This window comes from Mya arenaria, chromosome 13, assembly GCF_026914265.1.
Source record: "Mya arenaria isolate MELC-2E11 chromosome 13, ASM2691426v1".
NCBI classification, from domain to species: domain Eukaryota; kingdom Metazoa; phylum Mollusca; class Bivalvia; order Myida; family Myidae; genus Mya; species Mya arenaria.
In genome coordinates, this window is record NC_069134.1 from 28052125 (window position 1) to 28124213 (window position 72089).

The following is a 72089-nucleotide window of genomic DNA, read 5'->3' on the forward strand; positions in this document are numbered from 1 at the left end:
TATTCGGGCTTTTGTTGGTCATTGGGAGAACTATCTGCAAATTCGTTATTTTCAAATGTATTTACAGGAGTGCAATCTAAGTCTGCTTTTGTTGTTGGTGTTGGTGGTGTTTCTGCTTTTGGAGGTGGCGGTGGTTTCCTCTGAGTTTTGGTCCGCCTTGGTCTAGGAGAAGGTTGACGCGGCCTAATTTTAGGAGTGTTTTCAGTCGGTAATTCCGGAATCTCATAATCCCCTGGACTATCCGAGTCGTCTGAATGATCACCATTTGTTTTATCAGAAGGCAACTGTTGTCTCGGCCGAGGTTTTGGCTTTGGTATCTCAGCCATTACGCAATCCATGTCCGGATAATCATACTCATCCCCTGAGTCGCTGTCCCGCTCTGTGGGTAGAGCTGGTGGCAAGCGATGTTTGAAAACAGTCGGGTGTTTTTCTGCTGGATGTTTAGCATGTGCACCATTATTTAAATGTATTTTGTCTTTAATGCCTTGTTTTTTAAAGAAGAACTTTCTTATATCTTCGTGAATACTATGAAACATCGTTTTCTTTCTTTTAATCCGTTTCTTCTGGTCCTGCATCTGAAAACAAGATATTAAACAAAAATAAAATTCTGGTAAAATTCAGCAATTTTAGGATAGGTTTTGATACACCATGGTTGTATTCAAATACGTACAAGTTTAGTCTTTACTTTCAATATAATATACAGCTGAACCCCGTTGGCTCGAACTCGCTTGGCTCGAATTCCAGGAGGATGTATAGATATTTGAATGACATTTTATATGTGATGTGAATGACCAATTCATTTATATTGAAGGTAAACATCCCCGTTTGGCTCAAATTTTCCGAGGCTCGAGGTATTTTTACCGGTCCCTGGAAGTTCGGGCCAACGGGGTTCGACTGTATGTAACGTCAAGTTAAACGCTTAGAAAACATTATAAATTCATTACCTGGTTTTCGGGAATACCGTGGATTGGGACTCTTTCTGTAAAGATATGAATTCATACTGTCATACCTTGCAAAATGCTGAAACTATACAGATGAATAAATCCTGAATTGAAGCTGTTTTAAAAGTAGGGGTAAATTACTTTATTATTTGACCTATAAATAGACAGTCTCTTATTGGTCTGGACAGCCATCGACGAAGCAAAAATATACATCATATTCACTGTTTTTTTCTCATAATCTTAATCTTAATATAACAGGTCATTCTAATATTTATACATTTTAATTTGTTTTTGCGGGTTTTTTTTCTTAGTTTTCTTTCCATATTCTAATTGGTTTGCGGTAAAAAAAAAAACGGTAACCAATCAATTAAAAGATTTTCCGGTTTGGTTTCTTATTTTTGCATCACCACATTGCTTGTTCACGAATTTAAAAAGGAACCTATATATTGACCTTTCCGGAATCAAAATAAATGTTCAGGTAATAAAACACTTGTTGACTAGTGAGCCATTGAATATAATCTGATATTAACTGTCAGAAAGCCTAATTGATTGATGATGCGCACACAAATAAGTACCTGGTATTGGCGGACAGATATCCATGTAATTATCGTCTCCATCATCCTCGCTGCCTTCATCCGAAGAAACTGAAAATACAATCAAGAGTGTATATCTATATATGATACCTTTAAGAATATTTTTTGTTTTACATGTATTTCAATTCTTTATTCATTTTAAACATATTTTATTCACCATAATTATTACACTCTCTAATGAAGAAGAACAATCACATGTGCTCATTATCAATATATACATTACATATCGTTATCATGTTCGAGTCGACATAAAAACAGTTATCGCTTTAGATACAAATTCTATAATTTATAAAAAAAAAAAAAACAAAAAAAAAAAAAAAAACACTAAAAAACAACGTCATCAAGTCTAAACGTTTCCCGGATAAGAGAATTGTTTGATGTTTGATTTATGATCCCTTAAAGCACAGCATTTAGCGTAATATATCACGTCATGTAAATGATAATTTTGAATGTCTCACCGTTGTATCTAATCCCCTTTTTAGGAGTACGAATCTGTTGCCATCCACCAACATAGACATAGAATTTCGGACTTTTCAAGTATGCCACACCCATCTGATTTGGATCAATCAGATAAATTCCAGTCTCGATGAAGTCCGAGCCCGAGCAATCACAGAAACGTTTGTCAATGTAGCCTACTTTGAAATTGGCATCATCAAACTTTCTTTGTTGGACTGCTATGGTATTCCCAAGTGAAACGGGAATAATCACCGTGCTGTAGGATTTGACCTTCTGTTCTCGCTTCCAGCAGACTAGAACATTGGCTTGGATGATGGCTATAAGCTCCAGTGGTCCTTCTACAGTGGTCAATGTGGAACTAGCGATATCGTTTTCAAAGTGAACAACATCGCTTTGCTTGGGACATATAAACTCAAACACTGAAGGAAGGATGTTCGATTTCTGAATGTACGCAAGAGTGTATTCCGAGTCGTCGTCAACTGCGGTAAAGTTAACTCGCATGGACTCTTTGAAAGAAACATTTTGAGTTCCGAACGTGCATTGGAGATTCTGCTGGCCTTCGCATGTGAACACTCGTTTGAGGTTAAGCAAAGTGCCCCGAGGAACAAGGGTGTTGTGACCAGCACCTCCGGGCGGAACTGACATCACATCCTCGTTTACTCGTAGGCGTCGTGGCATGTCCTCTATTAACTGTGAAAAGAAATACGGTTAAAGGTACATTGGACCTATTTCATCTTTGCAAATACCATGAAATAAAAAATAGCTTTCGATTGTTCAGAACTCTGTTAAAGTGACACTCTTATTCAAAATCGATACATACACATGTATAACAAACATGAATTTTGAGTGATAAACCTTCAACTTCTTACTAAATAATGCATTTATGGAAACTATTAATTACTGATAACAAGTTTATAGGAGTGATAGTGCATCCTTAAAGTTAACTACGAGATTGACGACAGCGTTGTTAACTTTTAAGGGTGAATAACTTTATAATTTTCTCATACATTTAAATAACACAAGTACAGTCTCAACTCTTGTTCTTAATACTACAGACCGTAAGTGTATCTGTGATACTTACAGAGGCATATTGATTTGAAAGTTAACAACGATGACGTTAACAACGTTGTTAACTTAAATAAAGTTGTGAATAATCGGCCCCGCATCAATTAAGTCCATTGGGCTCAAAAAAAAATAATTACGACTGACATATCAGTAGTTTCTTTGGTCTTATCCTATTTGAAAACCCATACAAAGTTCATTCATTTGTGAGTTTAAAGCTGCACTCTCACAGATAAACCGATTTTACCCCTTTTTTTTTTTGTCTTGGAACGAGCAATTTTTTGCTTACGTACCTGCAAACCAATGATATAAGATTGCTGACAAAAAATCAGATCGTAGATTTTCATATTTCCGTTCGAAAATTAATGTTATATGGTTACTAACGGTTTAAGAAAAATGCATAAAACATCAATTTTTGAACTTAAATATAAAAATCTGCGATCTAATTTTTTGTCAACAGTCTTATATAACTGGTGTCCATGGATTTTTACCAAAAATGGCTCGTTCCAAGACAAAATATAAAAAAATTGTCAAAACGTTCAATCTGTGAGTGTGCAGCTTTAATGTTAAATATAAATGTATGACTTCCTTTATAAACAAACTCTATGTGATTTAATTTCCTTACTAGTTTAAGTGACTACGGAACAATGTTCTGCAGCATTATATCAGATAACCCAAACACAGCATATTACTAATTGCAAAGTCATTTGCAAAGTGTTTGAAACAAGAAAAACATTTCTTAACTTAACAATCACCGGTGATAGGACCATATTTGTTAAATGTGTTTTATTTACAACAGCCTGTTTCTATGTTAATATAGCCACCTTATTTCTATATCGGATGCTTTTGTATGCAATATCGATGTTCAAGCTAGAATAAAGATAGCATTTGATCATTACAAAAAATGTCTTGTTCATCATTGAATTAATTATTATGTTGTTAAGTTTAACATGTATGCATAACTGTTTTATGGGCCAGATGCCTTATGCTACAATAAACTCTATGTTATGTTATGTTATTTTATTTCATGTAATTTCTTAAAAACAGTCAATGGAATAAAATAGCATTACCCATACGTCGAGGCTTTAAATGACTTACACGTTACATTTGAACTTTTTCGACAGACGTTGCTGTTGCAAACGTTCATTCTTAGTTAATAACTTTTATTACGCTAACGACGTGATGCTAAAACTTTTGAAAAAAGGGAATTAAAGAGCCATTGAACTTTACGATAAACCTATTCAACTCATACTTAACGAATGAATCCCGTACTTCTGCAGTGAAGTGTGGGGTTTTCGACAGCCGAGAAAGTTGAAACGGGGCACTTGAAGTTCTTCTCGGCGGTAAGATGTGTATAGAGGTCTATAGAGGGTACAGTCGCTACCATTTCTTGACAATGCAGAACAACGAAGTGCTTATTAAGAGTCTTATACATTTCCAACGTCGTTTGAAGGACCATAACTCAAAAATAATAACGATTTAATATTTTTTTTAGCTGTAGGTTCAATATTTAGAAAGCATTATTCATTTATCCGTTGCAACATGTAAAGCTGTAATAAGAGTTGAGCACTTTTTACGAAAGAAAATTTCATCAAATTTCCAATCAAAAAGCATTAACGTTTTCCCGGAAATGTCTTAATGCAAAATTAATATGTTTTTGTGTCAAAATTGTCAGAACTACACAATCTACAGTGTCTTGAGGTTTTGTGGCGATTGCAGCTATTTAAAAAAAGATATTTGCATTCTTGTAAGCTGGAAATGAATTTCATCTTCTATTTTACATTATTTTATTGAATAACTTTCTTTTTGAAATTATATCATCAATAACTTTCAAGACATTGTTAATTTGGTAGTCTGGGGCTTTTTCACACAAACACAAAGTTTCAATGTCGACAGACTTTTGCGAAAGAAATGTGAATGCTTTTTTATACAAAATCTGATATTTTTTTATTTTTTTTTTAACATATCACTATAAATGTATGTTTTACTCCCCAAAAAAGATCGCTCATCAAAACTTAATAAAACATTAATATTTGAAACGTTTATTTTATAACCTTCCCCACCCACTTTTGCAATGCGGGCGGCCCTTAAAGCTCGTGACTAACTATAACTTCAAGCTTATCCTAAGCTCGTCAACCAATGAAGCACAAGGCAAGGTGAAATCGGTATTGAAAATCGGGTCTTCAAACCAAAGCACTTAGTGTTTTAACGGGTTTAATGATTGGATACCCTTCACAACCAGTCAATGTAAACGTATTCATGTAATAGTTAAATATTGTTAGTTTGCAGTCACATAACCATTTATTTTGTGTAGGTAAATACTAACAATATTCAAGTGTTTAACATTATATTGTATAACCAAACAATAACTGACCCAGCCACTGTTTAATACCTACCGCTTCATCTAATTAAATTCAAGAACGGACTGCTGATAACTGAAATGAATGTATTGGACAACTTGAGAAATACTGCCTTCTCATTGGACAAAAACATTGTTAACCACTAGGGGTTTGTAAAGGCAACGACTGTTAGATAATTATATTACTTGATGAATTCTATCTGTCAGTTATTGAGAACAAAAACCCAATAAAAATGCATGTACGAAGTGTAAACTGCATGGCAATGTCTGTAAATAAAACATGGCTGATACAGAGAAATGGACGGGAAAAATTGACTCTGTACTTTGTTTGACGAACGGGTGATCGAGGATGACGATCACTTTGTTATCGAGTGTGATGCTTACAATGATCTTGAAGCGTATTTTTAATCGTAGTGTTTCAACGTGTTATTTGTATTTCTTAGTAAAGATTAATTGCCAGTGAAATGTATTATTGCATATATAATTAAGAGTTTAGTCATTAAGTTTAATTGCTAAATTGAATATACTACGCGATCTACTTGCAGCGTAGCTAAATGGAAAGATTTCTGACATTGTAAACCGTGCTTATATATTCGAGGTTGTTTTCGATGGAACATGGCCGAGGCGTTCCGAATGCGCCATACAATGGTCGTTCACTGGGACGAGAGTCTACTGGGGTCTTCAATTAGTTTGTATGGTCATAACATCACACATGCCCTAATATTTATCAATAACTAGTCTACAAAATAAAAATGACATAAGCTTCATCAATTTAAAAAAAGAAACAATATATTCTCAGTAAATATTTATAATATTTATTTCCAAACAATAAATATCTATAAAACAAGAGGGCCCTAATGTCCCTATATCGCTCACCTGATCCAATTCAAGTGTGAAATAAGTGTTTTAAGGGCGAGGGCAATTGTGACAGGGGGGGGAATAAGTGGTTTTCAGGGCAATGGAAAGTGCAACGAAAGGGGACTTAATTAAAACAAATTTAGGACTAGTTTTCAATGCTACATGTTAAATAATAAAGTTGAGGGTATTACAGTTTTTGAGAATTTGAAATGTCAGTATCGCAGGTCTTTTTCTACAGTACCCACGGGTCCGACTATCGGACCCATTCCCAAAGCAAAATATAAGATATTTTTCCCAATCTTCAAAAAAAATCCCAATCAAATTTTTTTTTATATATATATATATATTTTATAATGTCTTTTTATCTGTACTGGTTCATTTTCAACATCCTAATACATTATGTGATGTAAAGTTTTTTTGATAATTGAACTCGGAGATCATTGATTTTCATCATAATCAGGGATCAGTATGAAATATTATCTGTCATGATTTATTGAAATATATATTTACACACAATGCCTGATATTTCAGCCATTTTGGGTCTTTTAAAGGGAAATAAACTAATATTAAATAATTTCTTAATTCACAGGAGACTAGGCAGCTTTTTTCTTTTAACTGTAAAATTTCCGAATTTAGGCATTTTCACGACGCAAAATTTTCCTAATTGACTAGGGTCTTTTTCCCCAGAAAAAGCCCTGGTCTGGTGGTCTGCTACCTTAGAAAGGATGCGTACTTATCTTTGTTTGTACATTTTTATTTTCTATTCTTGTTATGGTTGGAGTATAAACATGAAAATTGTCAAGTTCCATGAACAAATGGTCATAAATGTGGCCTGTGGAGTGTTAACATGCTTTTCCTGGTGACCTAGTTTTTGACCACACATGACCAAGATTCGAACTTGGCCTAGAGCTAATCAATATATATATACATTCTGACTTAGTTTCATGAACATACAGTCATAAATGTGACCTTTAGAGTGCTAACAAGCTTTTCCTATGATTTGACCTGGTGACCTAGTTTTTGACCGCACATGGCCCAGATTAATACTTTACTTAGAGATTATTAATATAAAACATTCAGACCAACTTTCATGAATATACAGTCATAAATGTGACTTTTAGAGTGTTAACAAGCTTTTCCTTCAATTTGACCTGGTGACCTAGTTTTTGATCACACATGACACGGATTCAAACTTGGCCTAGAGCTAATCAATATATGCATTCTGACTTAGTTTCATGAACATACAGTCATAAATGTGACCTCTAAAGTGCTAACAAGCTTTTTCTATGATTTGATCTAATGACCTAGTTTTTGACCACACATGACCCGGATTCAAAGTTGACTTAAAGATTAGTTATACAAACATTCTGACCAACTTTCATGAAGATACAGTTATAAATGTGACCTCTTGAGTGTTAACAAGGTTTTCCTTAAACTTGACTTTATGACCTAGTTTTTGACCGCAAATGACCAAGATTCGAACATGGCCTAGAGCTAATCAATATATACATTTTTACTAAGTTTCATGAACATACTGTCATAAATTCGACTTCTAGAGTGCTAACAAGCTTTTCCTATGATTTGACCTGGTGACCTAGTTTTTGACCGCACATAACCCGGATTCAAACTTGACTCATCGATTATTAATATAAATATTCTGACCAACTTTCATGAAGATACAGTCATAAATGTGGCCTCTAGAGTGTCAACAAGCTTTTCCTTAAATTTGACCTGGTGACCTAGTTTTTGACCGCAAAGAATTCAAACTTGACTTAGAGATTAGGAATATAAATGACCTAGTTTTTGACCCCAGATGACCCAATTACGAACTCGTCCAAGATTTTATTGAGGGTAACATTCTGACCAAGTTTAATTAATAGTGTGCCCAAATTGTGACCTCTAGAGTGTTAGCAGTCGAATTGTTGACGGCGGACGACGGACGACGACGGACACCGGGCGATCACAATACCTCACCTTGAGCACGCTTTGCTCAGGTGAGCTAAAATGAGTGATATGTATCGGTGTTTCGCCTTCATGACAAGGTTTATATCAATGGAATATATCGATCTCTTTGAAACTGATTCTTTTAATACGACGCAATATGCTCACCATTGTAAATATTATTATTTCTAGTTTAAATCATTATATATATATGTGTATTTATGCATATACAAAAAGGGGAAAACCATGGGTTAGTCTTAAATGATTTACAGATTAAAATGAATGCTTAGATAAGAAAAAAGATAACATGAGTGTAAGAAAAATGATAAAATGAGTGTACATGTAATTTATTATACTTAACCTGTGACACTGTTGCATATCTGCGTCTTTTTCCAGGCCTTTGCACGAACTTAAGTTTGCATGGGACCTTGATTGGAAGTAGATACTCCTCCCCCACGAACATTCCCCTCTCGGCAACAAAGTCATCATTGTGAGCCTTCCGCGCCGCCTCTTCATCCAAAACGTCCAACACACGAACGCGACCAAGCTCCACGGTCTGCCGTCCTGTGATAAGCAGCTCTTCGCCGCCATGCATCACTGCGCGTCCCTCCATCGTTGTGTTGATGAAGTCTTCGCACACTCGGACGATCACTGGAAACTCCTCCCGTTTTAACACATGATTAAGTGTCTCTTTTAGTCCGTAAGAAATGCTGTCATCTAATGTTGCAGCCATCTTGCTGTTTCTGCTTATTCTCGTTTTCGTCTTATTTTATTTGAGCCCCATTCAATCCATAATTGTTTGCTTAAAATATGCACATTCAAGTATACCTCTATATGTGCTCTCTGATTTCATAACATTAGCCTAGTGTTAACGACTTACTACATGGGCGTAACTTCCTCTTTGGTAGAGTTAAATTTAAACCTTCAGTGGTCTGACTACCTACAGTATTGCGTTCAAAAAACAAACAATCCGTATAGTTACGAATGAATTTTCAAAATAAGTAAAACTTTTAAAAAATAGGTTTATATAAAGTTGCGTTCATAGCCAATAGTTCTTTTAACACTTGGCTGCACTTGAATTTTCTAGTATAAGTGCTTCTGCCTACGATGAGAATTGAATGTGTTTGTACTTCAATCAATGCATTGTATCTTTCTAGATAATCTTTTTTAATTTTATTATTCTTCCTTTTAAATCTAGATCGCAGTTATTCGTGTATTTATTGTGTATGTGCGCAGGAAGGCATGCTTGTAAATACATGATGCGCGCGCATTTTGTTTAATTTACAAGGTCATCCGACTTTATCAATACCATTGAAATTGTTTACATTTTGCATTTTAAATAATTATCGATCGTGATAACAACTATGAAATATTTTTTTGCAACTGATAATTTCTTGCTTAAAGTGACACTCTTATTCAAAATCAATACAGACAGATGTTTAACAAACATAAATTTTGAGTGATACACACTCAAAAACTTACTTAATAATGCACTATGGAAACTATTAATTCCAATTAACAATATTATTACCGTGTATTTGATAGCTGTTAACGCAAAAATATTAAATGATTGGTGAATGCTAAAATATTTACTATGATCTACTATCGTTTCATAAGGCTGAAATACCATGTTTTTCTGAACTTTTATTTCAAATTAATCTCGGTAATCTTCATGAGAACCATCGTTTTCGACATGTATTTAGCCCTTTTGATTAATTAAAACAACTGTGGCAATTTGTTCGGTAGTAAGAGTGCATCTTTAAGAAAAGTATGAAAACTTAGCTCGGATAATGCACCAGTCATCACCACGCCCCTCCCCCTCCCCGCAGGTCCGGGGAATAGCGGGGACTTTGACTTTCGGTCCAGCCAACCCCGGGCAAAGTCTCCGCTCTGCGGGGACGATCTGCTGGTAAATCCCCCGCCAAATGCCCCCGCACCCAAGGGACCCTAGATAAGGCCAATTTCCCTCTATATTTGGCGTGAAGACCACCGCAGTCATCCGGCACTGCGTGGCCACCTGGAAAGTAAAAGCACGGCTTATTTCTCTGGCTATCCCCTCTATACCCCCGGACCTGGGGAGGGGGGGGGGGGGGCGTGGTTACATTCTACTGGTGCATAAACCTCTGTTTAAAGTATCCGATTTACATTCAAACATGTCATTTGATCAACACATTGATAATAAAGCTAAATCTCAATGCCTGGTGACGTCATGAAATTGCGGGATCATTTGAAAGGGTATCGCTAATTGTGTTTTTTATCTGCGCGTCTAGAATGAGTGCACTTACACTAAAATTGGGATTATATTCGAATAGTCATCTGAATTATGTTTAAGATGCGATTAGCAGCTGCTACAAAGTTTTACCTCTGTGAGTGGTCAACATTATATGTTGTCCAATGAGAAGGCAGAATTTCTCTAAGTGTCCATGTAGTTTACGTACTTACAGGAAAGAAACGATTATGCGACTGTGTCGTATCAAGCCATGCTTACAATTTTTAACCATTACTTAATAGTATTCTGTATAATTGTTCCCTTACATTGCATGTGTTGTATAGTATGAGCTTTATGTGTGTTGAATTATATTGTCTGAAGGTAAACGATGCTCAAATAAGATTTTTTATTTTAAAACATCTTTGGCAATAATGTTTAATTTTGTTGCCTGGTGACGCCATATAATTTTGCATCATTTGAAAGTATTTTGCTTGCTGATTACTTATACATATGCATGTAAAATAAATTACATCTCAGTTACAATTATGGCAGTTTGTATTTTTGTTCTTTGTTTTTTTCAACTGAAATCGGAAGTGGAATGCCCGATTTTTCAATTTCTAAAGATCAAACTAACATGTTTGCAATATTGTTTTCATTATATTTATTAACATATTTTCCCCTACACATCAACCCATTCAATATGATACCCAAATAATCTGGGGTCATTGGACCAGGTATCACATTTCAACATTATTGCAATATATCAGTGATTCATGCATTTGTACTTACTAAACTCTTATTATATTTTTTGCGTGTTTATCAAAATTTTACCCGCCCATGAAGAAGCGTGGGTATATTGCTTTGAACATGCCGGTCCGTGGTTTGACCGAACCCTGTCCGATTGATTACAAGAGTACACTATGGTCAAAGGTCCTTAAATTTGGTTTGGAGGTTGGTCATGAGTTGCAACTGATCCCTGTTGATTTTGAGGTCAGTATATCAAAGATCATGCATGGTCGTGGTGACCTTTGAACTTACATAGCTTTTTCGATTGATAACAAGAGAATTCTTAATTTTACGGTCCGCAAACTTAATAGGAGGGTTTGCCTTGACCAGCAGGTGTTCAAAGGTCAAAGGTCCGTGTCGCGATGGCCTCCAAGATAATAAAGAGCTTTGTCCATTGAAAGCTATAGTATGCCTTATGTTCCTCAAACTTGAGAGGGAGGTTGGTCTTGACCGCCAGAGGATCCCTATTTATTTCCAGGTCAGTTGGTCAAAGGTCAAAGGTCGTAGTGATTTTTGAACACAAAAAGCTTGTTCGACTAGTGCATGCTTAGGTTACGGTCCTCAAACTTGTATGATGTTGGTCATCACCACACAGATACTTAATTCGAAATGACTAATTGAATGTTGCCACAACTTTTTCTGGGTCCTCGCTCGCCTCGTGATGTTTTCAAAGTTACTCGCACGGGGGCCCGAAAGTTCAATGTCTTCGGAATGAGGCAACTTTGTAAGTCGTCTTCCATACAGCAAGTGCGATGGCGTCAATGGCTCCGCCTCGACCTCTCCGGAAGTGACGTAAGTTAGTGGACGGTCATTGATAACGGCCTCCACTTCTGTGATGATAGTGGATAACGTCTCGAAGTCTACATACGATCGACCGAGTACCTTCTTGACGGCAGTTTTGGTCAACCCAACCAGGCGCTCTTCCTGTACTGCATTTGATTGCATGAGTTCACGCAGGTGATTCGCTGCTCCTATATATGTAGTAGCATTGTCTGATATCATCAGACGTGAAAGGGACTTCCGGCTGCAGAATCGGCGAAACGCTTGCAGAAATGTTTCTGTTGTGAGATCCGGCACGAGTTCAAGGTGTACAGCTCGAGTCGATGCACATGCAAACAAACATATGTACGCTTTCTTTTTATGTCCGTCTTTATCGCGTACATACAACGCACCAGTTAAGTCTACACCAGTTACTGTAAATGGTTCCGCGTCCTCTACTCGTATTTTCAGTAACGGTGGTGGATCAGGCGCATGGTAGGAGTTGCCGTTAACTCGTCTGCATATAACGCAGGCCCGTAACACGGACAGCACGCAACGTCGGATAACCGGTATCCAGTATTTCTGTTTGAGGTATGTAATGGTTGAACTTGACCCAGAATGAAGTAACCTCTCGTGTGCATCGATTACAACCAAACGTGTGAATGGGTGTTTCTGAGGAAGTCGGTATGGAAACTTGGTGTTTTCTGATAGAGGCGCATTGTGAATACGCCCACCACAACGAACGAAGGCGGTGGCATCTAGGAACAGTCTCAACTGCCCAACCAATGGAAGGCGATTTCCATTTCACTTCAGATGCTTGATTTCTCTGTCTCTTTAAGCTCACTCGCTGTCAGGTGTTCTAGTCTTCTGGCTGAAATTTCAAGTCTGCAGTTTTGTGCAAACCGTAATACGTAGGCGGTGACGCGTAACAGCTTTCCGAGAGTGCTGTATCTGGTCACATCGATGATAGTATGGATTCCTGCAATGGTGTTTCTCGAAGATTCTGACGATGACTGTGGCTCAGGCTCGTCACAGTGGTCTGTCCCTGTAATGCACACGGTAGTTGACTGGTAATCCCATGTCGGCCACTTGTCTTTTTCGTCTATCCATTGTGGTCCTTTAAACCACAGTGTGTTGTCACTGAACTGTACAGCCGATATACCACGTGTCAATAAGTCCGCTGGGTTTTCTTTTCTAGGACAATACCTCCACTTCCGGTTGTCCGTCAGTTGATGGATTTCTTCCACACGATTTCTCACAAAACGTGGTAATGACTTCATTGATTGTAACCAATGTAATGTTATTTGGCTGTCTGACCACAGTTCCATCTTGGAAATGTTGAGTTGTTGTTGCACGTGTCTACCGAGTCGCGCACCGATCATTGCGGCCATTAACTCTAACCGCGGTAGGATAAGTTTCTTCAATGGTGCAACGCGGGACTTTTACTAGCGCTGATTGGTTGACTCTGCAGATGTATACAGCTGCGCCATATGACGTCATACTAGCGTCTGAAAACACGTGCAAAATTGTTTCTTCTGCTGCGTTGACGGTGTCGTCTGCTTCAAAGTTGAACAGGCATCTGTTGAATGAAGAGGATGAAGCACTGTTCATGTCTCGCGCTATTTCCTGCCATTTCTGTTGTAGCTCGTGTGGAAGTGGTGAGTCCCAGGCATATTTCTTCTCCCACAATTCTTGTAATATGATCTTAGCTCGAATGGTGACTGGGATGAGGAGTCCAAGCGGATCATACATTCGGGATGTGTGCTGCAAAATGGTACGCTTTGTAACAATATCAGCCACAGGAATCAACCTCTCTGGAAACGATATAGTGTCCTTGACTGCGTCTCATCGCATACCAAGAACTTTCGAAGCTCCATCGTTGTCAAGTACATGGTCAACTTTGGCCATTTCACGCACGATACTGCTGTTGGAATTCCAGGAGCGTAGGTTGAAATTGGCGGCAGACATCAATTCACGTGTATCTCTGAAGAAGTCAACGACGTTTCGTTCCTGCGAAAAGCTAGATATTATGTTATCCACATAGATATCTCTCAGTAAGTGGTTACTCACCCAGTTGCCACTGTTGTTTTCTAGATGCTTGATGATGGTTGCGCACAGGATGAATGGAGAACACGTAGCCCCAAACAGCACGACCTTGAACCTGTATGTGGTCAGCGGGGAGTCGGGGTCACTTGGGTCACTCAGCCATAGAAATCTCGTGACGTCCCGGTCTTTCTCGTCCAGCGAAACGTGAAGAAATGCCTTCTCGATGTCTGTTGTAATCGCATATCTATTCAACCGGAAACGCATAAGTATACCGGCTAAGTCGTTCAGTTCCGGCGGTGTTGATTGTAGGCAGTCATTTAGGCTAGGTTTATCATCACATTGACGACAACTGCAATCGTATACAATACGTAATGGGGTGGTGACTGAGTCCTTTTTAATTCCATGGTGGGGAATGTAATGAATGGGATGATCGTTTTTAACGTTTGTATCTACCTCTTCAATAAATCCCCGATCTCCTTGTTCACGAATAATTTCACCGTATTTTTGCAACATGAATGGTCCTTTTTGCAACCGCTTGATCAAGTTTTCTGTACGTCTCACGCTAACGTCATAATTGGTCGGCAACGGCAGATGGTCATCTTTCCATGGAAGCTTGGCGATGTAGCGACCCTCGTCATATGATATGTTAGATTCCATGTAGGTCTTCAGGTTACGGGAACCGGAAGTATCGTCTCCTTCCGGTGTGATTCCGATGGACTCAAGCTTCCAAAAGCGCTCCAAGTCCAGAGTCGTCGGCGGAGTTGTGATGACATTCAACATGTACTGAGCGGATGGTTGTTGTGTTTTGCCGGGTAACGGACCGGAAAGCAGACATCCGATTTTCGACTTCACGGCAGTAGGTCCGTTGCCCCTGACGACATGATTCAACACTATTTTCCAGTATGAATCCGCACCAATCAGTAATGAAATGTCAAAACTTTCAGCATCAGTCACTGGGTGAGCCAACTTAAGTCCCCGGAGATAACTCAATGACTTCACTTCCTTTTGAATGTTTGATAACGGCACTGCAATAGTTGGGACTATCAAAACATCGATTTCGATTTTCTCATCTCTATCTGTAAGAAGATTCACTGTCGCCGTAGCCATTTGTCGCACGTTCTATGTACTGTCGCCGAAGGAAACTAAGTGGATTGTCTCAATTCCCGTCTGTCTTAGTTTGAGTTTAGTTGCCAATTTTTCAGTAATAAATGACCTCTGTGCCCCTTCGTCAAACAAAATGTTGGCATCTGTTGTATATTGTTCGGAACTCACGCTAGCACTGGCAGTTTTGAGAAGAACATTTGGACGGTGTTGTGTCGTTGAGTGCAGTATGGCAATGTCCGGTTGCCTGTCTGTCTTTGACTGAAACAGAGCTGCTTCGGGATTCAGTTTGCCTATTGTCCTCTGCTGTTCGCATATAGCGGTGTGATGCCTTCGCTGACAATTGCGACATCTGAAATTTGACTTGCAGACGGATACTTCATGGTCGTCTGATAATCAATTGAAACACAATCGTTTACGTTTCACACATTCAATTCTCTCATCAACATTGGCTAGTCTTTCACAATCTGACGATTTGTGATCTTCATTGCAAAAAGCACATGTCACTCGACTAAGATAATTTGTAACTTGTTTCGATACCTTTCGTTTGTGCGTCTGCTTCCTGTTTGTTCTACCATTTCCGGCAAGGAAGGATGCTGTTGGCATGTGATGTTCCTGGAACACTGGGATTTCTCCTTCCTGTAACACGTTGATTTCCGTTCCAATGGCTCGTCTCACTTCTGGTAGCGTCCACGGTCGGTCGCCATGGTCACGGGCCATATTACGTCTCAGCTCTTTCGGAAGTTTGTCTCTGATGATGGGAACCAACAAGTCGCCATATGATTCTTGAGACTGGCCTAAGGACTCGAGGCCTCTGATGAATGTTTCCATTTTATCACGAAAAGTCTGTATGCTGTGCGGAGTATTCTCCGGCCGTGGCAGTTCAAGCAAGGACTGCATATACGAGCTGATGATCTTATGCGTCTTGCCAAAACGTTCTTTTAGTAGCTCAACGGCTTTTGCGTCATTTGCATTCGTTAATGGGAAACCAGCAATACTTCAGGCAGGGCTTCCATGTAACAATGATCGCAGATAGCTGAATTTTTGAACATCAGACAGGGTGTGGTTCGAATGCACTGATGACTCGTAGCAATCCCAGAAAGTTTGCCATTCGGTTATGTCACCATTAAAATTCTGCAGCGAAAGGTGTGGCAATTTGTGATAAAGCTGTGGCATCACTTCTGATGGCGCCGACGGTTCGTTTATCCGTATCGCCACTGCATTGCGATTCTTGTTTTCGTCACTCTTGGATAAGTCTGTGTTCTCGGATGCGTGTTGTGTTTGTCTACGGTGTGTCAGCAGTTTCAATTCAAGGTCGATAGAGTATTCCTCACTCTCAACAAGCTCCGTCTCCAAGTCAGCAATGTCTGCATGACTTACGATTTTCTCACATAAGGCTTTGATGGTTTCCGCCTTCTCCGCTAGAATTTCCAGCAACTTGATGCGCTTGAAATTAGATGATTCCTCCTCAAACTTCAAAAGTAGGTTTTCGACAACTTTCCTATGTCCATCTCACATTGAAGTTAGCTTTGTTAGCTGCATGTTGGCTTTGTCACGGCATCAAAATGTCTTTGTAAGACTGAGTAAGTAAACAACACCTCGTGTCAGGTTCGATCCTTTTACTCAACAAACATATATACTAATCAACGGAAGTGACGTCGACGTTAAGTCCATACGCCGCGACGTCACGTTACGTAAGTTTGCGCGTAATGTTATACAAATACAATTCATGACAGATCCCTATTTATTTCCAGGACAGTTGGTCAAAGGTCAAAGGTCGTAGTGATTTTTGAACACAAAAAGCTTGTTCGACTAGTGCATGCTTAGGTTACCGTCCTCAAACTTGTATGATGTTGGTCATCACCACACAGATACTTAATTCGAAATGACTAATTGAATACCATTAGGGAATCATACATGTAACAGGTTTAAACGACTAGCATATCTCGTTAAAACGACTTAGTTGCTTGTTAAAACGACTAATTTACTCGTAATTACTTGTTAAAACGACTTAGTTGCTTGTTAAAACGACTTAGTTACTCGAAGATACTTGTTAAAACGACTTAGTTGCTTGTTAAAACGACTAAGTTACTCGTAATTACTTGTTAGAACGACTTAGTTGCTTGTTAAAACGACTAAGTTACTCGTAATTACTTGTTAGAACGACTTAGTTGCTTGTTAAAACGACTAATTTACTCGTAATTACTTGTTAGAACGACTTAGTTGATTGTTAAAACGACTTAGTTGCTCGTAATTACTTGTTAAAACGACTTAGTTGCTTGTCAAAACGACTTAGTAACTTGTTAGAACGACTTAGTATTTCATTTAAACAACTTACGTATGCCTTTAAAACGACTTACGTGTCTCGTTGAAACGACATATATGCAAATCAGGCCCCAATCTCTCGAAACTTCTCAAGTCCCTTATAACAGGATTAAGCCAAGCTCACTATTTTTGTTTTTCAATAATTTGGGTAATATTTTACTTCTTTAAGAGTTGTTATACTTTAGATAGGAATTATCTTGATGATAATCACAATAAACCATTTTTCATTTATCAAAATGTAACTTAAGTATGTATTTTGTCTAATTTAAATAAGCTACTAAGCCTGTTAAGCTGAAGAAGTTTCAAGAAATTGGGGCCCGAAAAGCGTTATGATATCACTCGAATTCGCGATATTCTAGCCATGGATGAGGCAAGATATAAATTGTATATATATAATATATATAATGTTCTTGGTAGAACAGCTAACTGGTAAATGGTCTTTAGAGTTTTGGTGCTGATGGTTTCGGGTTGGATATCACTTCTGCGTTTATTTAAATCAGTAAAGCGTAGTTTAATGCATGTTTCATGTATACGCAGAGTTTGTCCTGGTATTCATGGTTTGTAAAACACAACTAGGGCACCTTTGTTAGAGTTAAAAATCGCCACTTTTTGGAGTAATTAGAACAAATTTGTTATTGTTTTCAATTTCAATTTTGGAGTACGACGGATTCGGCGAAATACGTTATGTACAAGAGCGGCGAGCTCTTTCCTTCCTGTTAGATTTATAGGAGTCAATTCGCACCTAGAACGACTCATTCTTTCATGAATATACATCTTGCGATAACAATGTATTCCCGTCAATAATCGGTCTAAGAAAAACAACAACAACTTATTTCAAACAGTTTATAAAAGAGGCCATCTTGCCAGAACCGCTCATGGCCGATAATTACTGATAAGCCCACTTGTTTGGACGTTGATTTGTCGGCTATGTTTCCATCATCCGGTTTGACTGACAGGTCGCGTTATTAAATTATATAAAATTTTGAATATATATGCAATCGCCCTTAATGTTTCTTTAAAAAAAATTCTTTTTTAGCATTTATTGCTAAACATACTTTTGTAGTTGCTAATTGATGTTGATTTAACGCAATATTTAAAGTTAGCATTTCTTGCTAAACATACTTTTGTAGTTGCTAATTGATGCTGATTTAACGCAATATTTAAAGTTCCGGCACCTAGAAATGTAAACATCCTTAATCTTAAATTTACTATCGCGGAAGTTATACTCGTAAAAGAATTGGATGAATAAGAAACCAAATACAGAGGTATATGGAAAGGTGTGGGTTTTTTTAGAAAGTCAATAGTCTGCAATATACTCAAATGAAAAAAAAAAAAACAGTCATAGGCTAAAACTGCAAGATGGCTGCCGCATTAGATGACAGCATTTCTTACGGACTAAAGGAGACCCTTGATCATGTGTTAAAACGGGAAGTGTTTCCAGTGATCGTCCGAGTGTGCGAAGATTTCATCAACGCGACAATGGAGGGACGCGCAGTGATACATGGCGGCGAAGAGCTGCTTATCACAGGACGGCGGACCGTGGAGCTTGGTCGCGTTCGTGTGTTGGACGTTTTGGACAAAGAGGCGGCGCGGAAGGCTCACAATGATGACTTTGTTGCTGATAGGAGACTTTTTGTTGGGGAGGAGTATCTACTTCCACTCAAGGTCCCGTACAAGCTGAAGTTTGTACATAGGCCGGGAAAAAGTAGAAGATATGCAACAGTGTCACAGGTAAAGAACATTACAATACGTGCATTTATATACTATTATATTCATATAATATTATTATCATCTTTCATTACTTGTTTTCAAAAGCATGAAATGTTTGGCTCCTTCGTACTTCACAGAATTGTTAACATTTGCAAAAAATGAGCACTATAGCTTGCGTTCTTCAGAAAACAAGGATCTTTTTGTTGTAAAACCTAGTACAAACCTTATCAAAAAAACATTTGCCTATAAAGCAATGAAAATTTGGAATTCTCTTCCTACATACATTTAATGTCAAGATAAGCTACCAGCCTTTAAACATGCATTAAAAGGCTACTACTAGAATAATTTTATAACATGAAAAACAATCTTGACACTTTATTTAATTCACATTATAATAAAAACTTCATTGTTTACATGAATTGTGAATTGTGTTAATGTACGTATATGACATTCTTGCAACAACTTGTAATAGATACTACCAAATAAATTATGTAAATGTTGAAAATATATTGATTGAATGTGGGTTTACTGAATATATCTACATTATTTACAGCATGCGATTATTGTAACTTATAATCATCATATTAAACTGAGTTGTGTTTGTCGAAGAAAAGTATTATTATTATTATACACCCATATATGTATTGAGAAAAAACTAAGAATATAATGAATAAGGATCATAATAAATATATTATTAGGTCGTATAGAAGCTGTTGAAAAGAGATCGATCTGTTCTATTGATTTAAGCCTTCAACACATTGGTAATATCATTTGAAATGAATATAAATTGAAATCGTTAAAACACATTAATTAGGGCTAAATGATGATAGATCAGCCACGTATGGAAAGCAGAAATTTGGTCTAGGCATTAAAGGACTTTTTTGTTTTAATTCCATTTTGTTTAACTCATTTGATTATTATTATAAAGATATTGTCAAAAAAGCTTATGATTTGTGTACAGATTAAAAATTTATGTCTGGAAATATGGTGTTTTTTTTTAATTAATGGCTACGTTGACACCATCTCTACAGTTAAAAATGCTTTTACCTGTACTCACATTATTTGCTTTTTTTGTTTTGATCCGTCTTTTTGCATCAGCCTATAGCTATATTGTGCGCCTTTGATATTATTCGAAGCTTGTTTGTTTTCACAGGCTTCTTTGACCTTATCCCCTATCTTAAGGGTCAATTTATGTCCGATTTAAGTTGAAATAAAGAGGTACTACACAAACAACAATAATAATAATATGTTTAATGAAGTTTTGGACACTTAGTAACATTATAGTTTATGGAGCTATCATATGTTCTAAACATGAACAAATATATGTAATAATAACAACACCAAATATAATGCTATTTGTGTATACAATTTAACAAAGAAAGACTGAATTCGCAAACGTAAAGGGTTTGTCAAGTCATTTTACATGACAGGCACTATATCTTCAGCAAATTGTGTTAACAGGTTTGTCAATTCTTTGAAGAAGATTCTTAAAACTAATTGTGCAAACTATTGATACAGTCTCGGCGCCTATGTTGTGTTTGGAAGCTTTGAAAAGTCTTTAAACTATCCCATATGACGTCACTATCATGAAATAACATCATTTATTATTCAGCCATGTTGTTCCACGATTCTAATTGGATAAAACGCGGTTTCACGATCCATTATAAATCAAATTGATTCGTTCGCGGAACCTACAATACGTATAGACTTCGGCGAAATGCGACCGTTGCGTCTTTTGTCAAAACATCGGTCAATGTATGGTTTGATCGACTGAAATGCTGAATGCGCTCTCTTCAAGGTCGACAAATACTCTCTTATACGTCACTGATATGCAAAACAATGTTTCATTTTTGGGATACATTTTAATGTGGCATCAACACATTTCAACCCCTAACCATTTTAATCTCTCAACCCCCTCAGTTGGTTTACCAACTACATTTCAACCCCTAACCATTTTTAGTTATTAAAATGACAGCAGGGTTGAAATGTATTTGGTAAACCAACTGAGGGGTTGAGAGATTAAAATGGTTAGGGGTTGAAATGTAGTTGGTAAACCAACTGCTCAACCCCTCAGTTGGTTTACCAAATACATTTCAACCCTGCTGTCATTTTAATAACTAAAAAACCTTTCGTAATTTCAACCCCTCATAAAACTATGACATTAACACCCCTTATCAGGTTTCGAATGATAATAAAGGCATAAAGAAGGTGTTCCATACGGATATTTGTTTCATCTTTGCCCGTTGGCAAGATTAAAAGTATCTTCCATGGCCGAGAGTGTAAGATAGGTTCATCCCAACGCGAGCGTAGGGTGTTTTGCGGAAACGAGGTTTACCGAGCGCGAGGGTTAGAATGAACCTTTCTTACACGAGCGGCTATGGTAGATGCTTTTTGTCTAACCTCAGTTAACAAAATAAAGTAAAATGTTATTCTTTCGCTGGAACTGTTTTGTGCGTAGTGAAAATAAATGCGTATAGATTTGTGATAATTCGTGGTTGTCATGCATATGCGCGTGGTGATTCAGATTGAAGCCAGAAATAATTATTTAGGATTCTAAATATTGACACAAGACAAGGTTTCCATGATACTACAGACGACGGTCTTCAAAAAGGGAGGCAATTGTATGATGACAATAAAAAAGGAGTTCCATACGGGTACTTGTTTTATTTTTTTGTCCGTGGGCAAGATAAGAATTTCTAGCATGGTCATATTTTTGGAAGTACTCATTTGGGGTGGGAGAAAAAGAATTTCCAGCATGACCTATGTTTTTGGATCTACTTATCTATGGTGGCAGAAATGTTTTTCTATGACAGTCGTGAAATTAAACAGGATCTTACTCTAAAAACAACTTATATCCTCCATATACTAATCCTGTCAGTTATTCAGTATACCCACAACACTTTGGAATAACTGAACAATGTGCATATTACAGACTAATCGGTTACTACGCAATTTTGATAAACAATGTTATCGGTGCACTACCTCATCCATTATCCTTCACAATTTTGTATGAATAAAAAGGATATATAGTTCGACAATCGTGAATTCCTTTATGTTCAAAACTCCTCAAAGGCAAAATCAAATATGGTTTAAACATCGTGCGTGTTTATATTTATTATAAATAGTCTTTAACCTTTAACCTTATGACTGTTTTACAGGTTATAAAGGACATGCCTCGGCGACTACACGTGGACAAGGATGTAATGTCAGTTCCACCCGGAGGCACTGGTCAGAACATTCTCATCCCTCGGGGCACCGTGCTTAACGTCAAACGAGTGTTCTCATACTCACTCAATAAAGAGAAGTATCTCCAATGTACGTTCGGGACTCAAAACGTTTCTTTCAAAGAGTCCATGCGGGTAAAATTTACAGCTGTTGACGACGACTCGGAATATACTCTAGTGTATGTTCAAAAATCCAATATCCTTCCTTCAGTTTTTGAGTTCATATGCCCCAAGCAAAACGATGTTGTTCACTTTGAAAATGACATCGCGAGTTGTACATTGGCCATTGTAGGAGGACCGCTAGAACTTTCAGCCATCATCAAAGCCAATGTTCTAATCTGCTGGAAGCGAGAAAAGAAGATCCAGTCCTACAGCACGGTGATAATTCCCGTTTCACTTGAGAATACCATAGCAGTCCAACAAAGAAAGTTCGAGGATGCCAATTTTAAAGCAAGCTACATTGAAAAGCGTTACTGTGAATGCTCGGGCTCCGACTTTATCGAGACTGGCCTTTTTATGATAAATCCAAATCAAATGGGCGTGGCATACTTGAAAAGTCCGAACCTCTATGTCTACGATGACGGACGGGAACGGATTCGTACTCCTAGAAAGGGGATTAGATACAACGGTAAGGTATTCAATATGTTGTTTTTACATTATCTGACATATTTTGCGAGATTATGTAGTTCTTTGGATAATGAATATATCTTTAAACACTTCTCTTTTCCCTTTTTCATACATTATGGTTTTTTTTCTATTATTTGATTATTATTTGAGAGAAGTATATACACAATCATTATATCTTCATACCGAAAACAATCTTTCTGACCACAAGTTATGAATGTCGGTTTGCTTTAGTTTCCTTTTTAATATTTTAGATTGTGAAATTATATATCCATTATATGTTGAATACAATATCAGAACACTGAATTGGGCTTCATGATACATGTACCACCAACATTCATATAATGAAATCATTATTATACATGTAGCATATTATAAGGTAAGGGGTAAGAGTGAAGCTCGAGCCCGTTTATGGTTTCCTGCGCCCCGTATATCACATATCGGGCACCTACCCCGTAACGTATATATCATGTCGACAACCTGTTTACCTTGATCCAGCCCCCAACACTATCTAGGAAATGTTTCATTTAATCATTGAAATCGGAAAAAGGACGCCACTTTTTAAAGATTAGTGATCCAAAATGGAAGAATATGGGGTCACTACGTGACCAGTCATGGTTCAATGGTATTGCGTCTATAATGTTGGAAGCGTGATGCTTCTATTTTTAGTTTCTTCGGACGAAGGCAGCGAGGATGATGGTGATGATGATTACTATGATATCGGACCGCCATTACCAGGTAATAATTATTCGTGATCGATACGGATGTCATCGAGCTCCTCTAATAAGTCCACCAATACATATCAAATCAACTGTCTGAACAAAATACACTAGTATGTTAACAACAAAAGTTCTTCCGACTAGTGTTCTTAATAAGAAAATTTGTATCATTAAAATAATAAGATTTAATTTTAGAACTAAATAACATTCGTGTATATTTGAATGAATCTTTTGTTCAAAATACACAACATCGGACATGAAGTAAACCAGGTTTTGTTAACACCAAGAAAATAAGAGCATTACGATTTTGTTTCGATTAATCAAATGGAATCATATTGGTGAAAATGGGCACAGCTGTATATTGTCATTTATTCCCAATTTATAATTCGCATAACAGGCTACAAATAATTTCAAAACGGCACCAAATCATGATTAAATCATCTAAATAGTTTCACCGCCTCGCAACAGTATGACCCTTTACATTTGATTATAATCTAATATGTATACATATCTTCACAGACAGAACCCCGCACCTCGGAGATCATGAACATAAGGTAAAGAACGTATTTACTATGTTTGTAATCACATTAAGCTATATAGATTTATAATAACAAAACAAATAAATAACAAATATGTATTTGAATACAATCATGTTGTATAAAACCATGTCTTAATATTGATAAGCTTTAACAGACTATTTTTGAGATTTACATTTTTTAGATACCGGTTCAAACGAGGAAAAAAAAGAAATCAATATTCAAGACTATTCAAGACGATCTAAAACATATTTTCTCCAAAAAACACGCATTGAAAACCAAAAACCAATCACACATAGTTGCACGAGCCGAACACACAACTGATGAACATAAAAATGTTTACAACCTTCACTTGTCACTAGCAGTGCCAAAAGAACAAGAGCGCCAGGATAACGAATCTGGAGATGATTATGAAGATCCGAACTTGGATGTCGTAATGGCTGGTAATTGTTCCGATGGCTCGGATAGTCCAGGGGTTTATGAGATTCCCGAATCAATAGCTGAAACTACGACTAAAACATCAATTTACAAAGATCGCTTGCCACTTGCACTGCCGAAAGAGCAAGAGAGAGGGGACAAGGTTGAGGTTGAGCATGATTATCCGGACATGAATGGCGTAATGGCTGGGAGTCATAAGCCTCCCGCGAGAGAAGAATTGCCTTCTGACATACAAAGTGGTTATCGTTCTGATGACTCTGATTGTTCAGTGGTTTATGAAATACCCGAATCACTGATTGAAACTATGACTAAAACTTCAACTAACAAATACCGCATGCCACTTGCACTGCCAAAGGAGCAAGAGCGAGAAGACAGCAATTCTGGAGCTGAGCATGATTATCCGGACATGCGTGGCGTTGTGGCTGAGATACATAAGCCTCTCCTGAGAGAGGAATTGCCTTCTGACAAACAAAGTGGTTATCGTTCCGATGACTCTGATTGTTCAGTGGTTTATGAAATACCCGAATCACGGTGTGAAGCAACGACTAAACCTTCAAGTTACAAATACCACATTCCACTTGCACTGCCAAAGGAGCAAGAGCGAGAAGACAGCAATTCTGGAGCTGAGCATGATTATCCGGACATACATGGTGTTGTGGCTGAGATAAATAAGCCTGCCCTGAGTGAAGAATTGCCTTCGGACAATCAAAGTGGTTATCGTTCTGATGACTCTGATTGTTCAGTGGTTTATGAAATACCCGAATCACGGTGTGAAACAACGACTGAAACGTCAATTTACAAAAACCGCATGTCACTTGCACTGCCAACGGAGCAAGAGCGACAGAACAGCGACTCTGGAGATGAGTACGATTATTTGGACATACATAGCGTTATTGCTAGTAAACAAAGGCATCGCCCGACCGAACAGTTGCCATCTCGCAAACGAAGAAGTTATCTTTCCGATGACTCTGATATTTCAGGAGATTATGAGATTCCCGTATCGCTGTCTACAGCAATGCTCAAAACTTCAACTTCATCCGATGGATCGGAAGAACCTACTGCAAAAATTGGGAACACATGTTTAAGGGAAATATCGCTGCTTTCAAAAGCAGAAACAAAACCACCACTACCAATACTGTTATCCAACTTAAGCTGTCCAGTAGAACCAGAGACACTTTCTTCAGAAGACATTTATTGCTCTGATATAGAAGTATTAGAAGATAACATATATACAGATATTCCATTAGGTAACCAAACGGAGCCAGAATGCGATGAAGTTTCGGAACAGGACATAAATAATATACTACAACCGAATCAGACAGAGGAAGACTTCTATAAATTGACAGTAATGCAGTTGTCGCAATTGATGAATTATTGCTATTTGGAACACATCGCTACGATATGTTACGATAAAAGACTTGACGGCGAATTCTTTCGTGGCATTGACCTGAAAGTCTTAAAGCTCGATCCGTTCAATGCCACGGGCTTAGAGGTCACTAAATTCCGCCATATCTTACATGGTTGGAGACCGATATTAGAGTAGTACAATATACTTTCAAGATCATCGATTTGATCCATATTTCAATCAAACCTTGTCCAGAAGAACAGTAGCCTACTTAAAAATTTAGTAATTATCGTTCCGATCACGTCACTCTGGTGGCGGATCCGTGGTCTAGTGGTAACGCACTTGACTATCAATCCAGGGACCGCAGGTTTGATTTCCCGTCGCATCACTAAATTACTAATCGTCTTCCCGGGGTCGTTAAATTGGGGTCCCGTGTGAAAGCGCTATACACTGATGCCCGGGGTAGCTCTATCCAGGGTTACATTTTGTATGTGCACTATGCTCCAACAACCTAAAATGACTAACAATCTTAACGGAGCTCTCGCCGAATGGGCAAGGCCCGAGTGCGGGTATAAATAAGCTTACACACCCGATCACTCGGAAAGCCCAGGAGATTATGAGATTCGTGAATCGCCGACTGAAGCAAAGGCTAAAAATATAACTTTATCGGATTTATCGGATAAACTTCCCTCAAAGAAGTGGGACATTTTAAGGAGGGACCAACTGTCACTCCCAAAAACAGAAACATATCAGACACCAACAGCAATGCCATCTTTCTCGAGCGGTTCAGTATAATCGGTGTCGCATACACTCTCTTCTAAATGAACTTGAAGATTAGAAGTATTCGGTTAGAAATTATTTATGCTGTTTTAAATTTAAACCTTATTAGAAAATCGTCATTGGACAAACTTGCTTTCTTGTCAAAACAGTGATATTTGTTAAACTGACGTAACATGATACCAAGATCAAATATCCTGTTACGTTAAGTCACGATGACTTAAAGGTTTCTTGAAAAAAAAAACTTAAACGAAAACATGTCCTCACCACATCATTTGTCAAGTTTTTTCCATTTTTTTTTCGATGGCATGAATACATAACGTATAGTATCTACTAAAATTACTCTAATTTTGTAACAAATTTCGTTCAAATGTGAAAGTCATTAATCGGTATCAGTAGTTTATAACTATTTATGAATATAATTTTGGACAAACAATAATGGAAGAAGGTCCTCTGTTAGAATCTTTATCCGCTTGCACAGATGCAAAGATATATCGATATTTAGCAAAAATAAGCGTATTTGAATTTACTATGACATATACAGTATTGCTATATATCCTGTTTTAATGCCTGAATAAATAAATAATAAATCAGTTGTCTTCACTCGAGGACTTGATTTATTAACGGTTTCAGTTTGCACCTTTGATTGTTGAAATTGTTAGTTGTATGTTTTTATCGGCAGTGATTTGTTTTCTATTCTTAAAGGTGGCATAGAGGTGACATACGTGTTATTTTCCGTATTTCGTTAAAACGAATTTCGTATCTCCTTAAAACGACTTAGAGACTGGATAAAACGATTTTATGTAACTCGTCAAAATATATTTTATGTATTCCTTAAATCGACAAACTATCTCGTTTAAACGACCAAAGTATCTGGAATGACTTAAAGTCTCGTTAAACGACATTGGTCTGCTATTGAAACGACTAACGTATCTTGTTTAAACGACATATTTGCCAATCAGAATCGCATTATTATATCACTCCATTTCGCGACATTGTTTACATGGCCGAGGCAGCAGATGACCTTATAACCAACTATTTTAAAAAGGTCTTACATGTAATGATATTTTAACAAGTCGGTCAACAAAACATGTTATTTGTTTAAGTTACTATGTCGTTTTATCGGGATACGTAGGGTTTGAAAGTTATCATCAGTAATAATATAAAATGTTCTTGGTAGGAAAGCTGACTGGTAAATGGTCATTAGAGATTTGGTACTTGGAGATTTGGTACTTGTGATGTCGGGATAGATATCATTGCCACATTCAATTAATTAAGTAAGTTCTCTACATGCTTCTTGTATATATTCATGTGCAGAGAGTGTTACTTTGCATGTTATACCCTTATGCCAGTACTTCTCAAATGTGGAACAGAGATCATGTAAAAGACTGAAAGATGGTTGCAGATCTTTTACTTACGTACATGATTTGTAAACCACATCTAAGGCAACTTAAGTATAGTTATATAAGATCACCACTTTTTGGAGTGTAAATAATTGTAACATATTATTCATTTCCGTTTCATTCAACATAAGCATCATGTTGTCGCCAATTGTAGACGCCCAGATATTAATTTTATATACTAGTTTACCTAATCCATTTTCACATTGTTCAAGCTAGTTGATCAAACCACATCATGTGCGTTAAGTACAAAACGACGAGCTCTTTTCTCCCTGGTGGGTTCTTTTGAGTTAATTCTCCAGCACATCACACGACTTCTAGCGTTCATGTATGCATTGCGTAGCGCTGACAATGCATTCCCATCGATGGCCGGTCTTAAAACAATTTTCGCCCGATCAATTAATTTCAACAATTTAGAGAAAAGGCAATCGTATCAGACCCGATCAAAACCTTTTCGAGAATCAAGGAAGAACGATATTCGGAAGAGGAAAATTTCCATGCGACGAACAAACACCCTCTCTGTAATAGAACTGGTCATTATGAAGCCGGATTGATCTTAGAAACTACTATGTAATTTAGAATTGCCTAGTGACCTTGAAGTAGAATTATTTTAACTTAAAAATGTACTGTTTGTACTAACAAATGTGTGAATCGAGCAACATCAATGGAAAGTGTCAGTATTTTTCTTTCCGTAATAAGGAACACATATGGTAATTTTCTGCCGTTGAATTACATCGTTGCTTAGATAAAATAAATCGAAACAGTGTAATATACTACTGTTAATAGGCGCTCTAAGTCGGATGTCAAGGAGGATAGCAACTGATAAGCCCGCCTAATTTTGACGATGATTGGTCAGTCGGGTGTCGATCAGCCGGTTTGACTGGCAGACCGCGTAATGTTAATTCTAGAACATTATGACTATACATGCATTCGTCCGCAAGATTTTTTTAAATGATGTGCTTATTTTTAGCATTTCTTGGTTCTTTAATGTTGTTGTTGTTGTTTTATGTGGGTTGGTTTCAAACAAGTATTTTTACGTACCGACACCTAGAACTTGTTAAATGTAAACAAACTTGATTTTAATTTTACTATCGCGGAAGTCACTAACGTAAAGGATAACTGGTTTTGAAGCAACGCGATAACATTATACACATGTGGAGAAGCAAGAAACCACATGGAAAGGTAAACTGAAAGGTGTTTATTCTTAAGAAAATCAACGAACTGCAATATGAGCAATTAACATGAAACCAAAACAAGCATAAGAAGAAACTACAAAATGGTTGCCGTATCAGAAGACAGCTTTCTTACAGTATAAAGGAGACCCTAAGTCATGTGGTGAAATGGGGAAAGTTACCAGTGATTGTCCGAGTGTGCGAACAATTCATCAACACCACAATGGTGGGACGCGCAGTGATACACGAGGCGAATAGCTGCTTATCATAGAACGGCGGATCGTGGAGCCTACAATGGTCACGTTCGTGTGTTTGACGTTTTGGACGAAGAGGTGGCGCGGAAAGTTCACTATGACGACTTTGTTACCGAGAGGAGAATGTTTGTGCGAAAGGGCTATCTGCTCCAACTCAAGGTCAACCCGTGGAAACTGAAGTTTGTACAATAGACGGGGAAAAGACGAAGATATGTAAAAGTGTCCCATGATAAAAAATATTTCAATGCGCGTATTTCTTAATGTATTGAGAAGAATTAAGAATATAAAGAATAAAGATCAAAATGAATATGCTATTGAGTCGTAAAGTAGCTCTTAAAAGAGATCGATATGTTCAATTGATTAAAACTTTTCAAACATGAGTCATCTTATCAAAAATGAATACTCAATAACAAAGCTAATGCACTTGTTAAGCAGACAAAACTCAAATTCACATATTGTGCATCAACAAGCGTTGAACGATTAAAGATCAGCTATATTAAATACTTATGAAAATCTGCAATTTTGACAAGGCTTGAAGGAAAATATCCTTGTGGTTTTCGAAACTATTTTCATTTTACGGGAAGATATTGTAGTGGTTAAGGTATAAGGCGTTACAATACTTACAATATGGAGTCGGTTATTTTATCAAGCTAATTCCCACGACTGTCATAAAAAAATCTTAAATAAATGATAAAAAATGTTTTTCAAGATTATTATGAATTAGAACTGATATTGTTTTCATTTCAATCATGTCATTTCAATATAGTTTCCTTTGCATATTAAAAGTTTTTAATAGATAATATCATGATACTCGTCGTCTTGATGTTATTTGAAAATGTAATCAAAGATAACATTATATAATGGGTAATCAATACAGAATAAATAAATAAATAATCTCCATGTCAATTATCTTAAATGTACTTACACATATATTGTTTGTTTTCTAATAATGAACGGCTTACCTTAAATAACGCTGCTGATATTGTTTGTTTGTTTTTTAAATTAATTTTCCCGCTGGGGGTTTCGAGCTCCCAACTACCATACGACAAAGAAATACCAGTGCTTGCTACTACGTCTTTCTATTAACCCGTATTAAGCAATCAGACTCACAAATCTGTTAATTTGGAATGTCTGGTGATCTCATATATTATGTAGCCATTACCAATGCTACCTCGCGAAGTCGGTGTGAAATCGGCATGTACCACTTTTGGCTTTTAAGTGACTATGCAAATGTTCCAAGCTCTTGGTCAAGGATATCAACACCACCCATAAGCTGATAATATCATTCAGCTGCCACAAGCTTTGCTTCATTCCTGAGACCACTCCTAAGAAGAAATTTAACCAGGCTGTAATCCCCGGACAGCCCATGGCCCCAATTTCTCGAAACTTCTTAATCTTAACAGGCTTTAGTAGCCTATTTCAATAAGGCAAAGTAGATACAGTCGAACCCCGTTGGCTCTAAATCGCTTGGCTCGAATTCCTGGTTGGCTCGAACTGAATGTTAAGGACCAATATATTTAAACTGAACGTTATCATTCCCGCTTGGTCCGAATTTTCCGAGGATCGATGTATTTACGCCGGTCCCTTGAAGTTCGAGCCATCGGGGTTCGACTATACTTGAATTGGATTTTTAAAAACAAATAAAAAATGATTAATTGTGATTATCAAAATGATTATTACTAACTAAAGCATAAAACTCTCTAAACTAAGTAACTATTACGCAAATAAGTGATATCAGCTTAATGCTGTTATAAGGGACATACAAAGTTTCGAGAAATTGGGGCCAGGGGATTATAAGCCTCCTGATTTACCTGAATCACCGATTGAATAAAAGTCTGAAACTTTAACTTCATCTGATAGATCGGGTAAACCAAAAAAAGCCGTGCATATTAAGGGAGACCCACTGTCATCCCCAAAAACAGAAACGCTACCGACACGGACAACAATGCCATCTAACTCGAGCGGTCAAGTAGATTCGGAGTCGCCTTGACGGTCCTTTAAATGTATTTGAAGATATCATTCTTTGCTAAAGATTCGGCTAGAATCACGTATCTGTTACCAAAAATATGAATGTTGTTTTAAATTTAAACCTAATAAGACACTCGTCTTTGTACAATTGTATTTTCTTGTCAAAAAGTGCTATTAGTTAAACTGACATAGAACGATGTTAAGATCAAATGTTCTGATACGGTAAACATGTATCTACGAGTATAGGAAAACAAGTATTTAAAAAAAAAAAAAATTGGAATGAATTGTCATTCTCATCACCATTTCATTTGTCAAGATCTTTTTTCGATTATTTTCGTTATCATTATTTAAACACATAACGTACTTAGTGTACTTGAAGCACACAAAGATACCTACTTATATTGTGACCAGTACAAAAATTAGATTTAATCAGCAACAACATGCAACCATTTATGCAACTTCCTTCTTGGTATCACGAGCTTGTATGTTCAAGATGCACTCTTACTCCCAAACAAGATTAACCACATCTAATATTATCTTTTAATATACCAAAAAGGAAGAATAATTGTTGACAGCATGGTCCTTATAAAGCATTCCGTTTAATTGTTTTATTTGAAAGAAATGTGCATCAAACACGGTATTTCTACCTTATGAGACAATAGAATATCGCAGTAAATCTTTTATCATTCACCAATCATTTGTTATTTTGGCGTTTTCAGCTATTAAATACACGGCTACAATCTTGTTATCAGTAATTAAAAGTTTCCATAAATGCATTATTTAGTAAGAAGGGTTATCACTCAAAATTCATGTTTGTTATGCATTCGTATGTATTGATTTTGAATAAGAGTGTCACATTAATATATCATTACAAATACAAATCGAATGTTTTGAAAATAATAGTTTATGCATTGCAAATAATGTTCTGGATTTATCTTTGTATTAGGCTTTTTTATTATCCATTTGGATCACCTCGGCCAGTTTCCATTGTAAACAGCCTCGGGTGTATGCCGGTACATCAGTAGAAGTAGTTTGTAAGATTTTAAATAATAGCATTAATTAGTTGTAGTATTTTACGTGTACTTTGTACTTCTAAGTTTAAATTAATTGCAAGTGAAGTGTATTATTGCATAAGTAATTAAGATCCCCAAGGGTACAGTCATTAAGTTTAATTGCTAAATTTGAATTACTACGCGATCTACTTGCAGCGTAGTTGAATGTAAAGACATTGTAAACCGTCCATATACATCCGAGGTTGTTTTTGATGGAAAACAGCCGAGGTGTTCCAAATGTGTATATCTAGGAAGTACTTTCAGGTTGCATCACATGCCTCGCACAAAAGTGTTTTGTAAGTACCTAGTTAGTTGCATTAGGTTTATTGATATGATTAATTATCCTCTTAAAATGCAAGAGGCATGCTCCTTCCGAAGTTTTCAAATTATACTTTACTCTTTATACCCTCTTTGCTCACTTAGCAGAGTATTTTTGAGTCACTAATTATTAATTGTATACACTTTATATAACTCTTGTGAAAACGTGATAACCCTTCATTCCCCCTTAGGGATACTTCATAATTACGCAATTCAGTATTTCTTAAGCTACTCCATTAGTCTAAATTCCTTTAGAAATCAAACCTTTGTACGATTCCCAATGTCTTTCTAATTGATTGTTAGTCAACCCCTTGTACCCTAGGACGCAATTCACACGATATGTTTTCAGCATGTATTATGAAATATACTTTTCACACGTCTGCTAAAACCAACTAGAATCTGATGCCGTAGCCATCTTCCGTTTATCTGTACCTTCACTTCTGTGACTTTCACGTATGAAGAAAATTGAGTTTGTTCACATTTAAATAATTCATGGTTTGGGTACCCATCAATTATAGCTTATTATACAACAGTAGCAAATGAGTGTTTAAACTGATACAGAACATCAACCTGATAACAGGGTGCCAGGTTGGTCACGTGCTTTGTATATCACGTAAAATGATAATATGGCCAGTAGTGGTTTGACCGATTAGCGCTAGGTCGGCGACATCGGTCACTTGAGCCCATGTCGGCGATAATCGAGTGTTATTTCTGACATCGCCGACGTGTCGTTGGTCGCCTTTTCGGTAGTTAGCTACTTGGAGTACTTGCACTAGTTTTTTCTCTTTCGTGTAATTAAATTAGCTCAAAGGAAAAAGGAGACAACTCTTGCAAGCAAGCATGGCTGCACCAGATTCGCCAACGAGTGCCGCCAGCGAAGAATTGTTGCCAGAATTGTTTGCATACCCGGGGGGCAAAACCAAGTCCATTGCATGGAAATATTTTAAATTTAGGAAACAGGAGAACGGCGATCTTGAACTGCGAAAGGCGGTGTGCGTTGTGTGTGGAAAAGAATACGCCAACAAAGGTTTGTGTACTGCGTGACACTGCATGTATAAATGTGTTGAAGTGGGTGGGGTATTTCCCGGTATGTGTCAGAGAGAATCTTATTACTAGGCATCAAAACTACCCAAATCACGATATATTTCGAAAGCATATATCAAATGTACATTGTATGTTTAATGAAAATATTTATTTTTTAAAAATGTGAATTTGATAAGCATTTTTTAGACCGAAAGTTCAGCCCCTATATGCTTATCCAAATCCAGGCATTTTCCTTTTATTGCGGGACAAACATACTCATATCTAGTTAAATATCGCAAATATTGATTATTTTATTTACATATAGATAGACGTTACGTTAATTTTTGCAACATTTAACTAAATTTGGATAAGTTGGCCAGTAATAAAGGAAATACACCTGGTTTTGGGTAAGCCTATATAGTGGCCGGAATTTTGGCATAATGATAGGCTTTAAAGTCATAATTTGTAAAAGACTATATTTTTGTATAGATATAGGGACCATTTGAAAAATGCTTTCGAAAAATAACTAGATTTGGTTAGGTTTGACCTCAGATAACCGAGATACACCAGGATTAGGGTAGATTTGGGAATATTGTGATGCCCTGTCCCTACTGGGTCTAATTTGTAGAATACATTATCATAGAGTGGATCATTTCGTATTTTTTTTCCGCCAACAAACATAAATGTTGCAAAATAAAACTTCAAACCTCTTTGCGCATCTGTAGCTTGCTTTTGAAATCATTGTAGAAAAGGAGCATTTGCTCATACAGAGCAAATGCTCTATTTCCTACAATGATTTCAATACAATTCTAAAATAACATGTTTCTATTGTCTAGAGTTTCATGTTGTACATCACATTCTTTCCTCATGGACAAGTCTATAAAAGCTTGTGGAAGAAAGGGTTAAATATTAATAAATAATCTTAACTAATAACTAGTCCAATGATTTTTGTATGAGTATAGGACTCTGGATGTGCACCAAAATAAATCAATTTTTGATGAGCTTGTTTTCTGAATGTAAAGTTGGTAAGAAATGTAGATTATGATTAAAATTTAAAACACCAATTCTTTACTGCAGTCTTATAGACAGTAGACAGTTGTTTCAAACAGCTAAGTAAATAATATTACTAAATACTCTGAGAACTGTTTCACTGTTATTTTATTTGATTATTTGGAAGAGCTGCAATGAAAAAGGCAATACTTAATTACTTATGAATGGAATCTATGGATTAACACTTTCGCTGCCATATTTAAAACTGAGGGATTGTTACCGGTTTTGGACCAAGTATTTCAATGAAATCATTTATGTAAATAATATTTAATATTTAATAAAGTTTCGCTTTGCCGAAATCCCAATATTCAGAATAAATTTTGTTGCAAAAAGACGAAGTTCCTGATCAGTGATCCTTCTAAGGTGGCGTCTGGTCACTGGTCAAGGACTACACTTTTTTGCAATGTGGACTTACATGGCAGTGAACTATTTATATTCATGAGTGGCAATTTACTTAAGATGCTCTAATGCATATTTTTCAGATATACTATCCCTTCAAAAAAATCTGTGGTGAAAAGTCTTGAAGGAAAGATGGAAGAGATGAAAAAAAAGATAATAAAATACGTAGCTGGACAACAGGTTAGCTTAACACATGATGGCTGGACAAGCATAAGTACACAAAGCTTTGACACAGTGACCTGCCACATGATTAATGACGATTGGGAGTTGAAGAGTGCCGTCCTACAAACTAAGAAAATAGAAGGTCAGCATACTAGTGAGAATATTGCAGCCAATTTGAAACAAACAATAGAATGTTGGGGATTAACTCCAGCAGTTATCACAACTGACAATGCAGCAAATGAAAAGAAGGCAGTAAGTTTACTTGGCCTTACCAGATTTGGTTGTTTTGGCCATAGATTAAATTTGGCTGTAAAGAAATCACTTCAGTTACCACTAGTGTCTGAACTGTTGAAGAAAGGTAGACATCTTGTAACATTTTTTCACAAATCATCTTCGGCCTCTGATCTTATGATAAAAAAGCAAAAGATTGTGTTCTCATCTTCACCTCAGCTGATTGGGCACAGACTCATAATGGATTGCCCAACAAGGTGGAACAGTACTCAGGAGATGATACGTCGTCTTTTAGAACAAATGCCTGTACTCATGAATGTCGCAAGTGATCATGACAACCAGTCAATCTCGAAGTCAGCAATCAGTACCATTAAGGCAAATGTCTACACCTTTGAAGAGCAGGGTATTCTACAAGATATTGTCCGAATTCTCGAAAACTTTAATAAAGCTACCAAAGTACTGTGTGCTGAAAATTCCCCCTCAATTCAGAATGTGTGTGCTGTGACAAAGAAACTTACGATGTGTATTTCAAGCACTGTTGATGAAAATGAAACGGTTCAAAGTTTGAAGGAAGTTCTGTTGTCAGAGTTAGAAAAGCGTACCGAGTATGAGGACATTCCCTTGCTTGGAGCTGTCCTCAACCCGGACACAAAGGGTTTGACATTTTTGACAAATGAGGAGAAGGACAGGACTTTGAGTTTACTGAAAAACAAAGCATATGACATGTCTGTGATGGTCAAAAAGGAAAAAAATGACCCAGATGCTGCTACTGCAGGACAAGAGGCAAACATACCAGAGTTACCAAACTTACCAGAGTTACCGAATGTTCCCCCTGTACCAGATAATGATGGTCAAGAACTTTCCATCGAAGATGAACCGGCTTCAAAAAAGGCCAAAGTCATGTGTTCAGATTATATGGACTGGTTAAGTGATGTAATTGTAGTGGGTGAATCTTCAGTACCAGTAGTGGATTTGGTACAGGAGGAACTGAATAGATATCTCTTATCTGAGAGAAGAGCCACAGATTCAAAACTAACTCTTCTACAGTGGTGGAAAGAAAATGAGTTCCAGTTCCCAAGGCTAGCAAAAATTGCCAAGTCTGTTTTGGCAGTTCCAGCTAGCTCGGTTCCATCCGAGCGCGTATTCAGTCTTGCAGGAAATATTGTGAGCAAGAAGCGTGCCCGCATGAAACCTGAACTAGTTGATATGCTTATCTTTCTTAAGATGAACAGAAAATTGTACTGGTAAACATGACTAAACAATTGTACTTCTACACTTTTTGGCTTGAAAAGGACTTGGTCAGAGGTGACAATTTCAGGAAAACTTATATGAACTTTCCCTCATACAAACAACTTTGTGTGCCTCGGTAAAACATCATTTTTGAAAACATTTAAGGAAATTGAGTATTTTGTGATGATTGCCTTGTTCAACAAAATGCATTCAAAACCTTTCAAAATTGATTTTTTCAATCTCCCTAGATTTGTATCCATTCAGTTAATTTCTTTCATTGATGATTAGTCTCAAAATAGTATTTTTTCATCATAATATTTCCTCGTGGATAAGTTAAATAAGCTAATTAATTAAATTAGCTAATTAAAGATAAATCCACAAGGAAATAATCTGATGAAACCTCTCCCCACAATCTAGGCCAATTTTTTTTATTATTATTTATTTATTTTAGTTGTATTGAAATCATTGAAGAAAATAGAGCATTTGCTAGTAAGAGCAAATGCTCATTTTTCTACAACGTTTTTAATAGCCATCAATAACAGTGGTCAGTGGCCCATGAAGTTGCTTCTGTGAAGGAAATTCAGATTTCCTTTCTAAGGTTTGTCATTAAAAAGAGTTTCAAAGACTAGCATCATGTTTGTTCATATTTTATTGTTCTATTTACAATCCTTTTTATCATAACAATTAGATTTCTTGTTTATAAGTCAAATAATATGGACTAGGAGTTTTCAGATCTGGGACTACAATGTTTGCAACTTAACTTTTGATTTTTTCTATTGCAAAAATTTTCATATTTTTCTCCAGACTATTCTCTTGTGGATTAGTCTTAAAACAGCTTGTGAAGTGAAGGATTAACCTTTTCCTCCACAAGCTACTTTAGGACAAACTCTGATGAAAATATTGAAAATCTATGCAAAGGAAAAATACATATTTGATTTGCATTGAACTCATAGTAGGAAATGGAGTTCACTTGTATGGAATAAATGCTTCATTTCGTACAATATTTTCAATAACAATCAGTTACAGAGGCGCTCAATGGCGCTTCCGTGGAGGAAATGGTTAAATCTTTGCATACGCTAGAAGCTCACAAACATATTTTTGAATCCGAAAGGCTCAACCGATTAATAATCGATGTCTAATCGGTTAGTCTTCCGATTAAGTCCGATTAATCGATTTTAGTTTTTCCAGCCGATTCCAATCACTAATGGCCAGTTCTGCGGACTATTTATGAAATGGAATTCGATGTTTGTTATGTATCATTTTTTTAAAGCGACTTGCTTGACTAAAAGATATGTACGTAGTACTTAAAGATATCCACTGATTTTATCTTACCCACGTTCCTTATCTCAATATAACTTTTAGTTAATAAGACCATGACGTCATTTTGATGACGTAGTAACCAAAAGAATATCAGCGTACATTGCTCATCAAGATGAAGTCTGAGGACAAATGATATTTTATTGCGAAAATAAGACAAATGACATTTTTTTTTAATCGACAAGATAGTTATGTTCATGTATAAGTAATACATCTCTGTTTTTCATTAACACTTAGATCTGTAATAAAAAATGACAATTAGTTAAAAAATGGCCATTAGTTTATGCAAGACCCCTGCCTTGGCTCTGACCATGGGTAGCCAAAATGGCGAGATAAAAAAAAAATATGTGTTCTGCAAAATGATATTTTTTCTGGTGTGCCAGGAACAAAAATTTAATATCATACAGGGTTCGTAAATTATGTATGTGAATCCACATAACATTTTTTTGGTCAAATTAGTTCTTTGAGAAATAAATTTTAAACAATCATTTTTGTTAAAATATGGTATATGATTTAATCACATATGTGACAGGATAAAAGTGCTATAATTGGAAAGGTTTGTCTGTCCCGGCACCGAAATTCCTTTGGAGACCTTCTTAAGCATGAAGGGCTGAGCATATATCTAAAAATCCTTCTACCTCTTTTACTAGCAGTTGTATTTGTTTAAAATTTGACGTACATGCTGAATTAAACATCCAATTTAAATGAATGAAATAAATAAATGTTTTTTTTAATAAAGCCTTTTTGCGTGGAATGCATACAAATGGTTAAATGACTTCTGTCACACAATGGTCTCGGCGCCATAAAGTTTATCTGTATACTATGTTTGCTACAGGACTGTGCCATTTTGTTTTAATTTGTTTAGATAGGAATTAAATATTTAAATACTAGTAGACACCTGGGGTAGTTTAGAATGTGTCTCTGTGTATTGAAATAGAAATGAAATCGATATTAGATTAGAATAAGTGTATAAAAAAGTTATGCACAATAAATTACTGTTCAATTTACGATTTACTGTCGACAATTTAAATGAATATTTAGAATACACTTTAAAGAGTTGAACGTTTGTTAAAAAAGTCATAAATAATGTTCTTGTTGCATGTTCTTATTTAGGGAAGTAAGCAATACAGCACGTGGTATATTGTATTTGAGTTAGATTAAACGTCTTACATGTTTTTACATTTTGATAAATGAGATATTAAACTAGGCTTCAGTTCAAGTAATAATACACCTTTTTTTCGGTGATTTTATTAAGCTCAAATGATTTAATAGCGATGGGATACAACAAACTATGTACATATTGCAATGAAAAAGATATCCGAATAGTTCATATCAAAAGACATTCTAAAAGATATCATGCATCAGCCAATACGAAATTAACTGTATGTATATTTATAATGACAATCACCACTTAATGTATTTGATTAATCGGATGAGTCAGATGTCGTTGTATATTATGCTATTATCAGCCAAACTTGTACATATTTAAATGTAATGTCCTCGATGGCAGTATCAGCCCGATGAAATGGAAAAAAACCCACACATGTTGATGCTATTATTTACGTTATGAAGCATTAACCATCTTTGACTGATACTTCCAAAAAAAGTTCACTTCATTTGTGGACGCCATCCGTCCATTATCCTCTTGAAAGTAGTTTTGTCCATTTTATCATCTACCAATGACTTCAGCTCTATATCATCAATAGAAATGGACCTGAAAAATTCCCCATCGAATTTCCGTTTATAGCACTCCTCTGCTAAGGTTGGTAATGTGCAGTAGTCCAATAGGAACGAAAGATGCAGGACGGACAACTTATAAAAGTCTTCGTTTGTCTTGCCCGGCTGTACAATCGACTCCCTGTCTTCTTGCGATATATCTACAAACTTTGTAGACATATACGTTGTTGTTGTGGCAGCACTGGATTCAGTGTATAAATGCCGGTAGCGGGTGGCTGAATCGTTCGGTGTCTCGTGATATGTCTCGTATGCTGGTATTGGTTGTTCGTACTGACTGGTAAAATCTGCATCTTCCTCTGGAAAGAAAGTACTTGTTTGAATTCACCCATTAATTATACATATATGAACAGCAGCAAATCTCTGAGAACAAACGGTAAAATTATTCTATTAAGTGAGTATGGTAAACTACCACTGTAGCAGATCTTGAATTATATTAAAATAAAATAAAACTATAAGGCCTAAAAAACTAATGTCTGTTTCGGGTAACCCGACCCTACCTATAAAAATGCGCCGACCCTAAATATTTTTTCCGTTTCTGAGCAAAGAAATATTCGTTTGCGAATAGAGAGTTACGAAGGGCGGATAAATGCGAATTGGACGATCAGAATTATTGTTTATATGACAAAACAAAGTTAGGCAATGACAGTAATGCAAAGACTGCCATGTGCAAGGAAACACTCTGAACTGACGACAGATTTTGAAAAAGAAAATTAAAAATAAAATAAAAAATTCCCTACCTACCCTACCTTAAATTTTTGGGAAGGTTACCCTAAACAACAATTATTGTTTGGCCTAATACAAAGTACCATATATGAGATGATGCTTTACCATTTAAAGCTTACCTTGGAACCTAACCGGAAGTGATCGTTTCAGCTTTATTTGATTGCTATTGTTTGTAAACAGCTCCGGACTTTTCAGGAAAATTGGGTCACAGAGATCTTTGCTGAGAGTATACAGTTTTTTGTCAATGAAGTCGGTGTCAACGTGACCAATCGGATACAGACGGGCTAATCTTCCCGTTTTGTCTGGTGCAAACGCATGGTTCTTAACTTTTAACGTGTATCCTAGATTTCTAGGAATGAACACAGTGCTGTAAGATCTGTATTCCTCTTCTCTTCTCCAGCCAACAATAACACCAACGTTAAACACATCCATCAGTTTAAAAGGCCCAGCAGCTATGACCATCATTTCAAAGGCGGTCATGTCATCAAAATCAACGATATAATCATGATTGATGGAGGCAAACTGGAATTCTGACCCAAGGCTTTTACCCTCGGCCAACGTTTGAAGTGTTTCATAACTACTTTCTGCTGCATCATGGCTTCCACTAGGTTGACCACTGCTTATTTTGGTAACATTCTGAAAAAAAACACACAATAATATGACACAAATGATAACATTTCAGAAGGGTGTGTTACGTACAGGAAGCTTGTTGTAGATTACGGAGTGTTGTAATACATTCCGGAAGGCTGTTCTACATTACGGAAGTTTGTGATACATAACGGAAGGTAGTGATATATTTTGGAATGTTGTATACATTACGGCAGCTGGGGATACATTTCAGATGGTCGTTATACATTACGGCAGCTGGGATACATTTCGGATGGTCTTTATACATTACGAAAGCTTGTGATACATTCCGGAAGGTTGTTATATATGCGAAAGGTTGTGACACATTTCGGAAGAACGTTATACATTACGGCAGCTTGTGATACATTTTGGATGGTCGTTATACATTACGGCAGCTTGTGATACATTTCGGATGGTCGTTATTAATTACGAAAGTTTGTGATACATTTCGGATGAACGTTATACATTACGAAAGCTTGTGATACGTTTCGGATGGTCTTTATACATTACGGCAGCTTGTGATACTTTCGGATGGTCGTTATACATTGCGAAAGCTTGTGATACATTCCTGAAGGTTGTATTATATGCAAAAGCTTGTGACACATTTCGGATGAACGTTATACATTACGGGAGCGTGTGATACATTTCGGATGGTCTTTATACATTACGAAAGCTTGTGATACATTTCGGATGGTCGTTATACATTACGAAAGTTTGTGATACATTTCGGATGGTCGTTATACATTACAAGGCTTGTGATACATTTCGGAAGGTCGTTATACATTGCGAAAGCTTGTGATACATTTCGGATGGTCGTTATACATTACAAAAGCTTGTGATACATTTCGGATGGTCATTATACATTGCGAAAGCTTGTGACACATTTCGGATGAACGTTATACATTGCGGAAGCTTGTGATACATTTCGGATGGTCGTTATACATTGCGAAAGCTTGTGATACATTTCGGATGGTCGTTATACATTGCGAAAGCTTGTGACACCTTTCGGATGAACGTTATACATTACGGAAGCTTGTGACACATTTCGGATGGTTGTTATACATTACAGAAGCTTGTGACACATTTCGGATGGTCGTTATACATTACGGAAGGTTGTGATACATTTCGGATGGTCGTTATACATTGCGAAAGCTTGTGATACATTTCGGATGGTCGTTATACATTGCGAAAGCTTGTGACACCTTTCGGATGAATGTTATACATTACGGAAGCTTGTGATACATTTCGGATGGTCGTTACACATTGCGAAAGCTTGTGACACATTTCGGATGGTCGTTATGCATCACGGAAGCTTGTGATACATACCGGAAGGTTGTTATACATTGCGGGACATTGAGAAACATAGACGGTTAGGCTGGTACAGTTAACACAGAATACCGGGACACAGTACCAGTAGCAAAACACATTCAGAGATACTGTATGTGTACTTTAACTAACAGTGCCAGGTCTTATTGAAACAAATTATCAAAGTACCTCATGTTTCTTGCGAAACCGTGCCGGTGGTTTCGTAACATCACTCGGACATCGCTTTAGCACCTTAATTTTTCCCGGAAAGTTTACGGGAATCAGAAATTCTTTTCCATCATGACTATAGGCCCTTTCTGCAAGTGTTTCATCGCATTGGTCGTAATCTTCACCATCAATGACCTTGACCTTAGCCATTCGAATGGTCCGTTGACTCTGTACCATAATCTTCGCTTCGTATAAGGACAAGTTGCTCGCTTCCATCGAGTGATTTGAGTATTCATCATACAAACCTACTTCAAATGGTGGAGAAACTTTTTCTAAAACTTCATTTAGTGTTTTGTTGTCATATTCCTCCATAGCTTTGGCAATGAGTTCTTATTCTTACACAAAACATATAATTTAATGCGTAAATGTTTTATTTGCTATTCCAAAATATACGCCTTAAATCAACCTTTTAATGCTATCTCGGTCATACAGGTAAACGTTATCAATGTTTATCAAACCTATTTTGAAATGCGGAAGATATAATGTCCACGTACCGAAACTTCAGTATGAAAAGAATACTTAAACACTTCGAACACAAATGATTTCTTCAGCCGTTTAATACAACATGAATTGGTATACAATATTACATTATGAATTTGGATCGTGTTTGTTGTATTGTGTGTCGTTTATTGATTGCTTTGTGACTCCGACATTTTATCATAAGTGTCATTAAACAAGATCAGAGTAGGTATTGTTTCTATTGAATTAGCACTATCTGTGTCATTAGACCAGACCAGTGTAAGTATTGTTTCCATTGCCTTACCATTATCAGTGTCATTAGACAGGATCATAGTAAGGTTCTGTTTACATTGCAATATCATTATTAGTGTCATTAAACAGGACCCATAGTAAGTATTGTTTCCCCTGCCTTACCATTATCCGTGTCATTAGACAGGATCAGAGTAAGTATTATTTCCATTGCAATACCATTATTCATGTCAATAGACACGTTCAGAGTCATAACCATTATCTGTTTCATTAGACAGGATCAGAGTAGGTATTGTTTCCAATGCAATACCATTATTCATGTCAATAGACACGTTCAGAGTAATAACCATTATCCGTGTCATTAGACAGGATCAGAGTAAGTATTGTTTCCAATGCAATTCCATTATTCATGTCAATAGACACGTTCAGAGTAATAACCATTATCTGTTTCATTAGACAGGATCAGAGTAGGTATTGTTTCCAATGCAATTCCATTATTCATGTCAATAGACACGTTCAGAGTAATAACCATTATCTGTTTCATTAGACAGGATCAGAGTAGGTATTGTTTCCAATGCAATACCATTATTCATGTCAATAGACACGTTCAGAGTCATAACCATTATCTGTTTCATTAGACAGGATCAGAGTAGGTATTGTTTCCAATGCAATACCATTATTCATGTCAATAGACACGTTCAGAGTCATAACCATTATCTGTTTCATTAGACAGGATCAGAGTAGGTAATGTTTCCAATGCAATACCATTATTCATGTCAATAGACACGTTCAGAGTCATAACCATTATCTGTTTCATTAGACAGGATCAGAGTAGGTATTGTTTCCATTGCAATTCCATTATTCATGTCAATAGACACGTTCAGAGTAATAACCATTAGCTGTTTCATTAGACAGGATCAGTGTATGTATTGTTTCCATTGCCTTACCATTATCAGTGTCATTAGACAGGATCGAAGTAAGTAATGCTTCCATTGCATTACCATTATCTGTGTCATTACACAAGATCAGAGTAAGTGTTTGCTTCAATTACAATGCTATTATCAGTGTCATTAAACAAGATCAGAGTAAGTTGGGGGGTTTCCAGTACAAACCATTATTAGTGTCATCAAACAAGGTTAAAGTAAGTTGTTTGCTTCCATTACAATACCATTATCAGTGTCATTAAACAAGATCAGGGTAAGGTTTTGCTTCCATTACAATACTATTATCAGTGTCATTACACAAGATCAGATTCAGGTTTTGCTTCCATTACAATACCATTATCAGTGTCGTTACACAAGATCAGAGTAATGTTTTGATTCCATTACAAAACCATTATCAGTGTCGTTACACAAGATCAGAGTAAGGTTTTGCTTCCATTACAATACCATTATCAGTGTCATTACACAAGATCAGAGTAATGTTTTGCTTCCATTACAAAACCATTATCAGTGTCGTTACACAAGATCAGAGTAATGTTTTGATTCCATTACAATACCATTATCAGTGTCGTTACACAAGATCAGAGTAATGTTTTTCTTCCATTACAATACCATTATCAGTGTCGTTACACAAGATCAGAGTAATGTTTTGCTGCCATTACAATACCATTATCAGTGTCGTTACACAAGATCAGAGTAATGTTTTGCTTCCATTACAAAACCATTATCAGTGTCGTTACACAAGATCAGAGTAAGGTGTTGCTGCCATTACAATACCATTATCAGTGTCATTACACAAGATCAAAGTAAGGTTTTGCTTCCATTACAATACCATTATCAGTGTCGTTACACAAGATCAGAGTAATGTTTTGCTGCCATTGCAATACCATTATCAGTGTCATAACACAAGATCAGAGTAAGGTTTTGCTTTCATTTAATACCATTATCAGTGTCATTACGGTCTTTCCTTTCGGGCTCAGGCAAATACAGCTAACCTCGGACAAATAACTAGGCCAATATGAAATTACCTAATTAATAACATTATATTATTAGTGTCATTACACAAGATCAGAGTAAGTGTTTGCTTCCATTACAATACCATTATCAAGGGTTAGCTTCCATTGCATAGATATTATAATTGCAAGTGTCACTGACTTGGTAGTTTCTTTTCAAAGGAGTTCAAGAATCATGTTTTTGTATTTTTTAAAAACGATTTGCAATGCAATCAAAATACACATTTTGTACTTACATTGTACGAGTTTAATCTACCCCATGTTGATTCAAGATACTGTTATCTAACTAACCTAGAGCATGTTATGTGTTATTTGTGTTGATGATTTTTAAACCTAAGCTTAAACTGCAATGTGTCTTATACATCGAATCTCGATGAATCGGGTCTTTGATGAAGAAAATAATAACCAAATAACCAGAGTGCAAGCTCATTATTGATTACCAGTATTTACCACAGTATAGTGTGCGAATCGATCTCGTTGTGCAAATACGTAATTCATGCATACCGCATATGCAATCCCGTTAGTTAGAGCTGCACTCTCACAGATTGATTGTTGACAACTTTTTATATGTTTTTTGGGGGGTCTTAGAATGAGCCGAATTTTTGTGTAAATGTCTGGAAACCAGTGATATAAGACTGCTGACAAAAGAGCCGATCGCATTTTTAATATAAATTATTACGTTAAAAAAATGTTTTATCGCTGAAAGCGTTACTAACGCTTTAAGAAAAACGAACCTTTTGGAATAATTCCAAACAATTGAGATGAGCTCTTTTGTGAGTTATCCTGTATGACTGATTTGAAGGCATTGATGCCAGCATCAGCTGATTCTGAGACAAACAAATTAAAAAAGGGTCAAAACTGTCAATCTTTGAGAGTGCAGCTTTAAACTGGGACTGAATATCTGGGCCTTGTTTCAATTAAGAACGTTAGTCTAAAGTTTGTAAATAAGGGCCATCCACATAGAAAAAGTGCATGGGGAAGGCCTAAAACTAAAACCTTCCAAAAGATCATGTTTTGAGGAACGATCTTTTTTCGGGAATAAAATATACATTCTTTGTGACATGTTTTGGGGAAGTAAGCAGATAACCAAAATTTTACGAGATTTTATCATATTTTGGACAAAAGCATTATATCGACATTATAACTTTGTTTTTGTTACAACATGCCCCAGACTTTCTAATCAACAATGTCTTGTGTGTTCTTTATGATATATTTTCAAATAAAAAGATATTTAATAAAATAATAAAAAATAGTGTATTAAATTTATTTCCTGGTTACAAAAATGCTAATATCTTTTTTAAAATAGCTGCAATCACCACAAAGCCTCAATACATTGTTGATTGGGTAGTTCTGACAAAAAAAAATATTATTAATTTTGTATAAAGTCATTTCCGGAAAAAAGTAAATGCTTTTTGATTCTTATAAAGTCTTATAAAATCTGATAAAAAATTTCTTCGTAAAATTGCTCAACTAGCTTTGGTCCAAACGACTTATGTACTGTGGAATGCCCTTAACAGGCGATGCTCCGATTTTAGCAATGAAAATATCGTAAGAACATTTATCGCATATCTTTCGCTAGTAACTTTACGATTGTCCCCGAACACTATAAGAAGCGTAAGGTTTACGACTAAAATATATTATTGAAAAGGAGCCCTGATCTTGCTTCACATGTAAATTTACCAAGCCCCGCATATCTAAATTTGATTGTAATTATTCAGAATCAAATAGCAAATGGAACGGTATTCTGACATTGTACATAGACGATAATTGTTGGTTTCAGAGAAAGATCGTAATATATTTTATCGATTGAGCACCAAATGCTTTACTAACGAGTGGCCTAGCCAAGATTGAAATATTTACTTTTGGCGTTCACGAGGTGGAATATATTGCGATCTTACACAGAAACCAACAATTTATCTTTTATTTTATGATTCAACATGGTAACATTTAATTGATGATTTTCAAAAAAGGGCCTCAATGTAAGCGTAAGCACCAGAGTACAAGCTCATTATTCATTTCCAGTATTAACCACAGTATAGTGTGCAAATCGACCTCGTTGTGCAAATACGTACTTCATGCATACCGCATATGTAATTCCGTTAGTCAGAGCTGCACTCTCACAGATTGATTGTTGATAACTTTTTATATGTTTTTTTGGTCTTAGAATGAGCCGAATTTTTAAGTAAATCTCTGGAACCTTTTAGATGTGTTCCAAACAATTGAGATGTGCTCTTTTGTGAGTTCTTATATGACTAGTTTAAAGGCATTGATGCCAGCATCAGCTGATTCTGAGACAATCAAATTACAAAAGGTTAAAACTGCCAATCAGTGAGGGTGCGGCTTTCAACTGGTTCTGAATATCTGGGCTCGTCTCAAAGATCGTTGGCGGTTGTCCGGTGAGCGCAGTGGTTAGCGCACTCGCTTCTCACCAAGGCGACCTCTGATATGGAATAACATTTAGTTGATGGTTTTCAAAAAAGGGCCAAATTGTAAGCGAACGTAATGTGAATGCGGAAATGACGTCGTTTAAATTGTGCTCAAGCCACGTGCGCTTTAATGTTTTATTTGGAAGTGATTGCGCCTGAAATTTTAAAACAATGAAATATATCAAAATGCTATTTCCCTGTTTTAAAAAGAAAGTATCATTTTATTTTACTGATAAATCTCGATAAATCTCCGAAAAGCATATAATAAAAAAACTTTTTCTGATTAAATGGGTAGCTACGACGTTGCCTTAATGTATTTGCGCGGTGTGATGTCAGTGACCTGCCATGATGTGGAATGTATATCGTATGCATTACCTGCGTTGAGTTGATTTAAGGCTTACAGTCGCCCTTTTTAACTGACCTTAGCAAACTGTTTATCTTCTATCCCTGTTGCATCGCAGCGCATCTATAAAGGCGGAAACAATTCGCAAACATTAGCCGCAAACCACATTTTGCCGAACGCTGTAATATAAGCAGGCAAAGATGAAAAAATCTGTATATCAATCTTTGTTGTTCTTTATAATATTTACTTCCTCATAAGACACAAATGTTCCTTGTCTATTGGCGTGTTTTCAATTGTTGTTTACAATTGCTTTACTTCCTCAAACGACACAAACATTTTCCCTTTTCACCGGCATGTTTTAAAGGTCGTTTACATCTCTCTCATTGTCTGTATTCTATTCCTTTGAATATGACTCATTCGCCAACATTATGCATCGTCGGCATTCATTACAAAGAAAATCATTTTAGACTCGATTTATATTATCCATTATTAAATAAAGTCATTTTCCTAATTTAAGTAGCGTTCTTACTTAAAGAATTATTTAATTTGAGTCATTTTGTATTTTGAGATATTTCCTTAAGTTGAATTTTCCTAACTTAATTCTTTTCTCACTTAAGTCGCTTGCTAACTTAGTCATTTCCTAATATAAATCATTTTCTCAATGTAAGTCATTTACTAACTTCAATCATTTCTTTAGTAAAGTCATTTAAAGCTGCACTCTCACAGATTGAACGTTTTGACAACTTTTTTTATTTTTTGTTTTGGAACGAGCCAATTTTTTCGAAAATCCATGGAAACCAGTTATATAAGACTGCTGACAAAAAAATAGATCGCAGATTTTTAGATTTACGTTAAAAAAATGATGTTTTTAGGCATTTTTCTTAAACCGTTAGTAACCATAAAACATTAATTTTTGAACGGAAATATGATAATCTACGATCTGATTTTTTGGCAGCAACCTTATATCATTGGTTTGCAGATATTTATGGGAAAAAAATGCTCTTTTCAAGACAAAAAATAAAAAAGTTGTAAAAATGGTCTATCTGTGAGAGTGCAGCTTTAATAACTAAGGCCATTTCCTAACATAAGTCATTTTCCTTTCATATTTAGTATCTCACTGGTCATTCCATATAATATCTTAATAACACCTGAAATACTTTATTGTCATTTATTTTATTGAATACATTTTGTTTTGGTTTTAAAAAAACATTTTTCTCTAAATTTGAAGATAAACACTTTTAAAAATTGCCTAAAGTTAAGAAACACTTAAGATGTAAACCCAATAACAAATGACAGATACGCTCATTATCTTAGTTGTTACATTTTGCATAACTAACTTGGGAACCAAGCTATCTTTATCGTGATAAGCACGATGAAGATTTTAAAAGATTTAACAAACGTACTCAAATAGATGTTGATGAAATTTTTAAACAATGTGTGTGCATTCAGGGGCATTTAAAGGGGCATTTGAGACTAAAGATGTTTTTACGCGGTACGAAGAAACACAAAATATGTCATAAAGTAGAGTGCAGACTTGCAAAAGAGTTCGATATTATTTGGTACGCAGAATTCAGGTAGAAAAAAGAAGAAAAGTGATCGGGTATTCTTGGTGGGACGGGTTACATCTGCATGAATTTAGTACATACGTACTGATGATAATGCAAAAGTAATATAGCTGCTTCAAATGAGAGCTTATGTCCTTGACTTGGTGGAAAAAACCCATAACACTTAAGCGCTGAAACGATATGATATTGCAATTGAAGGAGTCATTGTTCAGTTGTTTTGTTTTTTTTAAATCGGAAATTATTTGTTATTCAAACTATGGATGTCCTTGGCCAAGATTGTATCACGTTTGCAGTAGGACTTCCTTTATCTTAGTTTGTGATTTCGCAGCGAAGCTTTATAACCGTTGTATTCCAATTACGAATATGAAAGCATGATCTCAATTATAATGATCATGTTTTTAACTACTTGTTTACTTTTTACCTTGTCAAATGTGTTTTTGTTGTTGTTGATATGTCTGGTAATTGCACGTGTACTGTCTTGTACATGTTCAGTAATTAATCCGAGCTCGCATCTTTTTAACGTTTCACCGATTTTAATGTGATCATAAATATTTTTTGTTTTCGTTTTAATTTAAACTTGATTCAACTTTGTGGCGTGTAACTCTCTCCTAATAGAATGTTTTATATATTTTTATCTTATTAACGTGCGAGCCGTAAAATAACAGTTTACAAAAGTGCATATATTAAAAGACACATTTAGTGTGAATGAGCTTACATATTTATCAATAGAATGATTCAAAAACAAAAACAAATCTAGCGAAACATTTTTTGCAAATACATTAAGCGTGTTAACGCTTTGTAGCTTCGACCTAGTTCTTGGCTTGAACACCGCCACAAACCTCCAAAGTGAATTTTCGATTAACTTAGAGTCTGCCGCCATCAGTTTAGCACAAGAATGACGAGTTAACAAACAAATTGTGTGGTACAAATTTGATGCAAATTGGCATTGAGATTGTGTTTTGTTTAATTCATCGACGAGCAGAAGTAACGGCTAGACAGACAAGAAATAAACTATGAAGAAGAGCAGAGTTCGAACGTTACATAAGGTTTGGTTTTAATAAGCGCGCCTTTCGAAGAATAATTCTGACGTTTAGATTGTGGTACGCCGCTGGTTGAGCGGTGGACTTGCGTCATACAGGTGCTTTACGCTAACTTATTTTAGTTAGAATTGATTGATATTGACGAAATGTTATTGCTTTTGTGGTCAGTAGGGTCCGTGTCAATGTCGCCGTTACTAAATGAAATAAATGTTTACTGCTGAATAACCCACTTGTAGACGCAGCTTGGTATAAAATTATGGTTTAGGGGTCAAGGTCCTCGCTACTGTTACTGAAATAAAAGAGAATGGTTTCCGCTCAATTCCTTTGATTAAAATTGACGCGTAGTAATAAAACTTGTTGTGCAGGTAACATATGTAATGGCATACATGGTGAATGATTTTAGGCCGGTCAGTAGAGTTAAGGTCAATGTTGCTGTTTTTGAAATTGAAAAACGGTTTCTTCTCAATAACTTAGTGATGAAACGTATGGTATGGATAGCTTATGTGCAAACACCATCTGAAATTGATTTTTAATTTCAATTTCTTTAGATAGAACTGGTGCATAATGATGAAACTTGCAACGCAGGAAGCTTATGCGAAGAATTACTTTGGTATTGCTTTCAATTATAGAAAAGAGTCAAATCGAACAAAACCTCGGGCTGCAGTAACATGTCCTTGTAAAATGTTAATGGTGTCTAACCAAGAAGATCAGGCATACGAAAATGTAAACATTGAAAACAATGGTGAAGCTCATGCTCTTCTGTGTGTTGTTCGTAAACGTTCATACAAATACAAGGATTTAAACTAATTTTGATTAATTATTTACCAAAACCATTCGACAAATTATAGCTGATGGTAGAAGAGTTTTTTTTTCAACAAAAATGCAAATTAGATCATAGACCTGACAATGTCAAAATCACTACGCAAATAATTCCAGCATGCATAGCAAGTTAATGTACAGTTGTTCTTTTGGATTGTAATTGAGGTCAAAATCAAGTGATATATGTTCGTTTGTACATTCAGAAAGAATGAAGAATGAAATATTTTGATAGAATCCGATTTTTTTAGTTTTACCATTTTTACTTTGTTAGTACAGTCGTCTAGGAGGGGACAAAACTCGGACTCTGTTAAAAGAAAGATACTTCCCACTTTCTTTTTAGTTGAGACATATTTCTTCAACGAAAAACATAGATATATGCACAATGTACAAAACAAATCATATATCATTTGTCTGAACAGATCGGAAGACCAGCTTTTGAAACTTATTTGAGTCCCTCCGTATGTCAGATGAGCTTAACTTGTTCTGAATTTAAAAAATATATATATCAGCGTGCAAGATATGATATAGCTTCAATTAAGCTTTTACTAGAACATGACACTTCATAATAAAACATGTAACACTGACAATTTACTTTTTATCAAACATATTGCCAAAATAAATGTTGTAATGTACGAAATAGTATCACTTCATTCGTCCGCCTTTTTATCATTTGATATTATCTCATGTATCCATGCATGTATTGAAACGAATGAGTTAATCAAATCTGACATGACATGACAATTAAACACTAACCGTAATATAAATAATAGTACCTATTTTAACAATCACATGTACCGCATGGGCAAATACATTTTAGCTTATCACCGATATACAAATTGCATTTTATCACAGGATTTTCCTTTTTCCCGGTGTGTAATGTAACCGTCACGTATTTTTCTGAACTACACATATGTAATATAATAATATCACTCCGCATATTTGTAAATAATTTAATTGGGAGCAACAGTTGTATGATTGATATTGTTACAGCAAGTCACACGCGTATTTCTCATTTTTGTTTTGTTTTTATGACAAAGATTTATTTGAATAAAGTAGTTTTATTTAACTGAATCATAGGAGAAAAACATGATATTTCCACTTATTTTAAGAATATTTTTTAAACAGAAAATAAAATAACGTCATGTACAGACTATAAATTATGGCATTGTTCATCGGTGTGTGATGTCACCATTTAAAATTAAGCAACATTTGGTAAAAATGTTAGTGTTTATGTTGTGATTCTTTATGCATAGCAGCACAAAATTCATTCGAGTTATAAGAATTTAACCTATTTTGTTTTACATCCTTCCGGGTACTACATGCAAGTAGCGCGGAAAATAGCATTGCTTTGTCAGTTTGTGGTGTGCGGCTCATCATCAGCGCAGGTGAACCAACTAGGTCGTTTTTTAGCTCTACTGGCCAAAGGCCAGAAGAGCTTAAGCAATGGTAATGTGTACGTAGTACGTGCATCCGTGCGTCCGTGCGTCCGTGCGTTCGTGCGTCTGTAAACAATTGGTTGTGAACACGATACAGTCTTCAGTTTTGATTTTGAAACTTGTACAGTATATTGATATCCATTAGAGCTCGGTTCCTTTCGAAAACCAGCCAGATCCGCCCATAAATGCTTAGATTATGGGACACGAAAGTTTTAAAGAAATGCTTTCTATTTTTAGCCAGGTCTGCATGAGCGAATTCTATTTTTAGCCAAGTTTACATGTACATGTAAATTCAAGTCTAGAGTTAAGGGAGACAATTTGCAAGTCTAGGATTTTGAGAGACAATTTGCTTTTTGCTTCTGCAGTTGATTTTGTGAATTACTATACCTTGTTCTTGTTGAAAGCCCAAAGGCCATTTTTTACCTTTAAGTTCTGTAGTTTGCGCATTCATCTTAACAAAATTGGCTGTGAATGTTTAAGTTATGCACCTGGTGTCATTACTGGCCACATCCAGGGTTCACAGGTTTGGTAAATATAAATCTGGAAAGGTTTGAAAATCTTTTTGTGTGTTCGTGCATCCATCTCAGCACAATTGATTGTGAATGTTTGTTCAAATTGATCAATGTTGTCCTAGGATGCCCTTGACTTTGACCTTTTGACCATTTTTTTTTAACTTTTAAAACTACAGAAATTTTTACTATGAGTACAGTTTTGAAAGCATTTTTTTGTCAGATGACTTTTACTTGGCACATATTAAAATAGTTCATGCAACTAATCTGCTTACAATACTTTCTGGGCTCAGATGTTGAACGTGCTACGTTTTCAGGTAACCCAAACACAAAACATAAACTATGTGTCTGTTGCTTTTTACCCATACATACATGCTGTAGATTGATATGACCACAAAAGCCATGCCAGTAGAGCATAGGCCCTTTTGGGCCTCTTGTTGTTATTTAATACCGGAAAAAGCTTTTTTTTTAATAACAACAAAAGCAAAAACACAGAAACACGTAATACCTTTATTATGACACAATTTATCAATCAAAAGACAAAACAATAATCAAGGCAAACAGTAAAATTATGTCGATGAGTAGATCGGAAAAGCTTTAGGCACATCTTGTTCGACCCCCTTTGAAGCAATGATTGACGCGGCAGGAACATCGGGTAAGTGACACGTCCCGGCGCTGAAGCAAATGATATCGGATGTGTAAATCATTTGGAACGACTTTCTATTGTCTCGGCGTAAAATATCGAGCGTCATAATTAATAGACGCTCGAAATACCGTCGTTTTCATGGTGTATCGGAAGTGACGCCTTGCCGGTTTCAATTCTTAACACCTGAATTACCTAAAAACTCTAGCAACTCTATAACATCTATATTTGATTTTATTAAATTCTACAATGTGTTCTTTTTTTTGCTTTGGTCTCGAACTATGCAATAAATAGATGAACCATTTTGTTATAGGGACTATTTACAATTTTAAGAAAAAGGTTATTGAATTAATATGGAGATATCGGAACTTGTTTTGGCGAGGACAATTATTGCGATCCTGACGTCGCGTTATATGACATCGCCGCAGAACTCGCACATATATTCTCATATACCTATAACAAACGCAAATATTTTCCCCTACTTATTTCTATTGTTCGCAAGTGCCCGATATTATTTTGATATATCCAAGTGGGTAACCTTTGCGAGAATAAGTTAATTGGTCAGCGGATCATTATACAAACGTGCAAAATAAAGGCGTCGTTTTATCCTATTTCTATCCAGTTTATATCCTAGACACATGTGGTTCATGCGAATGACAAAGACATAGCTATACCTATATTGGAAATTTCTAATATGTCAATGTTCCATTTTTTTCTCAAAGTATCCGATAAATAGAAACAATCACTTATATTTAGTGACAACTCAAATCTTATCCGTATTTAATTTATATGCAGATAATTGCACCCATTTATGCGCGAAATAATATTGCATTCCTAACGTCGCGCAATATGACTTCTACGTTTTACACACACACACGCACGCACGCACGCACGCACACGCACACACGCACACATATACGCGCATACACATAAAGGAACTTACCGGATTTGATGACACACATCGACGTCGGTTGCAGCCGTCGTAGTATTCTCTACCGACGGGTTGAAGGACTCCGTAACAGTCTTTACATGTTCCTAGTTTCAAAAATATTGAGATTTAGTTCAAAAGTGTGTAAAAGTGCCATCAATTGGTAAAACAATAAAGATTTAACCATGTTGCGCTAGCGGATCTAGGTCCCCCCCCCCCATCCCTAGAATCATCCAAGTTTACTTTTTATGTCAATATCGGGGGAAAAAAGTAATAAATACACCTAGAATGCACCATTTTGGACTAGAAATTGTTAAAATGTTCTAGGGGTAGTACCCCAAAACCCCCTACCAACATTTAAAACCAAATCAATTTTGGTTCTAACTGAGGGGCGAAAGTCATAACGTTGCGCCCCTAAGTTACACCCCCTTTTAACGCCAAATCTTGGATCCGCTCCTGTGTTGGTTATTTCAAATTTTCAAAGAGTATTTTTGGCTATTCTATCAAGTGATCTTAATCAATAATGAAAAAAGATACTAACGGTGGACAAATGGTACAACTGAAAATTAAATGAAAACAGAATTTATGAAATGTTCTCAGTGAACAGACAAGGCCATCCTCCGATATAATTATTATCTTCTTTCCCGTAAAGACAACTACATAACTTCTTTTTATTGAGTTTTAATCCCGATTTTTTTTATTACATTTAACATTAATTTTCACCTAATCTCCTACTTTATTTTTAATTTGATAACTCATAATCCCGTAAAATAGAGTAGTGTAACGACGCATTCATACATGCAGTTATTTCTGCTACAAGCAAGAACACAAGGACTACCGCCAACTTCATCTTTGCAGTCATGCGCTAAAGCGCTCGAACTTTTATACGAAATTTAAGATACGTGTGGAGATTTTGTTAATTAATTGCTATAAGGGTTCTTTGTTTTGTTGAACAACATGATAAACCTCAAATGTTAAACATTAAAACGTAAAGAAAAATGAACCAGTGAAGCAACGATGATATCCGTTGACAACAACATACTGACTGTCACGTATACAAATATTTTTTTAAAGGTATATCCTGCCCGATTATTCAACAAATCAAAAAATCATCATTTAAAAAAAAGATGGTATGTTAAAATTATGAGCTTTTTGGTTTTATATTGGATATAATAATTATCTGGCAAGCAAAGGATTGTATCAGTTGAGTTTCGCGTTTAACATTTACATAACGAAATTGTCGATACATAAATAGTCCCTTATCCACCCAAATTTCAAATTTCAACATAATTTTTAGCACTATATTAAGTGTGTCAATGTAATCAATAAACGACAAAAGGCTATTAATTCAATGCAAAATAAAAAGAGCTTGAATTATATGAAACCGTTTGATCCCATTTCAAGCTTGCGGTTTGTTTGTTTTCGTGATGTTGTTGTTGTTTTTTCAGCGTTAAAATAAAAACATGGTCGCATATTAAATAAAATTTATAACATCTGAAATTGTTTTCAAAATAACCACTGAACTGGTAATATGACAACGTGTGACCAACCGGCTTTATTGTGCACCCGGCTATCGGATTGTTTTCTACACAAGTGAAAAAATGTATATGTGCATGTTCTATATTATAGTATGGACTGGCTAACGCGTGGTGACGTGCAATTTATTTAACAAAATCATTTAATTACAATGGCATCATTTTGGAACGTTACTACAGGTACGTGATATTGCTGGAAAGTTAAATTTGATCATTAAATAATTGTGGTTATTATACTTGACTTACGTAACGATTTTATATTGCTCATTTCCCGGTAAATTATGCATTAGGATGTACTTTTGTTCTATGTACTGGAAAACAAAAACCTCATTATTTTAAAACATCAATATTTATCAAAAGATTTATAATCATTTCTCTTTATCACTATAAGAAAGAGAAAAAAACTTGTATTCTCTTAACCATTGAATCTACGACTTACTATACTCCCCCTTATAATACTTGACTTACGTAACGATTTTATATTGATCATTTCCCGGTAGGATGCATGCATTAGGATGTTCTATATCTTTGAAAATAGAAACCTCATTCTTTTAAAATATTAAGATTGATCATTACATTTTAATCATATTTATTTTTTAAGTATAGAAAACTTATGTTCTCTTTACCGTTGAATCCACGACTGACTACTTCCCCTTGATAGCATTATTTAACGCAATGTTTACTTCAGGTGGAGTTTTGAAGTCGCATTTAAAATGAGCTTTTCATGGAATGGTGGTCCTAATTTGCTTTTGCAAAAATGTGTGAGTCATTTGAATTAAGACGCTTATTACATGGATTTTATTTCGCGAACAATCCTTAGCTATCCGAAACCAGAAACAGCAGCTGACGTGGGACAACACACACACACACGCACGCACGCACGCACACACACACACGCGCAAGCACACACAGAGGAATTGAAGTTGTATTAAAGTTTGGACTGTGGTATCGGAATAGTACACTGAAACTTCGTTATGAACCATTCCAGACTAAAGAATCCAAACGTTTTTTTAAGTTGCCCACCGAAAACCTGGATTTTGCACATTCGATGTCAACCATGATACTTTCAGCTTTAAACGATTGATCTAGAAGGCTAGGAACCCATTCAAAAGCAAAACAAATGCAGAATGCCCAATTTTCTAAACGTATGTTTGTTTCATCCTACCTTTTACAGTTTACATGAAATAAAACTGCCAAAGTCATGAGGCCAGACGACAACACGACATCACACTCGCGTTAAAGGGTTATGCAGAGACAGGGAGGGGTCGATGATCTGGCGCTAAGGGGGCTATCAAACAATCAAGCAATATTGCATACATTTTTATGATGGTTAGGTAACAGCTGGTTCGATTTTCATTCCGTATGAGTTTCCGACGTATAGGAAATAGAGGCTCGCAGGAATACGTATAGGAATCACAGAAGTAAGCCGCAAACACCTTTAATGAACGCAGGGCAGGTATGGTGAGATTTCAACTTGTTGAACCTTTGTTGTCTAAACAAGAATCGGAGGAGCATCGCAATCAAAGTTGTGCACGACATAGTGAAAACACAATTCACACAGTTTTAGTCTGAAAAGTAAAAACAATATATACCAGAAATATCATGGTGAATATTGAGTCAATTTATGATCACACTTTGATTATTATTGAAAATGCCTTTAAAAGTGTCTGGAACTGCTAGATAATCTCTACAGTTTTAAAAAGATCATAGCACCTACCTGTGATTGCATAATAGCTTGAAAAATTCGTCGCTAAATGACAATACATTCACTGACATACACCTAATAATTGTTTCTATAAGCGTTTAAGATGTATAATTAAGATTGCACTTATAAGGAAATGTAGTATATTCGATGTAAGTGAACTTAAAAGGCAAAAAGTGGTAAATTATCATTGCATGTAAATTCAATATTGAGTGCAAATAAGCAAACGCATCGTTTACTGCATCACAGAATTTCACTTTGGCAAAAAGGCTGAATGATAATGACATGTTCGTTGATTAGACGGCAAAATACATGTTTGCACTGTATTCCATGAAAACGTATATGCAATTGCTACATTATAAATTAAAAACAGGCCGCCAAGGCCACTAGCCCGTTAGCCTGCTAGACAACTATTCTTTCTTCCTTAAGAAATGATTGTTTTTGTGTTCGGTAAAAATAAATAACTATATGCTATGACAGTTTCTTATTTGTTCAATTTCAAAGCTATGTCATATTTGAATAGTTTATATCGTTTTAAAGAAAGGCAACAGGTTTGACACGCGTTTACCATACAACATGTATGTAGAGTTGCATAAGAGTATGATGATAAAACCAGAATAACCGCTTAAATCTAATGTGCTTTTAAAGCTGCACTCTCACAGATATACCATTTTTACAACATTTTTATTTTTTGTCTTGGAAAGGGCAAATTTTTGCGTTAATATCTGCAAACCAACGATATAAGATGGTTGACAAAAAACCAGATCGTAGATTTTCAAATGTCCGTTCGAAAATTAATGTTTTATGGCTTAAACCTTTACTTACGGTTTAAGAAAAGTGCATAAAACATCAATTTTTGAACTTAAATATAAAAATTGTCAAATCGTTCAATCTGTGACAGTGCAGCTTTAAACCCTATACCACTTGGCGTTGGCAAGTGCAATCAATGAATCATTTTTTTATTGTCAGACAAGCAATGACTTACTTCTTCCTATATATATATATATATATATATGGATTCACTTATTTGACTGGATAATTTCAAGATGCTTCTCTAAATGAATGCATTCGTTTAACCAATAGTAGCCGCGAGTAGTAAATACGCACTCTGATCACTGGACCTGCTATGATTTACCACTGAACAAATTACATCATGGTTTACTTCGCGCATGTGCAATAGTGCTGTTAACTCGTTTAAAGGAACATATATATACCAAACTGCATCAACCGACTCTATTTAACATTAAGTTTACTGAAATTGTAAAGAAAATGTCGGGCATGCAAAGCGGAACCACAAGTAAGGTTTAAATTTTATTTTTTATTACTGCTTTACATCGAAGATAATGATTTCTAATGAGAGTATTAAATTATTGTACTGATGTAACTTTCTTGAATTTCAGTTATTTTCAGACTTAATAAATATCTAAATATTCTGAATAATTATCTATATTAAGAATGTTTGAAGTATTTATATTATACAATCGTAATTGCTGTTACTCATCCATGTCAGATGTGGTTTCTGCGCCATTTATGTAAAATTCAATAGATATTAAGTTCGTGTGTACCCACTTACAACCTCTATTTTTGAAGGATTATTTAATATTCTATATCACGAAAATATGCTTGATTTCAAAAGAGACTGGATTATTAAAACAGTCCACATGGATAAATAGATAAAATAGCTAAATATAATTTGGATGAACTGTGTTAATGTGTTTATTTTATACATTATACATTTAATTTGCATTTTCAAGTGATGTCGTAAGAGCTTTTATATGACTCATATTTACATCTATCAATAAGGATAAGCACTTTAGGTCATAGAGTGCAATCTCATTGAATCAACAATAACACGGATATACATATGCTTCTTGGTTTAAACAGTGTTTATTCATATGATGTTAATATATCAGCATATTACAAGTATACAGAAAAAGGATTGAAGATATAGCTAAGAGCTAATATTAAGAATATGCTTCTGAAAGATATTCACATTGTTTGTTCAGACCGAATCGATTTTTTTACGGAAATGATCTATTCTTAATTTGACAAATACAGTTTGGTTCATCAAATCTCACACGGCGTGTATCTATACGAAATACCCTTTCCAAACCCTTCAAACAAAGCCCTTTAATCAAAACAGTTAGTCGAAAATGTAATGCATCATTTTAATAATATACGCCTCCGTTCAAAGACAATCGTTAAAATGCACATATTTCGAAAGCTTCGGATCGGAACGAATTGCTTTTTCAGACGTGTCTGTTTTTAGACGATGCTCACTTTTAATAAATTTCGTTTCGCTTATCAATAGCGCCGGTTCCAAGTTTCCGTAAGTTTCCTTTCGCAACGAAGCGCATTTTTGGACGCGTTAATTCCGAAGTTGAGTGTGGTTCAAACACATTTGCAACATGAAAGACCATATTTATTCAAAGACAAATAGGCTTTTTCGAACAAAAATATACCAACTTACCACATCCTCGTCTCCTGTCTTCTTATGGCGGCAATCTACTGATTATTATTAACATGCAAATCTATCGCTCTTAACCGCTATTTGAGGTGAAAATTTTACTTGCTTTGAATTTTAGTTTGAGTGTTGTCAGCCTCATTTAATTCATTTAACAGGCACATGCGTTTTCAGTGATCGGCATAGAGCCCTCAGGGCAGTTAAAATAATATCATCAGCATATGTTTTATCATTACTGGCATACATGCATACGGTAAGTAGCGAAGACGGATAATTAAGAAGAGGTGTCCATGTGACCTTTTGCGCTAAGAGGATAAGTGTCATTTCCTTCATATGCGACGTCTTTTCTTGAGTATATGCACGTGTATGCGAAGAAAAATTGTGCATAATAATACGTATTACTTTCATTGAAACACTTCTTATAGTATTCGTTATCGAATTCATTACACGATGACACATTATAGTTTGTAGGTTTGACCAAACTGAAACGCAATTAGTGTCTAGACGCATGCATCCGCCGATGGAATCGCCGAAAAGATTCACATTTCATAAGTTATCATTTAGCAGAGCTCAGACAACAAAATATATCTTTCAGCAAGAACAAATCACCAATTGTTCATATAGTACCAAGAACCCACTTATTTCCCATTTAGTCAATAATTGGTTTCGTTAAATGATTTATATAGAAGCTCACGCATTCGCAATGACTTATTTAGAAATACAATCGCGGCATTTCGCATCGAACACTCAGAAAGGCAACATCTATTTTTGGACATTTAAACAATATTGGCCCGGAGTTGCGCCCGACCTGCCGATTTAATCGTTTAGAAGACAAAACACAAATACTCACTACTACTTTTTTCCTTACATTGTAGTTATACGAAACACTATTCAGGAATATTTACTATAAGGAGGTGGTTTCTTTTATATTTCATTCAATAAAGTGTTTATGATTATGATCGTGTTCCGACTTTCGAAACTGCAATCTTTTACTCCTTCATATTGTTCAAGATGGTAGAATCGTTTATCAGACTTGTTGTTGTTTTTGAGAACTTCTAACAGTTTAAACCTTATCCTGCCAATATTTTTCCTGTGAAATTGACACTCGCGGGGTTTTGCATCTGAATGTGTTTTATCTAGCAGTAGGAATGTGCATCACACTCATGACTTGAACACACTTAATATCGAGACACATTAAAAAAGAATAACATTATTTTATCGGAGAAAAAGGATGGCGGACATAAAAAGCCAAATGTAAACAACCAGCTTTGTTTTTCGTTTACTCTAAATTATCCAAAAATAATATTGACTGGTCAATATGTATCCAATGAAATCAATTTAATGAGTCAACTTTCGGACAGATAACCTGTGGACAATTTGTCTAAGTTTTATACAATTGGCTGCTAAGATTACAATAGTTAACCTTGAGCGTTTCATTCCAAGGTGAGCCGATATAACAATCGAAACAGAAAAATAACAAATATATATAAGTAAGTTATTTTGCAAAAGTTAATTCTGAAAAATGTCCGATGTTATACCTAACGCTAAGTTTTTACGCAAATTTGACAGGACTCAGAGTAATAATGTTAAGCTCTTTTCATACAAGCAACTTCTCGCGAAGGATAGATCCGGTTATCACGAAGAATATTTTGTGCACTTGATACATGATTTAATTATATTTTCTTTAGAACTTGATATAGTATTATGTGTGATTTTGAGAATTTGAATAGATCAAACCGGAGATTTGTTAATGCAACTGCCATTTCCGTGCCACTTTTTGCCTGTTAGATTAACACAAGGGGCGTAGCTTGACGAAACTATATGTGTAGGCCACTTTCTGAGGAGGTGGCGGGGTCACGAGGGCATGCATCCCCGGGATTTCGTTTTAGCTAGGTGGTCGTGGGTGCATTTTAGCGTATATTTCTTTGTTGTTAAAACATTTATGAGAGTAACGATATCAATATGTTTTACATTAAATAAAAAAAATTATGTAATGAACAGCGTCAAAGCGCAGACTACTGGTATGCAAATTTCGACAAATTATATACGTAACATTAATGTCGTATGAATGTGTATTTTGGTGAAAAGGAAAATGATAGATTTGAAATACCTGGTTTCCGATATATTAATTATGTTTTTATTGCAGATTTGGCATTTTTTTTTTTTTTTTAAATCTGAAAATTGTGTAGGCCGCGGCCTACACGGCCTATAGGAAGCTACGCCCCTGAACACGCGCTTTCTGTTTGCATCTAAATCATTTGTATTTATTTTTATTTGGAGTATGAAAGAATAGGCAAACTGATTCTAACGTTACTTTGTTTAGCAAATATGGTTGTCTGCGCTAAACAGACGGCATACATCCGAAGATCCTTATAGTTCAGACTGAGCGTTTCATTCTAAGATGTCATTCAGTACAGGATAAAAACAAGTGTATAGAATTGCTGGCATTTGAAAAGATAACTCTGAAAAAAACTTGCACAGCTACATGACATCTCACAATCCGGACAAAAACGCACAATCATTTGTACGCAACTTTGACAGGCGGTCAAATAATGCTAAGCCCCTTTGACAACACGATTCATATAAGCAACTTCGCGTGATGGATGGATGCGACTTCACGAAGAATATTTCGTTGATATGTCAAGGGTACAATAGTAAAGAATGACACAAAAGACAGCTAATGCGTTCCATCATTTACCCTCCAAGAAAAGTACAAAATTTAATTTATATTTGTTTTTTAATTGTATATCACTGGCTGAATTTACATCTTGCTATAGTTTATCGCTTTTTTTCAACGTCTCCGTTGATCTAAGGTATTTTTTATCTTCCAAACTTACAAAAAAAAAAACGGAAATTCATACAAGTCTCACAAATCATGACTTAACAAAATCAACTTCAAACCGTAATTGTATAGAAAATATACCAGCTTGCGAAGGAACGTGAGTCTCGGGGTAACTAGAGATATATAATTAAAATAAATTGAAGGAGTATGAGTTTGCACTGAAACTGGCTATGAGATTTGTAAATGAGTTTCCGTTTGGTGAAGATTTCATTATCATGACGGAATTTGACAGAAGACATATAGGAAGTACCGTGCGCCGTCAAGATTTGTACTAAATGACAGGGAACGTCACATAAGCTGAAATTTAATCTCTGTTTTCCAAATCTTGATTTATGGGGACCCGTAGAACATGAATATCAGTAATTAATATTCAAATTGTACTAATTATTCCGTCTGCACATGAACAGCAGACCTGCGCATTAAATTTCACCTAAGCATTAATACGCTGTCATGTTATTATCTCTGTGTATAGGGTAGCTTCTTGCAGAATAATATGTCATCTTATAGGCTCATGGCCAATCCTCACTGGCGAGTCTAAAGTGCAACGAGAGTTTAATTTCCATAACGACGTAGCAGCATTTTTGGACGGATATCGCGAGGTTAATGCCAGAAAGCACTTAACACCATAAAAATATTGTGAGCTTTAGTACATTGTGGCATTAATTGCACGGAATAGATTTACTTGCAGGCCCTCATACCCAATTGGCTGGTGGTTCGATGCAATGTGGAGTACACACTATTTTTTAACCTATTTTGTCGAACAGTAATTGACGTTATGAGTCCATGTTGTTGTTGATGTTTTCTATTCAAAATTCAGAAGAAGAAAATGGAATACTACGTGGTACATTGTGTACATTGTTTCTGAATTTATTTTTGTCGAAAGTTAATGTCGACTGTCGTTATGTTATATATATATAATTATATATATATACTCATAGCTTTTTCTGCCCCCTGCTACAAACCAACTGTGATGTGTCGAAAATATGACAAATGTCTTCAGCTTTTAAATACTTTGAGCCATGATAGAGTAGAGGAATCGCTTTATCATGGTCCCCCTGTGAACTCTATTAGCATTCCTAAATAAAGATCACTTTAAACACTCCTTGAAATCCTAATATCAAAATGATAAGGTGTCAGATTTACAAGACAACGTGTTTTAAAAGTATGTCGAAATACCCCTTAATCTTCCTGTTTGGCCTTCGCTTTAAACATTACGTTTTCGCGAGAGCCATACATACTATGAGTAATTTATACCTTAACAGTTTATCATACACTATCATACACAGCACTCTTCCGAATTTTCATTTAGTTAATGTTTCAAAGAGGGAAAACGTAAGTTTGCTAAGGTGTTAGCGTAAAAATTAAACCGTAGTTTTAGAAATATGTTATCCTAGTTTGAGCTTTTAATTTAATTTCAAAATGCCAAAAAATAACATGAATGACCGTATTAAGAATACGTGTTGGAAATACGAAGTTTTGCTATTATTATTCATATACAGATTATGATATTCAATTGAATAGGTCATAAACTGTGAATTGCATGATCACTCAGTAAATAGACAAAATGTCATAATATTAATATTTTGCTTCGTCACGGTGAAACAGCAAATACCAAATACGAGGTTCTCATGAATCGAAGGCTTATCATTTTATTACAATGCTCTTTCAAACTTAATTGGCCATGATAAATAACAATTATGATTAAAGCTTAACTTGTTTAAGCATGGATATTTAATCTTAATTCCATTAATTACGCGGAAATGAATTAATAACTTTGTTATATGATGATTTATATTGCAAATGGCCAATTAATAGTAATCACTTTGCGTCGATTTGTCATGGTTTTGTTTTCTTTCTTTTCCCTTCTTTATAGATAGTTAATAAAAAATCTTTGAAATGAAAGTACATGTAATACAAAAGTGTGATACGAACGTACACGAGGGTAAGAATATCTCTTACAAGATGATTTAATTTCTTGTGTTTAGTTTTTTAGATATTATTGAGACCCTAATTATGAAAAGCATAACACATTTGGTTTAACAACTATTTTCCTTAATTTCTAATTACTTGATAAATTTCAGAACCCTTTTACCGAAGACATCTATACAACATTCCAGTAAACCAATATTACAAAGCAGACCAATGTCATAAAAGCCACACGTATATCTACGGCTATCCCATAAAGCAATATACGTTCGTTTCTGGCGTTCTAAATGCGTTTCATTGTAAGGTTTGTAGAAATAATTCACAAATTCATTTTTTGGAGTTCGCCATACAAATATACGTTCACATCTGGAGCACCGACCGTTCGTCAAAAACGCATCCGCTGGTAAAGTTTGTATATGTCATATGTTCATCCATTACGTTTGCTTTTAAAAATGCAACCCATTATAAGGTATGTATAATTCGTATGACTCGAGACAAGAAACCTTTGGTTTACCATTAAGCGTTCGTACTTCTGTCGCTTACGAACATATATAACATGTGACGAAGTACGTCTGTCTGGGTAATAAGATGGTCAGTTTTTATTGCCACCACACTAAAGTATAGTATATGAATCAACCATTTCTTTTAAAACAAACATATTCTAAGATGGAAGTATGGGTAAATTATTTTAAGTTTGTAATTGATTCTGTATTGTATTCGTAAGGTGTTATTATAAATCTTGGTCGTTTTGCAGAGGTGCTCGTGTAATATCGCGTTATTTTTGTGGATAGAATATACAATAATAAAACGAGTTATATGTATACCCCATGTTGTTTCTTTCTAGTATTCCCGTCAGCATTAAGCTAGAACTACATTATCATTACGATTACTGTATGACAAACACGCTGTTTCGGTCGTGAAAGGTTGAACAATTTGTCATTTCACTTCCTATGTCAGTTAAAATAAGAAACGAAAAATACAAACTGACGTAAATAGTTCTAAACTGTATATTTTATCATAAGGATTACACAGTACACATATGTAAGCAATAACCTGTCAAATGATACCTAAATGACATGAGTGGCCAGGCCTCAACACTCAATGTCATTGCCAATAACAATGTGTATATGTTCGTTACCTGTCCCGACGAATATCAGGTTAGCAACGCGGATAATACAGCGTTTTCTAAGATGTGTTTTTATCACATACATTTCTATAATTGCTGAGTAATCTATTGATTGTTGGTACAACATATCATGGAAGGAAGTTTTCGTTTATCTTTAAATAAACACAAATACTATGAAATTACTGAATTAACTAGACTCTGTGATATGCCACAAACTCTGGCTAACCCAAAAAATCATTGACACGAAATCACTTTTTATTGCAGATTTTGATAACAATGAAAAACATAATTAAAACAATTTCTAATTCTACCTTTACGCATCCATCAACCTTTACAATTGTTTACCATGCATCACCTAATGCTGGTGACTGCAAAAATGTTAAAAAAAGCGGGGAAGCGTTATGTCAAAGGTCAGAACTTTCATCATTGCTTATCTCTCCCCTAAATCAGCCCAGTCAACATACAAAAAGTTGCAAATGTATGACTAAAAGTGCTGAATAACGGCCATAAAATTAGACCATTTAAATGAAATGCCGAAACGAATTGAACGACACATCACCAAACTTGCTGTAAATGACCATAAACACGAATGGTGCGATTCACCATCAAACTTGCTGTAAATGACCACAAAAGTGGGCAGTTCGAGACACCACCAAACTTGCTGTAAATGACCACACTAGTGGGCAGTTCGATACACCACCAAACTTGCCGTATCTCAAAACGGATGCTACGAGACACCTCGAATTTGTTGTAAATAACCAAAAGTGATGCAAATGAGTGATGGTGTGTCATGGCTATAATAGGAGATATAGAAGTCCAAACAGTTTCAATTTAATTGCAAAACACAAATATTATGCAATGATATAGTATTACGTTTTACGACAACCACAACCCTTTTTATTTCATATCGATAGAATGGGAGACATCGCAATACGACTCTTCTTATGAAAATATTCAAAACTGGTTGTATGAACGGTAACACCAATTGATCTGAAGCTATTAATTTCAGACGGTCGTAAGACGGTTGAGCGGAAGTTAAACCAGTTCGGTGATTTCGAGGATGTGACGAACATGTCAGTGAACGACTGGGACTATCGCTGGTCCCTCGGCCAAACGAAGTTCCACATGCCCAAAGTGCATCCGTAAGTCCATCTTCACGCTGTTTCCATGCAAAAGAAACTTGTGTTATGCGTTTGAAGGGCTGTTTTCTCAGGACTATGGTATGTACGGACCTTCTTGATCTCGTATAGTAGCACAAAGTACAAAAGTAAAAAATAAATCGCAACAGAACTAACACAACGATCTCATTAAACGACACACAGTTGCACCAATGCATATTAATTGTATATCAATAATAGTTTTAAATCCACGTTCCGCCATGCGATACATCGCTTCGTCTTACTTTTTCAGAATATAAAAAAATGAGTCTGTCATGTATAAAATACAGACATTCTCTCATTTTTCTCGGACCTCAAACTTTATTTTCGTTTCTCGGTTAATTTATGTTATGCTTGCTATAAGCAAAGAACACCTGCCCTATGCTGGAGCTGATTTCATATTGAATGTTTGATTGACGTCTTTCATAAAAAAATACAAATTACATTAAGTAAAAAGTACACAAAAGAGCTTAATTATGCCTTATTGTCCGATATTTGTTTCGTTTTCGTTGAATTGTGCGTTGCATTTACGTTGAAAATAACAGCTAATATAAATCCAGTGTGATGAATATTATCTTTGAAAGTTTAAAGCTTATCAACACAATTATTTATTGGTAACCAAATTGCCTTTTCGTATGTAGATATCGTTGAACCTTCATTTTAAAAGTTATTCTATTAAATATTCTATTTCCCTCAAATTCCCATAACTGTAATGCTCTTTTAGCAAGAGCATTATTATATTTAACAGCTTACAGAAAATGTAGTAGACTGCTGGCTGCAAGTTTCATTAAATTAAGCACAACAGTAATACAAAATGCCTACATCAGACATTGAAAGCGCTGATGTACATGAGTTGTCTTGAATAACAGATGCATTGGTATAAAACATCTAAAAAAACAACGGTCAGTTTTAATCCTGTGCAATTTCCCGAGCTCTGCTATTGATAAGAAATAAAAGTTAAGTTTTGAATGATTTCCATTGTATTTACAGAATGCTGCAAAAACACATAGAAAGGCTGACTAAAGGCAAGAACAAAGCGTCCGTTTTTGTTTCTCTCTGCGGAAAGACACTGGACATGAAATGGTAACTAAATTGATTGAATACAGCGTTTATCTGCTGGAATAATGTTTTCTAAACATTGTCTTTCAAACTTAAGCAATGCAAAAGAAATTAAATGAAAGGATCCAGTGATCTAACAAACTAATATTAGCGTTCCTGTTGCCACAACATACACACAGTCGGTGAAATTGTACATCATAAATACTTAAGTTTGTTCTGATTAATTTGCTACCACTGACAAGGCTTCGAAATTGCTCATTTGTGTCAACAATGCCTTTGATAATAACAACTAAAGTGTTTTCGATACTCCTGTGCTCATCAGAAGGTAATCTTTAATAATCATTTCCCTGTAATGATTTGTTTCATGCGAATCTTAGGATTTCAACAGCAAACATTTACAGCAAGTCATCTTGAAATTTGCAAACATCATTCTGTAGTATTTTCCGCTTCAAAGACCTAATTTGTAATTCATGATTAAAACAGATTTTGTATAATCTTTTTATAGCATGCTTACGCACAGATTGATTGAAATCAATGCCCTTTTAATACTCTTATAAATATATTTTGGCCTTGGTGGTACGCCTTTTTATACGGACGATGTAATACATATTTAATTTTAGTAGCTTTCTAAAGTTAGATTATGCCTTCAAATATTTATACAAACACGGTCTTGTTTATTTTCTTACATTTAATCTGCTTGGGTATAATAAAGAGACAGTTCTGTTAGAAAATGGATAAAAGTAAACTACCATAGGGGGTAGGAAACTCTGGCCTAAATGACAGGGCAAACACTAAACGTTTAGTTAAATTTCAAAGTACACCTTGAGTAACTTAATATGAAAGGCTTAAGTGCACATCCCTGCAGAACACCACATTACGACTAAGTACTGAGATAATTAAAAATGCATCCACTTCATACAAATGTAAACAACCAACGTTGTCTTCACATGGTTAAGGCTAAATGCTGTGCATTTTTTTTATATTTAACTGGATGCCACGTAGAGCTGTTCCGCATTCAACCCGAGATAAACAATATACAATGATATACGTGGGAAAGGTCGGTAGACCTTGGCTGATCCTCAATACAAAGTATTAAGTGTTTGCGGAAGCAAAGCAAGCCTTTACTCAGTGTGTGATTACCTACGGCACGGCTGATGTGCTATTTGCTGAAATGACATGAATGAAATTCACCTGTCACGATGACTAGTCAGTCTTCAGTCCTTCAACAGCATGGAATGGGTCTTGCTTCCCTGCTATTATTTTGAAAGCATAACCGTCAATGGAGATTATATTTTGACTGGAACCAATCATACCTAGGCTCATTAATAGTCATTTTGGTGAATAAATTAATCTGGTGTGAAACATAATGCTATAGTTTGTAAATCTCGCTAGCATTGTATGTTTTGTATAATAAATCGAAATTGGTAGACAAAAATAATTGGTTAAAATTGGTATGTGTCAAAAATATCTATACCTAGTTTAATAAAGATAATATGACGATCATGGAGATAATTTGAATGTACTTTAAACAATCTGAAATTTGCTTTAACTATGTACTTCAAAATAAAATTCGACGTTTTCTTCAAAGCTACATCATGATGTCTTACTTTTCAATAAAGGATGATTACTTTGAAGTAACTAAGGCAATGTGGTTGCAAAATGGTTCACTTGTATCAGTACAGTTTTTGTCAAACGGCGACAGATAATGTGTACCATGTACGCTAGCCCTACAAAAGGCCACACTTTCATTACAAATCAAAGCACTGATAGTGCTGAACAGCTTGATCGATGTTTCGTACTATGTGATATTCAAAAAAGATCATATGAATGATAGCATGGTACTCGCACGCTCGCTCTCACACATGCCCGTCCACACACCCACTCTGCCGACATCTGCGTACATAAAAGCAAAAGGTGGTTTTCAGATTTAACTAAACTTGTATAGTAGTCTGTTATTCTATTATGCCTATCAACTTCAAAAGAGAATGTAAGTACAGTTGTAGTTTGTTTATATATATATTAATTTAATTCCGATCATAGCTTAAACTAAGAAAGTATAACACATCATTTTAAAATGTACATATTTAGATCCATTATCCGTAAATATATGGAAATAAGATTCATAAGCGCATTACTTACATACGCAGGGGCAAATATTTTTGGAACTTGCACACAAATAAAAAAGCATACATAGAAATACAGAGGAACATCACCAAGATTACCAAGAAGTTGGGGTATGAAGGCCAATACATCTTTGCAAAATCTGAATTATCTATTAATTGATAATGATAAAGGATATATGTTCTTCCATCTAACAAACGATGCTACTGGGTATATTTCGACTATTAAACTATTTTCACTGCTATAGCATTGCAAACAAATGGGAGAGAAACGCACTGAATTAATAATGTATTGTATATCTGAGTTCTCTCCGCTGTAGTATTTTGTTTATATAATTATTATGCTATATAGTTCCAGTGAGTTCAAACCCAGCACTGCAATGTGTTTTCCAGCTTTTCCCTTTCAAGTCCATGTTTTTATGTATGTTTTACCGTTAATATACGCAAAATATTACATGTACATGAACTTGTTTTGTAAATCAAACTTTATTCCAGGTATGTTTCAGATACTTATTTGCATCGAATTCTGTTGGGTTTTTTTTCGAGTATGATGGTCAACTCCACATGGTCTCAATTGAATTTTTGTGGTCTATCACAAAAGTCTTCAGCTAAAGCTCAAGCCTTAAAATCACTGATATAAACAGAATGTATATACTAAATTATGCAGTCAATGCTGGCCATGACATTTTGGTGAGGAAAATATGTTCATTATATTTGTTTAAGAAGTGATGGAAATAAACATTTTGCAGGACACAAACATATTTTTGGAATTGTCGATGATT

The 72089-nt window shown here is 35.7% G+C and overlaps 5 protein-coding genes across 7 annotated transcripts in view; 2 read left to right on the forward strand and 3 right to left on the reverse strand.

The window, feature by feature from the left end:
• LOC128213995 (uncharacterized) overlaps positions 1-9407 on the reverse strand; it is an 11989-nt gene extending 2582 nt beyond the window's left edge. Inside the window, exons 1-5 of the mRNA XM_052920148.1 lie at positions 8572-9407; positions 1993-2680; positions 1517-1585; positions 945-979; positions 1-575 (exon numbers count right to left, since the gene is read on the reverse strand). The exon at positions 1-575 is cut by the window's left edge and continues 2582 nt beyond it. Of these exons, the coding sequence (XP_052776108.1) occupies positions 1-575; positions 945-979; positions 1517-1585; positions 1993-2680; positions 8572-8943 (1739 nt within the window). The 5' untranslated portion in view covers positions 8944-9407. The remainder of the gene's footprint in view (positions 576-944; positions 980-1516; positions 1586-1992; positions 2681-8571) is intronic.
• A 4402-nt stretch (positions 9408-13809) lies between these two features.
• On the reverse strand, positions 13810-15117 carry LOC128215181 (uncharacterized). Its single transcript, XM_052921893.1, has one exon. It carries the CDS (start codon positions 15115-15117, stop codon positions 13810-13812), a length of 1308 nt encoding a protein of 435 aa, XP_052777853.1.
• A 3599-nt stretch (positions 15118-18716) lies between these two features.
• LOC128213125 (uncharacterized) lies at positions 18717-27406 on the forward strand. The gene is made up of 5 exons (XM_052918656.1): positions 18717-19167; positions 22305-22998; positions 23664-23732; positions 24233-24267; positions 24434-27406. Exons 1-5 carry the CDS (start codon positions 18796-18798, stop codon positions 26228-26230), a joined length of 2967 nt encoding a protein of 988 aa, XP_052774616.1. The 5' UTR covers positions 18717-18795; the 3' UTR covers positions 26231-27406.
• Positions 27407-38556: 11150 nt separating this feature from the next.
• Positions 38557-43516, reverse strand: LOC128213161 (uncharacterized). The gene is made up of 3 exons (XM_052918711.1): positions 42967-43516; positions 40965-41481; positions 38557-40418 (listed from the first exon to the last, which is right to left on the reverse strand). Exons 1-3 carry the CDS (start codon positions 43315-43317, stop codon positions 39994-39996), a joined length of 1293 nt encoding a protein of 430 aa, XP_052774671.1. The 5' UTR covers positions 43318-43516; the 3' UTR covers positions 38557-39993.
• A 13382-nt stretch (positions 43517-56898) lies between these two features.
• Positions 56899-72089, forward strand: part of LOC128214301 (probable thiopurine S-methyltransferase) — a 19626-nt gene continuing 4435 nt past the window's right edge. The window contains exons 1-3 of one of the 3 annotated variants that reach the window (XM_052920695.1): positions 56899-57091; positions 67981-68113; positions 69119-69211. In XM_052920695.1, the coding sequence (XP_052776655.1) occupies positions 57064-57091; positions 67981-68113; positions 69119-69211 (254 nt within the window). In that variant the 5' untranslated portion in view covers positions 56899-57063. Of the gene's footprint in view, positions 57092-59749; positions 59911-66003; positions 66150-67980; positions 68114-69118; positions 69212-72089 lie in introns of those variants that run through there. The other 2 variants (XM_052920694.1, XM_052920696.1) reach the window with 2 other exon arrangements.

Bases quoted from the DNA above. Each gene is read 5' to 3' on its own strand.
- LOC128215181 (XM_052921893.1), bottom strand. From the start codon at position 15,117: ATGGCTACGGCGACAGTGAATCTTCTTACAGATAGAGATGAGAAAATC.
- LOC128213125 (XM_052918656.1), top strand. From the start codon at position 18,796: ATGGCTGCCGCATTAGATGACAGCATTTCTTACGGACTAAAGGAGACC. The intron at 19,168-22,304 runs GTAAAGAACATT...ACTGTTTTACAG, and splicing joins GATATGCAACAGTGTCACAG to GTTATAAAGGACATGCCTCG. The intron at 23,733-24,232 runs GTAATAATTATT...ATATCTTCACAG, and splicing joins TATCGGACCGCCATTACCAG to ACAGAACCCCGCACCTCGGA.
- LOC128213161 (XM_052918711.1), bottom strand. From the start codon at position 43,317: ATGGAGGAATATGACAACAAAACACTAAATGAAGTTTTAGAAAAAGTT. The intron at 41,482-42,966 runs GTACTTTGATAA...GTTTTTTTTCAG, and splicing joins GGTTTCGCAAGAAACATGAG to AATGTTACCAAAATAAGCAG. The intron at 40,419-40,964 runs GTAAGCTTTAAA...CTTTCTTTCCAG, and splicing joins ACTTCCGGTTAGGTTCCAAG to AGGAAGATGCAGATTTTACC.